Source organism: Trematomus bernacchii, unplaced genomic scaffold (assembly GCF_902827165.1).
Source record: "Trematomus bernacchii unplaced genomic scaffold, fTreBer1.1, whole genome shotgun sequence".
NCBI classification, from domain to species: Eukaryota; Metazoa; Chordata; class Actinopteri; order Perciformes; family Nototheniidae; genus Trematomus; species Trematomus bernacchii.
The window spans coordinates 3,592,971-3,665,059 of NW_022987609.1; the positions used below are offsets into that span (position 1 = coordinate 3,592,971).

The 72,089-nt window shown below is 41.3% G+C and overlaps 1 protein-coding gene across 1 annotated transcript; it reads left to right on the forward strand.

Moving 5' to 3' along the window:
* The first annotated feature begins 19,160 nt into the window (after positions 1-19,160).
* LOC117483464 (cryptochrome-1-like) lies at positions 19,161-36,977 on the forward strand. Its single transcript, XM_034131824.1, has 14 exons — positions 19,161-19,318; positions 24,734-24,842; positions 25,026-25,168; positions 25,893-26,077; positions 26,529-26,617; positions 27,083-27,223; positions 27,731-28,042; positions 28,932-29,083; positions 31,886-32,088; positions 32,543-32,647; positions 33,077-33,254; positions 33,865-33,944; positions 34,678-34,796; positions 35,555-36,977. The coding sequence occupies exons 1-14, from the start codon at positions 19,161-19,163 to the stop codon at positions 35,561-35,563; spliced, it is 1,983 nt and encodes a 660-aa protein (XP_033987715.1). The 3' UTR covers positions 35,564-36,977.
* The last annotated feature ends 35,112 nt before the right edge of the window (positions 36,978-72,089 follow it).

The following is a 72,089-nucleotide window of genomic DNA, read 5'->3' on the forward strand; positions in this document are numbered from 1 at the left end:
TGACGATCAAGCATTTTGGACTTCCGCTGTCGTAACTCTTCTATCTATATGGCGCTGGTTGTGCTCATACACACTCACACATGCTCACTCACACATGCTCCACGGCAGCAGGGGGCACTACTGAGTCCATTGGGAAGGCGGGAGGTTGAGCAGAGCATGGAACAGCCCTTGCCAGCCTGATGACAGCGGTGTTTCTAGCGATCCAGCATCTTAGGCCCCGGCTCCACGAGGACGAAAACGGGTTGAATCCGCATATTTCTCATGCGTATAGCCCTCTAAGCTCGACGACGCCGTAAGGGAAACGTAGAAACAGACCCCGCAAACGACAACGGGTCCAAAGGTGGATAGATCTGGGAACGGAGCGCTCTGGGGGGTCCAACGGGGCCGTGGAGTCGCCTATACGGTCATTCGTTTTCATAGCCCCGCCTCTCCCCCGCAGGGTTGCTATCGTGCTCCAGTCGCTACTGACCATGCTACAGTTCTTTGTGCAACATCTACAGGAGCTCCTCCTTGAATTCAGATTATTTATCTTTATCTCGATATGGACATAAACGCGAGTGAAGTCTAATCTGACAGGACGGAGACACGCAGCTCCTGCCGCTGTGATGCAGCGGGAGCAAAACACACACTTCAAGTCAGATCATCACCCTTAGCTATTTTAATTACCTCTCAAACTACCTAAACTAGTTATAAATATGTTCATTTTTACTGTCGGGTCACTCATTACAGGATCAGCTGCTGCATGAGACAGACACTGACGCTGTGAGAAGAGAGGAAAAAGAGACAGGCTCTGTGTATTTGATGATTATATATCATTTATATCGTCGTTATTCATTTGTTTTAAAGCTCAATAAATAACAATGAAGACCTTTGACCGGCACTTTTATAATTTTGTCCGGAAGATTTAAACTTTAACACACGCTGACCGGCGAAAAACTCTGCCCGGTTCTGTCGGCCCCCACCGCGGAGAATACACAGAAGTGCAGCCATGACAACCATTCTTCTTCGCTGCTTTTGTGGAGGAAGTTGCTGCTTTTGTGGAGGAAGTTACAGCGCCACGTACAGGTTCGGCATATGTACTGCAGCTTTTCCAGCGTTTGGATGTAAACGGAGCCGTCTCGTGGAGCTTGACACAATCCGGTGTATATTGCGTGGGGACGGAAGGTTTTTTGCGGTTGCATTTGCGTTACTCCGATGCATTTTGCCGTATTTGTCCTCGTGGAGCCGGGGCCTTAATTTAGCGATCACAACGAAAACAGCCAAGACACATATTGAGCCCAGAAAATGAATGTTCTTAGGGCTGTAAATATAATAAGCCTTTGTCTAAAATAGACAACATTGTAACTAAGGAGATTTAAACTATACAGCGATTCTGCACTCGGTCAATCAGCTGCTCTTCATTTTCTTTCCTGCTATATTCAATGAGTGATACAAATATTTTTTACCATACGTTCTGAATAAAACTGATACTGTTGGACTCGGTACTAGTTGACTGCTACCAGAAATAAAAGGAAGTGCTTTACTGTATACTTTGTGAGTAATCCTCTGTCAGAGTCCCCTCCATAGTACATAATGCATGTTTTTTGCTATCTTTGATGAATGATAAAAGGGTCATTCCAGAATTGGAGGACAATTTAGACACCAACATTTTTGAAAAATGAACCTTTCATTTTATTATTTTTTGTTATGTATTTAGGAAAAACAGATAATAAACCATAAAAAAAAGTTATTTGCCCAGCTAAGGCATCAAATGTATATTTTCCAATGAAGAATTAACCCTGTTACTCTAATTATAGTAACAGGGTTGCAAGTAACAGGGTTGAAAATCAATGCTAATTTTAGCTTTTACCTCAGGAATTAATGCTAGCTGCACAATGTAATGTTATTGTCAAGGAATGGACACACTTAGATATTTAACAAAAGAAAGATACATTTGAAATTAATTTGTTTTTGTCTCATAATTTGAGTAACAGGGTTGCGTTTGTATGAGTGCCACACTCCTTCAAGAGTGACAAGATTGGAAATATATTACAAATAAAAGAGAGGACTTAGTTTTGGTCTAAAATACGACCAAGAATGTGAGACAACTTTATACAAATTCATATCACATCCATTACTGATGCAATTTGTCATACTTTGTTAAACTCACAAATAATAAAGTTCCATAACTTCATTGGAAACAAAGACCACACCTTATCTCCCCAAGGCAATTTCCCATCCAATAGGTGTGCTATATAGGTGTGTATAACCCTTTCTCCTGTCTGTTTCTCCCTCTTTCAGCACAAGAACCAGAGGGGGATTCAATAGAGCCTGAATACCTGCACTGAGACCCTCACCCTGCACCCTGAGTCTCAACTCTCAGAGTTCTTCAAGCCTTTCCCTGTTATTTGTATTAAACCAAACATTAAGCTTCCCAATGGTGTGGTCTTCGTTTTGTGGAAAAAGTGCAAATGCAGTGTTTGAATATGATTACCTCACATATTTTGTTGCGGCTGTCTGTTTTGATTGTTAAATTGCTCCTGCTGAATTGAGCTAGCCATTTTTTCCTCCTCTCTGTGTCAGTGGGAAGCCGTACATTCTGATTCTTACTCCTTTCTCTGAGCGATTGGAGCATCCCCAGGCAGCACAGCAATCCATGGTGGAGACGATATGCCAGGACAACACGGAGGAAAAGGCACAGACAAACTGCATGACATGCTATTCAATGTTTATTGAATTCCATGTATTTACAATGGATGTTCCTAAAACAACACTTTTAACGTCATAATCGTGTTGCTGCTAGTCCATTGATAGTCACCTGTTGGTCTCCTGTCCTTTCTGAAAGTCATAAAGATGACATTAGTCATTTAGATTACGTATGTCCTCAAGTATCATGGGATTACTGAAACCACCATGAATTAAAAAAATGGTAGAAATTAATCTAATCTAAATTTTGAAGCATTCCTTGCCATCCCCTCCCTCTAAATATATCAATAAACATTAGGAAGTGATGCTCCTGACTACCATACCTGTTTAAGAAGATAATATTTGTTTTAAATAATTCAAAGCAATACACAACAGCAACAGGCTCTTTAACCAAGGCAACAGCCTAACATGTATATGTTAACAAGTAAACTAGCTGTTCACACTATTCCTAATATTATCCATAAATATTAGCAGATTCTATTTTATTTTTTAAAACATATTGATGTAAATACATACACATATCGGTATGTTGTATAAATATTGCAAATCAAGACCTTTATTCACTACTTATTACCAAAAATCGTAGTTCTATCTCCGGTAATCATGCATTCATATGTCCCGCCACGAACTTCCGGGGAACTATTGAGTCTCCCTGAACCACGTGACGATCAAGCATTTTGGACTTCCGCTGTCGTAACTCTTCTATCTATATGGCGCTGGTTGTGCTCATACACACTCACACATGCTCACTCACACATGCTCCACGGCAGCAGGGGGCACTACTGAGTCCATTGGGAAGGCGGGAGGTTGAGCAGAGCATGGAACAGCCCTTGCCAGCCTGATGACAGCGGTGTTTCTAGCGATCCAGCATCTTAGGCCCCGGCTCCACGAGGACGAAAACGGGTTGAATCCGCATATTTCTCATGCGTATAGCCCTCTAAGCTCGACGACGCCGTAAGGGAAACGTAGAAAACAGACCCCCGCAAACGACAACGGGTCCAAAGGTGGATAGATCTGGGAACGGAGCGCTCTGGGGGGTCCAACGGGGCCGTGGAGTCGCCTATACGGTCATTCGTTTTCATAGCCCCCGCCTCTCCCCCGCAGGGTTGCTATCGTGCTCCAGTCGCTACTGACCATGCTACAGTTCTTTGTGCAACATCTACAGGAGCTCCTCCTTGAATTCAGATTATTTATCTTTATCTCGATATGGACATAAACGCGAGTGAAGTCTAATCTGACAGGACGGAGACACGCAGCTCCTGCCGCTGTGATGCAGCGGGAGCAAAACACACACTTCAAGTCAGATCATCACCCTTAGCTATTTTAATTACCTCTCAAACTACCTAAACTAGTTATAAATATGTTCATTTTTACTGTCGGGTCACTCATTACAGGATCAGCTGCTGCATGAGACAGACACTGACGCTGTGAGAAGAGAGGAAAAAGAGACAGGCTCTGTGTATTTGATGATTATATATCATTATATCGTCGTTATTCATTTGTTTTAAAGCTCAATAAATAACAATGAAGACCTTTGACCGGCACTTTTATAATTTTGTCCGGAAGATTTAAACTTTAACACACGCTGACCGGCGAAAAACTCTGCCCGGTTCTGTCGGCCCCCACCGCGGAGAATACACAGAAGTGCAGCCATGACAACCATTCTTCTTCGCTGCTTTTGTGGAGGAAGTTGCTGCTTTTGTGGAGGAAGTTACAGCGCCACGTACAGGTTCGGCATATGTACTGCAGCTTTTCCAGCGTTTGGATGTAAACGGAGCCGTCTCGTGGAGCTTGACACAATCCGGTGTATATTGCGTGGGGACGGAAGGTTTTTTGCGGTTGCATTTGCGTTACTCCGATGCATTTTGCCGTATTTGTCCTCGTGGAGCCGGGGCCTTAATTTAGCGATCACAACGAAAACAGCCAAGACACATATTGAGCCCAGAAAATGAATGTTCTTAGGGCTGTAAATATAATAAGCCTTTGTCTAAAATAGACAACATTGTAACTAAGGAGATTTAAACTATACAGCGATTCTGCACTCGGTCAATCAGCTGCTCTTCATTTTCTTTCCTGCTATATTCAATGAGTGATACAAATATTTTTTACCATACGTTCTGAATAAAACTGATACTGTTGGACTCGGTACTAGTTGACTGCTACCAGAAATAAAAGGAAGTGCTTTACTGTATACTTTGTGAGTAATCCTCTGTCAGAGTCCCCTCCATAGTACATAATGCATGTTTTTTGCTATCTTTGATGAATGATAAAAGGGTCATTCCAGAATTGGAGGACAATTTAGACACCAACATTTTTGAAAAATGAACCTTTCATTTTATTATTTTTTGTTATGTATTTAGGAAAAACAGATAATAAACCATAAAAAAAAGTTATTTGCCCAGCTAAGGCATCAAATGTATATTTTCCAATGAAGAATTAACCCCTGTTACTCTAATTATAGTAACAGGGTTGCAAGTAACAGGGTTGAAAATCAATGCTAATTTTAGCTTTTACCTCAGGAATTAATGCTAGCTGCACAATGTAATGTTATTGTCAAGGAATGGACACACTTAGATATTTAACAAAAGAAAGATACATTTGAAATTAATTTGTTTTTGTCTCATAATTTGAGTAACAGGGTTGCGTTTGTATGAGTGCCACACTCCTTCAAGAGTGACAAGATTGGAAATATATTACAAATAAAAGAGAGGACTTAGTTTTGGTCTAAAATACGACCAAGAATGTGAGACAACTTTATACAAATTCATATCACATCCATTACTGATGCAATTTGTCATACTTTGTTAAACTCACAAATAATAAAGTTCCATAACTTCATTGGAAACAAAGACCACACCTTATCTCCCCAAGGCAATTTCCCATCCAATAGGTGTGCTATATAGGTGTGTATAACCCTTTCTCCTGTCTGTTTCTCCCTCTTTCAGCACAAGAACCAGAGGGGGATTCAATAGAGCCTGAATACCTGCACTGAGACCCTCACCCTGCACCCTGAGTCTCAACTCTCAGAGTTCTTCAAGCCTTTCCCTGTTATTTGTATTAAACCAAACATTAAGCTTCCCAATGGTGTGGTCTTCGTTTTGTGGAAAAAGTGCAAATGCAGTGTTTGAATATGATTACCTCACATATTTTGTTGCGGCTGTCTGTTTTGATTGTTAAATTGCTCCTGCTGAATTGAGCTAGCCATTTTTTCCTCCTCTCTGTGTCAGTGGGGGAAGCCGTACATTCTGATTCTTACTCCTTTCTCTGAGCGATTGGAGCATCCCCAGGCAGCACAGCAATCCATGGTGGAGACGATATGCCAGGACAACACGGAGGAAAAGGCACAGACAAACTGCATGACATGCTATTCAATGTTTATTGAATTCCATGTATTTACAATGGATGTTCCTAAAACAACACTTTTAACGTCATAATCGTGTTGCTGCTAGTCCATTGATAGTCACCTGTTGGTCTCCTGTCCTTTCTGAAAGTCATAAAGATGACATTAGTCATTTAGATTACGTATGTCCTCAAGTATCATGGGATTACTGAAACCACCATGAATTAAAAAAATGGTAGAAATTAATCTAATCTAAATTTTGAAGCATTCCTTGCCATCCCCTCCCTCTAAATATATCAATAAACATTAGGAAGTGATGCTCCTGACTACCATACCTGTTTAAGAAGATAATATTTGTTTTAAATAATTCAAAGCAATACACAACAGCAACAGGCTCTTTAACCAAGGCAACAGCCTAACATGTATATGTTAACAAGTAAACTAGCTGTTCACACTATTCCTAATATTATCCATAAATATTAGCAGATTCTATTTTATTTTTTAAAACATATTGATGTAAATACATACACATATCGGTATGTTGTATAAATATTGCAAATCAAGACCTTTATTCACTACTTATTACCAAAAATCGTAGTTCTATCTCCGGTAATCATGCATTCATATGTCCCGCCACGAACTTCCGGGGAACTATTGAGTCTCCCTGAACCACGTGACGATCAAGCATTTTGGACTTCCGCTGTCGTAACTCTTCTATCTATATGGCGCTGGTTGTGCTCATACACACTCACACATGCTCACTCACACATGCTCCACGGCAGCAGGGGGCACTACTGAGTCCATTGGGAAGGCGGGAGGTTGAGCAGAGCATGGAACAGCCCTTGCCAGCCTGATGACAGCGGTGTTTCTAGCGATCCAGCATCTTAGGCCCCGGCTCCACGAGGACGAAAACGGGTTGAATCCGCATATTTCTCATGCGTATAGCCCTCTAAGCTCGACGACGCCGTAAGGGAAACGTAGAAACAGACCCCGCAAACGACAACGGGTCCAAAGGTGGATAGATCTGGGAACGGAGCGCTCTGGGGGGTCCAACGGGGCCGTGGAGTCGCCTATACGGTCATTCGTTTTCATAGCCCCGCCTCTCCCCCGCAGGGTTGCTATCGTGCTCCAGTCGCTACTGACCATGCTACAGTTCTTTGTGCAACATCTACAGGAGCTCCTCCTTGAATTCAGATTATTTATCTTTATCTCGATATGGACATAAACGCGAGTGAAGTCTAATCTGACAGGACGGAGACACGCAGCTCCTGCCGCTGTGATGCAGCGGGAGCAAAACACACACTTCAAGTCAGATCATCACCCTTAGCTATTTTAATTACCTCTCAAACTACCTAAACTAGTTATAAATATGTTCATTTTTACTGTCGGGTCACTCATTACAGGATCAGCTGCTGCATGAGACAGACACTGACGCTGTGAGAAGAGAGGAAAAAGAGACAGGCTCTGTGTATTTGATGATTATATATCATTATATCGTCGTTATTCATTTGTTTTAAAGCTCAATAAATAACAATGAAGACCTTTGACCGGCACTTTTATAATTTTGTCCGGAAGATTTAAACTTTAACACACGCTGACCGGCGAAAAACTCTGCCCGGTTCTGTCGGCCCCCACCGCGGAGAATACACAGAAGTGCAGCCATGACAACCATTCTTCTTCGCTGCTTTTGTGGAGGAAGTTGCTGCTTTTGTGGAGGAAGTTACAGCGCCACGTACAGGTTCGGCATATGTACTGCAGCTTTTCCAGCGTTTGGATGTAAACGGAGCCGTCTCGTGGAGCTTGACACAATCCGGTGTATATTGCGTGGGGACGGAAGGTTTTTTGCGGTTGCATTTGCGTTACTCCGATGCATTTTGCCGTATTTGTCCTCGTGGAGCCGGGGCCTTAATTTAGCGATCACAACGAAAACAGCCAAGACACATATTGAGCCCAGAAAATGAATGTTCTTAGGGCTGTAAATATAATAAGCCTTTGTCTAAAATAGACAACATTGTAACTAAGGAGATTTAAACTATACAGCGATTCTGCACTCGGTCAATCAGCTGCTCTTCATTTTCTTTCCTGCTATATTCAATGAGTGATACAAATATTTTTTACCATACGTTCTGAATAAAACTGATACTGTTGGACTCGGTACTAGTTGACTGCTACCAGAAATAAAAGGAAGTGCTTTACTGTGTACTTTGTGAGTAATCCTCTGTCAGAGTCCCCTCCATAGTACATAATGCATGTTTTTTGCTATCTTTGATGAATGATAAAAGGGTCATTCCAGAATTGGAGGACAATTTAGACACCAACATTTTTGAAAAATGAACCTTTCATTTTATTATTTTTTGTTATGTATTTAGGAAAAACAGATAATAAACCATAAAAAAAAGTTATTTGCCCAGCTAAGGCATCAAATGTATATTTTCCAATGAAGAATTAACCCTGTTACTCTAATTATAGTAACAGGGTTGCAAGTAACAGGGTTGAACATCAATGCTAATTTTAGCTTTTACCTCAGGAATTAATGCTAGCTGCACAATGTAATGTTATTGTCAAGGAATGGACACACTTAGATATTTAACAAAAGAAAGATACATTTGAAATTAATTTGTTTTTGTCTCATAATTTGAGTAACAGGGTTGCGTTTGTATGAGTGCCACACTCCTTCAAGAGTGACAAGATTGGAAATATATTACAAATAAAAGAGAGGACTTAGTTTTGGTCTACCCATGGTAGTAGCACATGGCTTGCTGATGTCCTTTCCACTGTGTCATGCGACAAACAGTTTTTTCACTTCCTCTGCCAAGCTAAAAAGGTTTCGGTAACAGGGTTGCGCGCATGTTGAGGGACACACCTTCTGTGCAAAATTACTGTTATTTAAAATGTGTTTATGATTTAACAAATTGATTTTACCATTACAAGACACATATATCAATAGAATAATATCAAAAAAGTAAATAAAAACCCTATTTTAAATGTTATATTTGACATGCAAGTTGGTCACCAAGAAGCTGGGACAAGAGAAAAGGGCAATTTTAGGGGGTGTTCGAGAGCTATTTGATATTTTAAATAATATTTTGAAACCACTTTTTCTACAACTTTATATGCATCTTGTCTCAAGACAAGTATATTTAACACAACAAGTGCATGTCTTAGCTTTTTGGGCATGGATTATTAGATTTTTTATATGGGGGACATGAAATGTCCTCCAATTCTGGAATGACCCAAAAATAAAATGTTACCATTAGTTCTTAATGAAATTGATACGGTTTGACTTTGTATTAGTAAGCCTACTACTAACAATACATTGAAGTACTTTTACTGTGTATTTTTTGAGAAATACTCTGTCAAAGTCCCCTCCTGAGAACAAAATCAAGCCACTTCTTCTAAGTTTGATGAGGGAAAAAAATATTTTTTGGGTGATTTAATGGGTGATGTAACATTAATGACAGACATAATATGAGGTCCTTGGCACTCTAGAGGGGTCATTTTGTGATCATGGGGCATCACCCTTACAGCATCAGGACAATATCATATGGAGTCAGATACTGAAAGTGGGCTGGAGGCGTTAACTGGGACTGATGGAAGGATGAGGCTGATGAGACTGAAGAATCTGCGAGGAACGAACTAGCGGCAGAGGAATAATTATATATTAAAAGACAGCAGCATTATAAGGGCAACCATGTGACAGAGTGTGTTACTTTGCTGAAGGATATTTGTGACCAGCTATCCATTCCAGGCCAGACTCTAAAGACTTTCCAAGGTGTGAAAATGCTGCTGCCGGAGTACTGACTGGAAGTATTGCTGATATCATGTCTACCATCCTCTTAAAATACTCTGTCCAACAATATCAGTCTCAGGAAGAAATGTTTTTTAACGCTTATTAAAAGAAAAACATGCATTCTTGTACTCAGGAGGGGACATTGACAGAGGATTACTGGAAAAGTACACAATAAGTACTTCATAGTACTTGTGGGGGTAGTTTCAGTAGTACTGAGTCCAACAGGATCAATCTCACGAAGAACTAATGGCAACAAAAAAGAATTCCCTCATCAAACTTAGCAGAAGTGGCTTGATTTTGTTCACAGGAGGGGACTTTGACAGAGTATTTCTCAAAAAATACACAGTAAAATGTATTGTTAGTAGTAGGCTTACTAATACAAAGTCAAACCGTATCAATTTCATTAAGTAATGGTAATGGTAATGGTAATGGTAACATTTTATTTTTATCATTCATCAAAGATAGCAAAAATCATGCATTATGTACTATGGAGGGGACTCTGACAGAGGATTACTCACAAAGTACACAGTAAAGTACTTCATTTTATTTCTGGTTGCAGTCAACTAGTACCAAGTCCAACAGTGTCAGTTTTATTAAGAACTTGTGGTAAAAAATATTTGTATCACTCATTGAATATAGCAGGAATAAAAATGAAAAGCAGCTGATTGACCAAGTGCAGAATCGCTGTATACAGGGGCGGACTGGGACTACAAATCAGCCCGGGACTCTCGACCGGCCCACTTCGGTACCGCCGGCCCACCTCGGTACCGCAAGTAAATACCGCGAGGGAATTGTCGACGGGGGGGGGTGAGCAGTGACTTATCCAACCGGCCCACTTCAGTACCGGCCCATCGGGATTCGTCCCGAACGTCCCCTGGCTGTATATATAGTTTAAATCTCCTTAGTTACAATGTTGTCCATTTTAGACAAAGGCTTATTATATTTACAGCCCCTAATAACATTTATTTTCTGGGCTCAATATGTGTCTTGGCTGTTTTCATTGTGATCGCTAAATTCACCTTGTTTATAATATTATCACGATAACACTGACCCAGATCGCTGGATCGCGAGAAACACCTGTCATCAGACTGGCAAGGGCTGTTCCATGCTCTGCTCAACCTCCCGTCTTCCCAATGGACTCAGTAGCGCCCCCTGCTGCCGTGTAGCATGTGTGAGTGAGCATGTGTGACTGTGTATGAGCCACCCACGGCGGAATATTACTGCCAAAAGTCACGTGACTCACTCACGTGACTTTTGGCAGTAATATTCCGCCGTGAGAAGAAAAAGTTTTGTACTTGTAAAAAAAAGTTGTGTAGTTGTAAAACAAAGTGTTGTAGTTGTAAAACAAATTTGTGCACTTGTAAAAAAAAGTTGTGTACTTGTAAAACCTAAGCTGAATTTGTCTCTGAAACATGATTTATTAGAAAAATGTTATGTGTTTATTTGATAGATACGTTCTTTCTTTGCAAAACTAAATTCATTAGTTTGTAGATGGTGTTTTGTATTTGCAAACCACATTGTGTTTGTTAGTGAATCATAAGGCATTTGTAAAACCTGTTTAGTTTGTTTGTGGAGTTATGGCAGGAAATTAGCTCCATAGCCAAGGGCCGGCCCTGGGTTCAACTACGCACACACACATCATCTCGGCTCGCGCAGCACGCACACAGGCATAGATTGCACAATAATGTATTGCGCACCTTGGAGGTGCAGCGCAGGCATATTGTCATTCAAGAGATGCGTAGTTCTTTTGGAAAACATGTTTTCTTTTAGCCTATTCACCTCGTTAACGTAAATAATACTCATTAGATTGACACATGCATTATTTGTGATTAAAATAATGGTTGTTGGTAATGTATTAGCGACCCCCACGGATGTATGATTTCACTGCGTCCTGGGAGCTCAGACCCCTCCTTATGGGAGCTCAGCTCCCATTGGCTCCCACATAACTTGAACCCTGGATGATATGGATTTCCTTTAATGATATCCTGGCCTGTCCTCTCCTATCCATGATCATTTAAAGTTATTAGCCAGGTCAAAGTATTCAAAAATATAATTCAATTTTTCTTACCACTTCTTCAAACAACTACACTGGCTGCACACACCTATTTTTATTGCATTGTGATTCTCTAAATATTTTTATATTAATATTTTGATTGAAGAATTAGCATATTTCTTCAATAACTTCATGTGACCTAATCACTCAAAATCAGCTATGGACCAAATAACTACACTTGCTGCATAGGACACACCTCTTTTTATTGCATTTTCACCCTCTAAATATTTTATATTCATATTTTTGATGGAAAAATGTGCTTATTTCTTCAATAACATCCAGGTCATGTGACGTAATCACTCAAAATCACTTTCTGAATTGAATACTAGTCTTTACACCAGGGGTCTCAAACTCAAGGCCCGGGGGCCAAATCCGGCCGGCAACTTCATTTTATGTGGCCCCGCAAGAGCTTGCAAAGAATATACAAGTTTATTATACGGTTACATGCCACTTTACAGAAGCAGGTTGCCCATAAACTACATGTCCCACAATGCATCTCGTTTTGTGACATGCACACTGAAGAGACTTGCAATTATTTGCCCTGGACTTCTGCTTTCAGACATAGTTAATTACTAAGTTATTATCCTATCCGATAATAATTCAATTCAGAGGCAATAATATAATAAAATACATTATTTTATATATATATATTATATTTATATAGTTACAACCGGCCCTTTGAGTGCAACCTTTATGCAAATGTGGCCCGCGATGAAATTGAGTTTGACACCCCTGCTTTACACAATAGAGTGGTGTAGCGACGAGTCTTAAAACCCGGAAGTGAGTTAGCATTTTACCACTACGGGTTCCCTCGTCTCAGAGTCAATGGGATTTCTCTATAGGAATGTGGAAAATAGCTGGAAATAAGGTCTGTGGTTGACACAAATTTAAGACACGGATCACGTTTTGTTCTACGACATTACATTTCTCAGCAGTGACCCCACTGGTGATTTTTGAAGAGTTTTCGTGTCTGAAAAACGATGGTTGAGGAATTTTTGTGACTGAACCAGTTCATGACTACATTTCCTGCATGAAAGCAGGAGGTCAACCCTCGGTCAGCTTTACCAGGGTGTCACCAGTTATCAGAATAAAAACAGGTGTATGGTCATTTTGAATATTTGAACCTTCTGTGCCTTTAAATGTATATCAAACACATGCGAATTTGACAGATCCTGACACATTAAAAAATGACACATAAACATCAGTTCTCAGCGAGATCAGGTGAGACTGAAGAACATTAGAGGACTTGTTAACAAGTGGCTGAATAGGACTACAGAAGTTGTCGAGGACGTTGTACGTCATTACGCCGAACACGTAAACACTCCCGCTAAGTTTGTTTGCCCCTGTTTTGCTTGAAAGCAAGTACCTGCGCTCTTGCAAACTGTTAAAACAAACGCTTCAACTTGTACAATTTTAAATCTGTATTTTTGAAAATCGATCTTTAGTTGGCGTGACGTTGAAGTTGTGCGACCCTGCTGTAGTTCGTTTATAGCATAACGTTAGCATTTTGCTTCTGGCGATTCGATTTATGATTCGAAAATTATAAAAGTAGGGTAGACATGTGGATATTATCCGGCTTAACAAAACGTGCATTTATCAAACAGGTTTGTTTTCCACAGACCTTATTTCGAGCTATTTTCCAAAATCCTATGGAGAAATCCCATTCCCTTTTTGTCGAGGGAATCCATGCGCAGTTTATTTCCGGGTCGGCCTACAAAAATACTTCATCCCTGCACCACTCTATTGACACACCTCTTTATATTGGATTCTAGTACTTCCTCTATTATATATTAATATTTGTATGGAATATTCAGTTTATTTTTTCAATGGCTTCACATTCATGTGACCTAATGTCACACTGAATTTTGTTTTAACAGCTTCTCTGTCATGTGACATAGAAGCCATTTTAGAAACCAGATCACATAGTTTGATCTAAAAATGGTGCGCTTCAAGGCAAGAAAAAGAAAGCTTTAGACCTCTGGCAAGAAGCAGGAGATTTCATCACCAGGTCTTTTATTTCTCATGGTTTTAGTTAAGTTAATGTTACACCTGAGCAGTGGTCCTCAGTTACACTGTTTAAAAGTAATAACAAAGATCAAGTGGTTGAGGGTCATCTGGGGTGAAGACCGACGCAGAGTCCGGACTGAGGTGCGTCAAGCAGGTACTGTTAAAAAATAACTTTGATGAGCCCCAGAGCAGAGTCCTGCACCAGGTCGAGTTTCCTCGGATACCCGGCGGATAACCCGCAAAAGAGTTGTGTAACGGGCAAAACATACATGTAGGCCTATATTGAAGCCATATGCTCATTTTCCATAAAAATATTCATATAAAATATTTAGATTATTACAATGCAATAAAAAGAGGTGTGTCCTATATAGCCAGTGTAGTTATTTGATCATTAGCTGATTTTGAGTGATTAGGTCACATGACCTGGAAGTTATTGAAGCAATATGCTAATTTCCCCATACAAATATGAATATGCAAATATTAGAGTATTACAATGCAATAAGAAGAGGTGTGTCCAATGCAGCCAGTGTAGTTATTTGGTCCAGCACTGATTTTGAGTCATTAGGTCACATGACCTAGAAGTTATTGAAGCAATATGTTCATTTTCCCATCAAAAATATTAATATAAAATATGTAAAGTATTACAATGCAATACAACATGTGTGTTCAACAAATGTATGCTCTAGAGTGGATTTGTTTCATATTCACACGCTGAAGCTGTCGGTTTATTTAAGAGAACATTGTTCTTATGTAATTGAAAAGTCATTTGTTGATGGTCCCTAAATTAAAGCCTCGTTTCGCGGAGAAGATCTCGCCCTCGTAATACAGCCAGCAGCAGGGGAAACTGACGCTGCTGGCGGGTCCACGAATGTCTGTCGAATATCCAACCTAAAACTAACTTCACCGCGGTTAAAAACCGAGACGAAAAGGTGTCAGTAACAGTTTTGTATTTCCTGTCATGAACTTAATCAAGCACAAGAAAAGTATTTCACAACACAAGGAGAAGCGAAGAAATAGATAAATATTACAGAGATGATAGATGGCATCTGCTCAACAAAACAAAACAAAAAAACTTGTTTTTTCATAGTGATAGAAACTAACAATGTCCCGAAATCCTCTTAAGGACATACAGAATTATGTTACAGTAGCAATACCTTTAGCTCAGCGGTTAGGGTTACTTCATGTGTACCAAACCTAGAAACCTGACATTAGTTTTGGCATTAAAGGTGAAAGTGAGGGTTTGGTAGAAACTAAATAAGACACAATCCTCCAATAGACAACTTTACAGCGGCCATTTTGCATCCCCTTTGTATGCGCTTACCATCGTTCGTTTCATGAGATCGTGGACACACTCTGGCAAATCACAAATCTGGGCTGCAAAATGTTGCAAGAAGCAATACATAAGAAATAAACTCCCTGTGCAGCAGTCTTCAGGAGGGTAGTGGTTTTTGAGGAATGTCGTTTCTCTCTTTTTGTGTCAACTCAACTTTTTTTATTTGTTATACAGCACGTTTTTTTATTTTCGAAAAAAAACAAACACTTTAAAAGGAGTTTTCAGCAAACTGTTCTCTGTCCTCATGTTATTGGAAAGAAGTTACATCCACATCCTCTCGTAAATGAATTGCAACATGTTTTTGGTTTCAGCACAGAAGGCCTCAGAGATACTCCAAAGTTATACAATTTTCTTCTACACACAGAATCTTTTAGAAACTCCCAATATTTCTGGGGGAGACAAAGAGGTGCGAATGGGAGTGAATTTTCAAGGGCAAATTCAAATAAAGATATCACAGAAATATAACAGCTGTGAAAATCAGAATAATTCTATAACAAATCATTGTGAAACCATAGGAATGTAGAACAGGGTGACGTAGATAGCACAAAGATGTAGTTAAAGTACAAAAAGGTCTCTGGAAAAAATCTGTATATGCAAGAGTTGAATTGTTCTATAACTTACATGTATAGCTGCTTCAGAGTTCACACAGTATGTACTGACTGGTGGCAGCAGTTTTAAGACAATAATGTATTTATATATTTACAAATCATTTTTCCTGTGCAAGTTTGAGGTGTTTTGTTAATTTGCACAGTCCCCTTGCGTCTTCACACCTGTATGCAAGAGGTCAGAGGTCTTCTAGAAAAAGTGTCAAAAGACACATTTTCAGCTCTGCGTTTGCACACCTGGGAATTTCTGACGTTAAAGACAGAGATTAGGTGTCTGATGTCAGCGTGTGTTTGGAGGATGGGCAGCCATGTTGGGATTTCCTCTCTCTGCTGGTTGGATGGTGATTTAAAAGTAATCCTCATTATCATCAACGGCATGACTTTGCGCTGTGGACGGTTCCCAGGTCGGCTAACTTTGCTGAACAGCACTCCTATATTTTGCAGTAGAAGCTTCTGGATCGCGTCCTCCGAGTAAATCCCCAGAAGCGCCGACACATCCTCATTACTCCACCTCTCCGATGATTTATTTAGTGTTGCTATAATAACTGCTTTCACAAAAGTAATCTCTTCGTTGGTGCGCTGCACTGAGTTTTTAATGCGAGCAAATACAATGGCGGCTACGAACACTTTTTCAGAGTTTTACAGGGCGTGGTTTGCATTCCGCACAGCCATATGAGACATATGAACCTTTTTCTCCCACGAAAGTCCCTGCTCTCTAGAAGGGACTGAAAAGCGGGTAAAAATGGTTCTGATGATGAACAATACACAGTAAGGGGGCGGGGCGAGTGTCTGAGGATTTCGGAGGATGGTCTGGTAGTTCCTCGATTATCGCTCCTCCGTTATCACTCCTCGATCCTCGATCCTCGGTCCTCCGGCAAAAATAAGGCCACTGGGACGGTACTCAAGATGGCACAGACAAATCAACTTTCGGTGATACCGAGCCCGAGGAGCAAGGAAATGAAAAATAAGAGAAGTGAGACGCACCGCTGAGATGCAGCCAGAGTCCGGCGCACTTCCTGGGGGCTTGCTTGAAAGCAAAATGAGATTCGGCTGGCGCATGCGCAGTGAGCCTAACTCTCATGAAACTAGTGCAGCAGCAGCAACAGCAGAAGACACATTCACAGAGTTCTTCTAGGCTCACAGCACTACCCCGTACATCGTAACACTGGGAAGAAATGCGTCTTTCTTTGGAATTGAAATAAATATAAACTACAAGGAGCAGGCATAAGGTAAGAAGGGTCTTTTGCATATGTGGGTTTTGAGTGTTAAAGGGAAACCGGCTTGTATAACCAGCAACAGCGTTTACATAAGGATTGCTCTGGTGACCCCGATTTATTCTACAGAGATGGTGCTTCCTTACCATGCACTTGAATTTAAAGTATATTTTTTAAGACGTATTTACAGTCCTTAATGACATTTTGAGAGCAGCTCCTTATTATTATTGTCATTTTGTATTAATTATGGGAGATGCCATAATGTCTAGTCTATGAGGTCGATTCAATTCATTCAGAATAAACGGTGTGACCTAATTTTCTTTTGCAGAAGTCATACAAACCATGACCATCACTTTGACACTGACCTTAAAACATTTGTATATTTCAAATATCAAGCAATAGAAACATTTATTTGGATATTGTTTACTCTTTACTGTAAATGTGCAACTCATTTTTGCATCTTTCTTATGCAATGCAATATTTGAAATGCTCAAGTCACTCTCAGCTGGTGTCCCATCCACACCCTGTCCCTTTTTCATCCCCTAAATATTTTAAGTTATATAAAATTAGGTCAGTGTTAAGGGGTTTTGTGTTGTTTTTACATGGTATTTGTAAAAAAAAATTAAATGAATTTACTGACAAGACATGAGTGTTCTCAACACTGATGACAAATGTTGTATTGTCACAGAGGCGCCCTAAAAGTCACCAGCTGTCTGGTGTTACTGTACAGAAAAACTGGCAAATTCTAGCTGTCACCCTGAAATAATTCTCAACGTGGCTGAGAATGTGACGATGAGTTGTCGCCTATTCATGACAAATTATTGTGATCTAAAAGGTAAATACAACATGTACAAGATGCCTAGGAACCATATCAACTGAGGGAATAGTTTTGAGAACACACACCAAAACTTTATTCAACTCCTGCAAGTCTCTGTCTCCGCTGATGCTAGACCTAGACCTGTAACTTTTTTAAACCAATCATGTAAATTACTAATGTCCATATGTCTGTGACCTCCTTTACCAGTAGTGCTTGCACTTGCTTGGGAAAGACCCTGCCTATCATCACTCTTGATTCACAAGTGTGGCCTAGTTTTCACTTCACAATGTGTGACGACTTCTCAATTTAGCTTCTTGGTGTCATCTTCTGGTGGCATTATTTTACGTCAATTCAACAGCTAGCACAAACTCATTATGTGAAGCCAAAAATCAGTTGTATTATTCCTTTGGAAATCAAAAGTAATGCATCCGACAGTATTTACATTTATTGTAATGGTGCAGCTGATTTTAAATGGGGTCCTGTCCTGTACATCATACGCTTGTTGTTATTAACGTATTGTCATACTGATATTCTGTACAAACTGTGAAGTCCACTGAGACAAATGTAACATTTGTGATATTGGGCTATATAAATAAACATTGATTGATTAACTGTCATTTAATCTATGAAGTGAAGAAAGCCTGGCTTTATCCGTCTTGAAGTGGCAATTAATTTAAAAGTATCACTTGTGCTGCTGGTAAATTATTAAGACTTCAATGTTTTAATGCCTCAGTATCTGCTGATGTTCAGGACTGCGGTCCAGTTTATTTAGTAATCTAGTAGCTTTATCTCACATGGGATGCATGTTAAAATGAACAGCTTTAATAATAAGTACAGAGAGAAATATCTAGGAAAATGTCCTCCGGCATCATAATTATAGTTCCTGAAAATAATTATTGGCACGCAAACCCATCAGTAGTCTTTTGATTTACAGCTCAACCCATAATCAGGGTTATATCATAATCTTTTGCAACAATAAAGCAACAACAAAGTTTATGTCATAAAATCCTAATCTGTCGTAATTGTTAAAGGTCACTCAATTGTGAGTTTTAAACAATAAACGATAATTAGACGGCATTAAATGATTTGGCTTTAGCGATGTGTTGCTCATTGTGTATTCTTGGAACGTCCAACAGTTATGTTTGTGGACATTTTGTTTTGTACTGAGAAAACTGTAAAAAAAAGAAAAGAGAAAGTAGCAAAGAGCATATCTTTCTGTTCTGTACATGACGTCTTCATTCAGCTCCAAAAATTAAGCTCCATTTAGTTGCTCATTCTTCTTCTTCTTCTTCTTCTTTTACTCTCTTCAGAACAAAATGGCCCCAAATTCCATCCACTGGTTCCGTAAAGGCTTGCGTCTCCATGACAACCCAGCCCTGCTGCAGGCGGTCAAAGGAGCCGGCACCGTGCGCTGCGTTTACTTGCTGGACCCTTGGTTTGCAGGCTCGTCCAACGTCGGTGTCAACAGGTGGAGGTGAGAGGAGTTATAATTCATTTGTGGGAAATATCGCTTTTGTTTAATTTTGGTTTAAAGACTGCAATTATATATCATGGATCACACATTTCTACATTTGGTAAAGAATCAGAATCCAGTTTATTGGCAAGTAGGTTTACACATACAAGGATTTTGCTTCTGCGTTTTTGATTAAGAGGATTTCAGTTTTACATGAAAGCGAAGAAATACAGAATTATATAAAAAAAAAATACAAATAAAAAAATATATAAACATACAAAAAAGTAATTACAATATGAAAATGACAATTAAGATGTGAAGTACATCAGAATTTAAAGTGGCAGAGCTGAACAGTATGAATATGAGGACCTCAAAAGCTGGTAATTTGTCAATGTTGTGTGTACAGCTTGTTTCCACTGCACCTAAGTTAGAAATAGTAAAGAAATAGTAACCCTAACCTCCAATAACACCATGTATATTTATTACTGCACAAAAACAAAACACAAGCAATAAGGGGGAACAAACAACACTTTGTGTACAGTAGTGGGTCAGATTAGATAATGTGAAATTCACTGCTTTATTCCTGTTGTATAAGGATGATCAAAGTCAGTTGCAGAGAGACTTCTGGGAGCTGTGACTCATACATAATCAGGATTTGCTGAAAGGGCAGACAGGGAACTAGAGCAAACATTATAAAACCACAGAGCTGCAGTGCTCGAACACACAACAGGGGGTCACCCTTTCTCTGCTTTTGAAGCGTTTCTTTTGTATCTAAGGCTTTTAGATTTGATGGTTGAGGGAGACTTTTGCTCACTGTCTGCCAAACGTTTGGATGCTTTTCAGTCTTGTGCTTTCCTTCTAATTAAGTGAGAATTTGGATCAAGGATTATTAGTTTAGTTTATTTGTTTATAGTGTCATGGACAGATCAACTGTCACAAAAAAACAGTAAATGGGGCAGCTTTAGCCAACATTGCTAATTTCCAGCTGTTGTCACCGGCCAGATGATAATGGACACCCTTAAAATCACAATATATTAACAGCATTCAAATGAATTCAAACGTGTTTAGCCTCTTTTTGCCACCTGGTTTTGGTTTTGAATGAACCAGGGACGACACAATATCAACAACCTTAGTTTGAGTGGATTTGGAAGTAATAAGTATGTGTTTACAGCTTTGACAGTGATGCACCTGCTCAGCTTGCTTCACAGTCACAGGGCATCCTTTTTATTTTAGTCTTCACTCACATAATCCCAATTATAGAGGTCAGGTCAGCAGATATACTTAAGGCCCGGACACACCAATCTGACAACAAAGAACTGACACAGACGGACCCCGACTGTTGCGTCGCCTCGCGTCTCTGCATTTTGGCCATGTGTCGCACTGGAACACACCGCAAAGACTTCAGCCGACGGCCAAGAAGCACGTACGAACTGCGCATGCGTGAGTGGCAATAACTCTCCTTACCAGCAGGCGGCGGTAGTGTGTATTCTTCATTCAAAAGAGGCAACAACCGGAAGACAGACTGCGTGATAACCGAGAGAAGAAGAACAGACAGCGTGACATAAACAAACAACAAATAGCGTGTGCGTTCCATTTTCACTCTACAGCGAGAAGCTCATGGGGCTTTCCCGAACCTGTGTCGAGAGCTGGAGTTAAATGAAATCTCAGATTTGCCTTCTTAATAGTTTGTTTGGGTCCCTCACTTCCGTTTCGCTTCTCATGCACTGATTCGCTAGCTGAACAGCCAATCAGAGTGATTTATTTTGCCGACTGCCTTTGGCCGATCGGCGGGTTTTTGGCCGAAAAGGCGTCGGCCCGGCTGAAAAGACCCGACGGTGCGGGACACACCAATCTGAGTAGGGCGTGTCGGCGCTCATCATCGGCCTGACGCCCACCGACGCCGATAATCGGCCTGGTGTGTCCGTGCCTTTAGGACCTTGTGGCTGAATAAATGGGTTACAGCACGAGTCTGATTCCCAAAGAGAACCAGGCTTTAAGTATTAGAAGGTTATTAAAATAGATGCAGGGATAAATGGTTTGTATATAAGATCTGTGTTTGTGTTTTGTACGATAAATCTTGGCCTGTGTTTTGGGGATTTCTGTGAGTCCATGTGAGAGCTGAGTCTAATTGTGAACTGTGATATCTGCTCTGCAGGGAGGAGAGCAGATATCACATCATCTAACATTCATTGCTCACTGGCCGGTTTTTGCTCTTAGCTGCTTCTTGAGGCACAGGAATCAATATCCAATCCTGAAGTCATTGACCTATAGATGTCCAGCTGATCTTTATGATGAACAGATTGCCATGGCGTCACACAGGCAGGAAACACACTTCAGTGGTGTCTGATGCTGATGGTTTCTAAAAACTAAATGTTTACGTCACTGGTGAAGCGGATCCACATCTTTATTATTGTCAGCTTGTTTTGATGTTAAAATGCTGACTTCATTAAGCTTATGGATAGCATTGTTAGCTGGCATCCACAACTGTTCATCTTCCATAACTGGATGCAACATTTGAAACTGAATTAATCTCTTTTTTCCCATCATTAGTATCTTAGTGGTTCTTTCAAGAGAAACCTTTTATGAAAAATTCCCATTGCACTATAGCTCTCTGAACATGATTTAATTTGGTTCTCTGGGAAGGTTTTAGTACCAAGTTTTAATCAAAATCCCAGCTACAACTTCATTGTTTTTTTATCTTGACTAGATTTTGAAATACAGTTATTTGTGTTTGATGAGTGCCTTTCTGCACAGCATGCGTTATTTAATGGACTCAGGGTTGGGTCAAGAGGGTTGGCCTGATTACAATTTCTGAAGTTTAAGGAACTGCGGGTCGGTGTATGACACCCCATCATCCAATTAGGAGTGTTATTTTTACCTTAAACTGCAACTTAAAATATCTCATAGGTCTGTTGAGCTGCTATTTAAATAATCAAGGCACTATACAACTTTGTTTTATGAAAAATTATTAAATAAATGTTACTCAGCTTAGGGATTGGTTGTGGTAAATTCCATGCTGAGAGAGTGTATTCAACCAGATGTAGGCCAGAGCAGTTATATAAGAACTGACTATAGGCTACCAGTGTGCCACACACACACACACACATACACACACACACACACACACACACACACACACACACACACACACACACACACACACACACACACACACACACACACACACACACACACAAAGACAGGCATTTTTTTCCCTACAGATAATACATTTTGCAGAATATGGGATGAATTTTTCTCATAAGCCGCCCAAAGAAAATGTCATATTTTGTTCGTTATCGTAAAATAATTTGAAGTACATCCTCTCTGAGTTTTCAAGCTATCAAATCCTTTCTCTCTTTTTCTTAGAATTACACCTGTGGTTAAACAATATCTATTGGGGCGTTCACACCAAGTTCTTTTCCCACAATAGTTCATGAGAACTCAGTTCATGAGAACTCTTTTAGTTCTGGTGAACTAAAGCAGATCGTGTTCACATTAGGCAAATGAAGCCGCTGACGTCACTTCTTCTTCTTCTGCTTTGAGTTTAATGGCAGGCCGCAAACAACTTCACGGTGTATACTGCCACTCGAAGTCCCCGTCCGGAAGTCCCCGGAGTTGGGGACTGGCTAATGCTAATGCTAATAATGCTAATGCGAGGATAATAAAATGGCGGCTTCACAAAACCTTTTGGGAGTTTTACGGGGCGTGGTTTGCATTCCGCCCAGCCAATCAGACATAGGAACCTTTTTCTCCCACGAAAGTCCCTGCTCTCTAGCAGGGACTGAAAAGCGGGTAAAAATGGTTCTGATGAACTAATTTAGTTCAGGGGGATTTTTGGTGTGAACGCAAATATATCTGAGTTCTGATTAACTATTGTGGGAAAAGTGGGACTGCAGATTATGTTTAGGAAGGCACACGCCTCAAGTTAGCGTGACCTCACTGCCCGTCTGTGTTCAGATTTAGTTTGACCTCATTGAACATGTTATGGGAGCAGAGGTCTTACAGCGATGACAATAAAGAGACACCACACAGGGATTATTAGTTTTGTAAAATAATCCTTATAGCCTTGGGGTCTCATCTCCGCCCTCACCTTTGAATGGGATGTCAAAGTGCTTTGTTGAAACCTACAACTACTCTTCTACTTATACTGTTGCATACATCTGAATTGTGTGTTACTTAAAGTGTACATTACTGCTTTGTATCGTGCTCCCAAAATGTGTTGTTGCACCATCATACTTGAGGGATTACACTTCAGCCCTCTGTACACTGGAAGATGGGCCGACAATGAAAACTGATAACATTATTCTTGGTTTACATCCGTGGAAACCATGGTAATTGATCCATGGCAGTTACTTAACCAAACAAAACAACAACACACACCCCTCAAACACACACTAATTCCCACTCACAGTTTGGCATTATCAGTAGGAAATCTGATATAATATCCGGAAGCCTAAAACACAGGATGTCGCCCTACCTACTTCGATCGCTTAGTTAGCAACCAAACATCGCTTAATGTTGGAAAGGAAGCTGTAAGAGGATATTACAGGACTGAACACGTTTTGTGCCCCTTGAAAAATAAAAAATAATCACACACTTGACTGCATGGCCAAATTATTGAAAGTTCAAGGGTTTCTGTGAGCGTTATCCGCCACAACGTATTGCAGACCGGAAGCTATGATTAGTCAATTTGGAGAACAGAGAGGAGAGTGTGTCACGAGCGACATTCAGGCCATTTGTCACAGGTAGAACCACAAAAACTGACGCTTCAGAAGCACAATCATGATCACATGGTCAGGGTTTGCAATAATGGAGATGCTAATGTACAGTTCACATAAAAAGGTTGAATGCATCCTAGAGTAATCATAGATGGCACATCAAATAATAGGCTGGCTTTATTCTCTTTTCCTCAGGGATGGAGGCACAAAGGGAGCTACCATGTTATTTTTTTCTAATCTATGTGAATCCATTAAAGCTGTGAGTCTGACAGTGAGGCAGATGTGTTCTCGCCTGGTGGTCGACTGCGTCATAAAGCCCCAAACACACACATTTCTTCTGAGTCTCTCAACACACACATTTTTATCAAACCTAGTGACCTAGAAAGAAAATAAATAGTACTTTTTTTTGTTGGGCTTAACGAAAATGTAGCACAGGTGGGCATAACTACATGTGGGCGTTTTGGCTGAAGTCTTATATCGCAGTATATGTTATTTTATTTCACAGTTATGGTAAATTACAGTTATCACAGTAATTTCAACTACTGTATTGTCATTTATTATACAATTATATGAGAAAAGCTACAGCCATTGAAATGGTATTGCGGAATCTCTGCTGGTGGACCCATTTCTTCTGTCAAAGACACATTTCTGTTTGCCTCATGACTCCAGGGTATAATCAGATGATCAGTAATTAATTTGTTGTCCTCTTCTTCTTCAGGTTTCTCCTACAGTGTTTGGAGGATCTTGATGCCAACCTTAGGAAGCTCAACTCTCGCCTCTTTGTCATCAGAGGCCAACCAGCCAACGTGTTCCCACGGCTCTTTAAGGTCAGCAATAACAGAAAATCAGCACGTGCTCTGATAATCTAATTTAAACAAAGTTGTTTAAGAAGTATAAATATTGACTATAGAATATGCTGAGTCTGGGACTGTCTGTTAAATTAAACAACATTTTAAGACCTCACTTTGTGCCTGCTGAGCAAACTGTGATATCTCCCTGTCCTGTCGTAGGAGTGGAAGATCTCTCGCCTGACCTTTGAGTACGATACAGAGCCGTTTGGGAAGGAGAGAGACGCTGCCATCAAGAAGCTGGCCATGGAGGCCGGGGTGGAGGTCATCGTCAAGACGTCACACACCCTCTACGATCTAGACAAGTGAGACAAATACTAATACACCATTTTAAAATATACATGGATTATTTTAGTGAGTAAATTGTTGTGAAGCTAGATGGCTCATCGTATCTGAAGGTTTAAATAATAAATACATTATATTTTTTTCTATAAATGTCAATATTTCGTTTTATTTACCATGAGCCGTGTGAAAATGTATTTTTTATTTCCATTAAAAACATTAAAGAATGTAAAGGCATTGATAGGAACATACTAAAGTGAATCAACCTTTTAAGGTAATTAGAAGCTAGTTAGTTAAAAATATATATATAATTTATTTTTGAATCTCAAAATATATCTATTTATTCCTTTGCTGTACTAATATAACTAGATAATAGACTACAAGCAGTACTTAATTTAAAAAAAATAAGCTTTACTTTTATGTATTTTGCTAAATAAATGTTGACTTCCCTTTCGTAATATTTTAATATCTGTTGGAAATTTGATTTAAGATTCAAACTTGGGCGGCAGTGGCTCAGTCTGTAGGGACTTGGTCTTGGAACCGAAGGGTCGCCGGTTCACGTCCCGATCGGACCAAAAAAAGATGAAGTGAGCTGGTAGCTGGAGAGGTGCCAGTTCACCTCCAAGGCCACTGCCGTGTGTGTAATGTGTGTAAACACAACAGAGTGGGGAAAGAAATTTCCCTGTAAGGGGTTAATAAAGTGTATCTTCTTCTTCTTGATCGGTCCTTGTCTCCATCCCTCCCCAGGATCATAGAGCTGAATGGCGGACAGCCTCCTCTCACCTACAAGCGTTTCCAGACTCTGATCAGTCGAATGGATGCTCCTGAGATGCCCGTGGAGACGCTGTCAGACGCCCTGATGGGTCGCTGCGTCACCCCCGTCTCTGAGGACCACGGAGAAAAGTACGGGGTCCCGTCCCTGGAGGAGCTAGGTGAGGAAACAAACGTACACACCAGGACTATCATTAAAAAAAAATATATGATATTACAATATTCTAAAACCCTCTTTGCAGAGTTTTTTTTATCTTAAATGTGTTAATGTGTACATAGTAAGTGTGGAACACGTTTGTTTACTGACTTTTTTTATACACAAATTGAAGGCAATGACAAAGCGGTTGTACAGTACACAACACAACACAGTAATGTTTTGTTTATAAGATTTATATTCATAGATTGGATATAAGCAAAAAAGATCAACATGTTCTATTATCCAAACAGTTGTCAAGGCCAACAATAATGATGCTTTGTATGGATTTGTATCTGCTGGATGAAACTACATGTTGTTATTTGAGGGAACATGACATAACTGAAGGATTGTGGACTCATCCAGCATGTGACTGCAACACTTTAAAGCAGGAAGGTAATCCCCATGATTGTTTTCAGGCTTTGACACAGAGGGCCTGCCAACAGGCGTCTGGCCCGGAGGAGAGACCGAGGCTCTGACGAGGATAGACCGCCATCTGGAGAGAAAGGTCGGTACTGCACCGCCTGCTTCTAGTAACACACTTATTTAAGCACTTTCCTCATTGACAACATTTGACTCTGTAATGTCTACTTTTGTAAATGTGTTAAACTATTTTGAACATTTCTGCATTATAATAACAATTTGAAACAGCTTAGCTATTCCACTTTAAATGTTGAATATAATGTATCAGTAATTTGTAAAATGTGTACTTGTTTTTTTATTTTATAATAGTTTTCTTTTTTTTCTTATTTTACATCTTAATTTATTTTACTGTGTTTATGTACAATAACACACCAAAGCACACCAAGTAATTATATACTAAGGTATAGTAATATAGTATTTATGAGTAATGATGCAATTTCTTTAAAATTATGAGCTTTTTATAACAGTGCCCTGCCTTATCTAGTACCTCTCATCACTCCCTACCTCTCTCTCTGACCTCCTGTATTTCTCTCTGTATTTTTTTTTCCAGGCGTGGGTGGCTAACTTCGAGCGTCCCAGAATGAACGCCAACTCGTTGCTCGCCAGCCCGACTGGCCTCAGCCCATACCTGCGCTTCGGCTGCCTCTCCTGCCGCCTGTTCTACTTCAAGCTCACCGACCTCTACCGCAAGGTCAGATCCCTACTCCTCCAGTCTAATATACATGTTGACTTGTGCTGTTTCATATCAACTCCTATAGGCAGTGTGTAAAATACCCAAAGCAAATCAGCGACACCCATGTTTCGCGCATGCTTTCTAGGTAGTGATACATATGTGTCACAGTGTAGGTGTAGAATAAAGCACAATGAGAAGAAATTATGGAGGTTAGAATTCCCCAGACATCAAGTCGTTGCAACTCGACCAAAAATCTAATGATATGAGTGCCAAATGTAAGATTTAGAGACTAGTGCTACTTCAATTTAGATCTAAAAGACATCTCACATCTCACAGCTAAGCCAGCATGCTTGTATATCTATTTTTCAGATTTTCTTACCAAAAGTTGCAAAAAAAAGCTTCCGCGCACTGTTGTCACAATCCTGCACACCTGTCTTAGAACAAAAAACATTTTTCGGTTGTGATTATCTTTTCACCTTGACATTGTGTACTTAATGTTTTCTTGCCGTGTTTATTTTTCTCCAGGTGAAAAAGAACAGCTCTCCTCCACTCTCCCTGTACGGCCAGCTACTGTGGCGAGAGTTCTTCTACACCACAGCAACCAACAACCCACGCTTCGACAAGATGGAGGGAAACCCGATCTGCGTGCGTATCCCGTGGGACAAAAATCCTGAAGCACTTGCCAAATGGGCGGAAGCTAAGACAGGATTTCCCTGGATCGACGCTATCATGACTCAGCTGCGTCAGGAGGGCTGGATCCATCACCTGGCCCGGCACGCTGTGGCCTGCTTCCTCACGAGGGGCGACCTGTGGATCAGCTGGGAGGAGGGGATGAAGGTGAGGAGGCCGACATGTTTATGCAGGGTACATATGCCGTGCCTGTAAGTGGCACTGTACTTCCGCCATAAAATACACCAAAAGCAGCGAATAAGACCCCCCGAGCATGGTTGCCTGGTTGCCCTTCTGTTTACGCTCCGCGGTGGATTTAGCAACATGTAGTTCATGTAATTCTCCATGTCCACTTGTTGCTGATGGTTGTGGTAGAGGAGCTGTAGATTTTGCACTAACATCTGTAGCATGGTCAGTAGCAGTAGCAGTAGCTACTGACAGTAGCTACTGACCATGCTACAGCTGTGAGCAGCAGAGGTGGGGAGAGGCGGGGCTAAGGCTTCATCGTTATCAGGAAATTATCGTATAGGACGTACACACGGAGCCGTTTGGCCCCCCAGAGCGTTTCGTCCGCAGACCTACCCACCTTGGGACCCGTTATCGTTTGAGTGGTCCGTTTCCGCGGTTCCGTTACGGCCTCGTGTGAACGACCGGGCTATACGAAAGAGAAAAGTAGCAGATACAACACGAACCGTCTCCATGTAAACGGGGTCTTAATTTAGGTGAAAACACATATCGTATCAATTAGTAGATGCCCATATACTGTATGCCCGTCAGTTTGTTTTTTAAATTCCAAATGAAGCAGATCTTTTCATCAAAAGCCTAGACAACTGTGACCTCCAGAATATCAATGTCAATGCAAGTTTATTTACATAGCACATTTCGGCACAAAATACAAATATGAATCTGAAAATGAGCATAATAGGGCCCCTTTAACAAAAGTAGTTGCAGCACTATTAAGACAAAAGCCTGACTTGAAGACATAAAAGAGTTAGTGGCAGGATGTTGTTCAGCATTTGAAAGCCATGACACTGAGCCTGTTGTCTTTGTGTCGCAGGTGTTTGAGGAGCTTCTCCTCGACGCAGACTGGAGCGTGAACGCAGGCAGCTGGATGTGGCTGTCCTGCAGTTCATTTTTCCAGCAGTTTTTCCACTGCTACTGCCCCGTGGGCTTCGGCCGTCGGACCGACCCCAACGGGGACTTCATTAGGTGGGTACCTTTTTATTGGTATGGCATCTTAATGCTGACCCCCCTACCTGGATGGCACCTTTCCTCCCTCTGTGTCTCTGGACTACATGCAGACAGGGAAACATAGGCACAGAGAGCAGGAGACTTCACATTATTGTATAGACAAAGAAACACACACACACACACACACACACACACACACACACACACACACACACACACACACACACACACACACACACACACACACACACACACACACACACACACACACACACACACACACACACACACACACACACACACACACCACACACACACACACACACACACACACACACACACACACACGTTTCTTGTGCCACACTTCGCTGGTCCGTGCACGCTGGGCAAAGCCCCTTGTCCGATCCTTTTGAGAAATGTTCAGTGGTGCTCTGCTTGTGGGAATGCAGCCCTGCCGATTCAAACTTGCTTTAGGTCACATGAACTGATTTTGTATAATTCTAAATCTTTAACTTGATATATTAGTGGCACAAAAAGGGTTAGGAGCTAGAAATATCTAAATGTAGTTGATAATATCTGTTTCTCATCCATTTTGTGGCCAATATACACGAGACGGAACATTTTTATTTAAAATGTGTCGCTACCACTTAAAAAATGAAACATACAGCAGAGTAGTGCTGCAGAATTAATTCCATATAAATGTTGATCACAAGTCGGGCTTCCCACATTAAATGAGCATGATTTTCTTCAGATTTGACATTTAAAATGCTTGCTAATATTTTCGGTAAAAGGTTTTGGCACTGTTTCTATTTTGCTTAAATGAGATGCAACGTGAATAAGGCAGATCCATTTGCAATGCAAAATCCTGAACAATAAAGCTTAACAGCATTGACATTTTGTTTTGCGTTGTATCTGAAAGCTTAACCTTTCTCAGTTTCACTTTATAACACATACACGCTCTCTGCACCGCCCACACACCACCCACCGTCCGCTGCAGGACCACTTGCTACCGGCAGGTCAAGGTCCTTCCTGGCAATAGGGTTGTGTTCCCTTTTTGGTGAAATCAGGGGACCTCCTAGTGGGCCGGCCCGGAGTGTGGCACTGTGGTTGTGGGGGGAGGGGCAGTCAGCAGGATCTGACCACTTAAATGCATGTGCTATCTTCTCAGTCCCCCACTGTCTGACCATTGGGGGGAATTGGAGGGAGGGAGGGTCCTGGAGCTGTGAAGTACAATGGAGGACTTCTGTCATCAAACACAAACCTACAGTTTTTTTTATCTTATCAACATTTTAGAGTTGGGTGATATGAAGGAAACTTTTTTTTCGACCAAATAAATCTATATCGGTATTGTGAAGATATTGTAAGGATGACAATTGAAGTTTTCATTAAAAAGTATATGGAAAGATTTTTTTTAATGTTTGATCATCAGTAATGGGTGAAGGTAAATCAGGAAAAACAGCACATATGATATTCCATACCAAATTCTAAGACGATATCTAGTGTCATATCACAATACTGACATAATATCGACATACTGCCCAGCCCTAAGATATTTGGCTTAACAAACTTAAAAGTTCATATGAATATTTCTCTAAATTGAATTTTTTTTCTTGACGAAAGTTCTAGAAATATAAAGATATGGGTATGCTTTTTTTTTTTTTTAAACCAAAGGAGAATCAAAGACAAGAAAGTAGTACAAATTAAGAAAAAAAAAATCTTTTGATGGCAGAACTTTTCAAGTTTACGTTGGGTGGGTGGGGGTCAATGCACTCTGCTTTCTAACCGCGTGTCACAGTAGACGTCTCCTAGCATCATCGTTCAACCAGCAGTGATCTCTCTCTAGAGATCCTTGGACTTGGTAAGGTCGGACCTGGTACAATAGGTAGGTGGCCTCTCTTTGTCACACGGAGCAAATCCATGACAGTCCAAGCGAAGAAAAAACGTCATCAGTTTGAAACGGTAGACTCTGTGGGACTAATAAAGGTATTCTGATTCTGATAGATGTTGACCTCTCTATCTTGTTGCAGTCCTTGTTTTATCGGCTTCATCTCTCAGAGGTTTACACTTTGTGTCTGTAGTGTGGCTGTTATCACACCAAATTACTGTACATTTTGTCCGTGACCACAGCCCCCCTCCTTTTTTCTACATTGTCCTCATTGTGCACTGCGATGCTAACTCACTCTAATGCACTGCAGCCATATTGTGACTGAGTGTTGTGGTTGTTTGTAGCTTTCACTTTGTAGCAGCTATTTTCCATAACACCTGTAAGCATGACATGGTGATGACCATCATGCTCTTATCAGTCATTACATTTTACATTACATGTCATTTGTTAGACGCTTTTATCCAAAGCGACTTACATACATTCAGTTCTGTGGACAATCCCCACAGGAGCAATTTGGGGTGAAGTGTCTTGCCCAGGGACACAACGACATGCTGACTGCAGTGGGACTCAAACTTGTTATCCCCTGATTCGAAGTCCAGCACACTATCCACTGAGCCACAGCTTCCCTGTCACAACACATACGTATGATGTTAATGTTTGACATTTACACGATGATTGATTTATAATAATCTTAGTAAGAAAAGGTGTATACTTATCAGATACATCCATGAGGACGCTAACAAAACAATTGTACTGCATATTCAATATTTCACAATAAAACCTCACAAACTAACATTTACAATAGTAAAAACACATAAATAATGTTATTGCAACTGCTTTCAAATATTTTTCCGATCCTTTTAAAGTATGAGATCTTGTATTTCTGCATTAATCCTGCCGCTGTTAACTAATCTAATGTCTCCCTGTGCTTCCAGACGATACTTACCTGTCCTCCGAGGTTTCCCTGCGAAGTACATCTACGACCCGTGGAACGCTCCGGAGTCCGTGCAGGCCGCGGCCAAGTGCATCATCGGCGTTCATTACCCCAAACCCATGGTTCATCACGCAGAGGCGAGCCGGCTCAACATCGAGAGGATGAAGCAGATCTACCAGCAGCTGAGCCGATACAGAGGACTGGGTAAGAGAAGTAACAAATCTGCACGGTACCAAAGAGTTTGAAGCTTTGAATCCTGATTTATAATGTGGACATTCGAGGCGTACATTTAAAGGCATCAGTGATTTTTCTGTTTAAAGCGTTGCAGATAAAGATAAGGCTACACTTATATTATACATATTATATTTTTGTAACATTCCAGTAGTGACTGTGTAGAATTCTTTCCAACTTGTGCATAAATTAAGAGCGTATCGAAGGCCAAAGAAATTAAAATCTATATTTTTTGGTGTTTAGCCTTAAAAAAAACATTTTTACTGCACTCAAAAAATGCAGGCTCATCTTCGTGCTCCACACAAAGGAAGGACGAGGCAGGCAAAATAACATTCAAATGGAAACAGTTACGTTGTCTGTTCTGTGAAGAAAAATGTCCTCTCCTTTCACAAAATAAATATGTGTTTGTGTGTTTTGTTTCTTTCAGGCCTGCTGGCATCAGTCCCGTCCTCCAATGGGAACGGGAATGGAGGAATGATGGCCTACCCCCTCGGAGAGCAGCAGCCAGGGACCAACAACAACAATTCACATTGTAAGTGAATTTATTTTATTTTAACTATTTATTTATTGTCTATGATTGTACCTTGTTAAAAATAAAAATAAATGTTGTATACATTATAAATATAACGAAAAAAGGAAAATGCCTTATTGTATGCCTTAAGTCCGAAAGCAGTTGTTTATTATTTATAGAATACAATAAATTACAAGAAATAAGAAACATTTAAAAAAACAGCTCAAGTAATTATAGAAACTGAAAACTTAAAAATACAGTGACATTTAAAGTTAGATTCAAGTTGATGGCTAGGATAGTCTTCATAATGTCATCTGTGTAAATGTAATATTAATAAAGATGTGTCAGCGTTTCTCTTGCCCTTATCGTTGATGGTATTGTAGAAATGGCGTGCTACATCTACCCGTATCAGTCAGTCTCTTGTTTTTGTCTGTGTTTTTCTTTTCTCAGTGCCTGGAGTGTCGGGGAGTTCGGTTGCAGCGAGTAACGGCAGCGGGAACATCCTTCACTTTCAAAATGAAGAAGAAATGGGGCCTAGCAGCAGACAACAACAACAACAACAACAACAGCAGCAGCAGCAGCAGCAGCAGCAGCAGCAGCAGCAGCAGCAGCAGCAGCAGCAGCATGGTAGGGCGATCTCCGATATGAGTAATTTCTGTTAGCATTCCTACCATTTTACGTTTAGTTTAGTCTGTTTTGTGCATATCACCAACAATTTCTAAATACAAGAAAGAATGTTATGGACAGAGTGACATTGAGATTCATCCTTCCCAGAGAATGAACACTTTCGATTATTAAGACTTTCCGGTAGCATCGCCCGAAACGCACCCTTAAAATTGTATTAAAAGTTGTCAAACGTAGGGTTTACTCATTGTTGCTCAGTACTTAAGTATTGTGGTATCATATTTTTATTTTTATTTATACTGTTTTTATTTTCATTATCCTTGTGTGAACTCTTACCTCTCCGATATATCCTGTGCGATGCATACATGTCACTCACATGTTAATGTCCTGACCAACCAGTAAAGGCTTGGATTTCATTCATACAACTACGGGCCGACATTGAAAACAGTAAAAACTAGCCTTGGAAGTTATTTGGCACATTTAAGATGTTGGCTTTAAATATGCCATATATTTGTTATTTTGGAAAAGGTGAAATTGTTATATTGTGAGTATATGATACTTATGAGCCCTCTCATTAATAACTAAATTAAATATGTCTGTTTGCTGTTTTCTGTATACCCCTCAGTGCCAGAAGCCAGCCAGACCATCACCAGCAGCCGACTTTACCACGAGTTCGCCGTGCCTCAACACCCAGGTAGGAAACAGGAAGGGGCTGGTGCCACTGTCGCTGGTGTGCTGCTTTGATGTTCAGCTGTAGCATGTGATAGAAATGATCCATTAGTAGCACCACGTACACCTAATTATTGCATTAATACTGACTTATTGATGCCTATCCAACTATAAACCTGTAGTGAATTATTGTAAAGGAGAATAAGGTCACTTGTGTGCACAGTCCGAAAACAGATATATCAAAAATCACTAACTAATTGGAAACTTTATTTTCCTTATTCATGGTTTATTTTTAATGTATTTTATTGAAAATGTCACTGAGGCTGTCCACTATGCAATCAATTCAATTCTTAATGTGTTGCCTTATTGGTTATTTTGCTAATGTTTGTCAAACAATAACACATTTATATAGAGCATCGGGAATGATACAGATGGATACGCACGTTTCTCTAACATTGTGCTCTCATGGTTCTGAAGTGAAGGCAGATAGTTGTAACATGTACACCTACAGTATAGCGTGTACTAGTTCTAGGAGTCGACTCTTTAGGTGCCAGCTAGCGCCTATGGAAAGCTCTGCTATACATTTCTTATGAAGAAAATTATAGAAGCTTGTATCTAGATACACATGTGCCTACGCAACATATGAGTAATCTGATGAGTAATCACATAACCTTTACTTCTTACTTAGTAATTACACATAAACCTTGTAGAGTGTTTCAAACAATAACCCTTTTTGTCTTGCCTGTTGTGACATTCAGGACTTCTGCACAGAGGAAGCATTACAGGAAAGAGGGAGCGTGAATCGGAACGAGAAGGGTCGGGGGAGAGAGACCTGGCGTCCTTCTCCATGCAGAAGATGCAGAGGCAGAGTGCACAGGTACAAAATATAGTACAAATACGTTTTTGTTTTTTTAAATAATACAAAAAAACTGTCCAAACTTGTAAAAGCTGTAAATAATTTTCAAAACTAGGCTATGGAAATATATTGTTTTTATAAATCTATTAGCATCAATGTGGTGAGAGGCCTGGTTTAAGCCACTGCTACCTGTTTATTTTATCCATTAGAAGTTTCTCAATTTATTTTCCAGTATTTATTAATCATGATATATCATGATATTGCATTACGAAATTACAAACATAAGTAATGGTAGGTAGCAGGAATGTGCTTATCTTTGGAGCGAATGTAATAAAAAAGCAGTTTCTCTGGAGAGTTGACACATTAGACAGTGGCGTCGCCTATCATCCCACAATGTAATATCCCCTCCAATGTTTGTGTGTTCAAAAACAACAAACACCTTTTGGACGAGGCAAATACAACAAACACAGCATACAGTTTTTCTGCCCCCACTACTTATTTTAATGTCACGGTCTAATCTGGCAGCACAGAGTCATCTATGTAAATGTCAACCTGTCATGAAGTAGCTACGCTCACAATAAAAAATACAAAGCAGGTGTTAGGACACTAGCTATGCAAAACAATTGTTCGAGTAAGCAACAGTAACTATGATGGAAAACAGGAGTTACTCTCTTTCAACTGCCCAGCACATAATAAAATAATCTTTCCTACAACAAAAAAAAATGAATTGTGCTTTATTTTCTTTCTGTAATAATGTATTTTCCTTATTTCCCCTGCAGACAACCTAGAGCAGCCGTTGATGATAATGAGGATTACTTTTAAATCACCATCCAACCAGCAGAGAGAGGAAATCCCAACATGGCTGCCCGTCCTCCAAACACACACTGACATCAGACACCTAATCTCTGTCTTTAAAGTCAGAAATTCCCAGGGGTGCAAACGCAGAAATGAAAATGTGTCTTTTAACACTTTTTCTAGAAGTCCATTGAACTCTTGCATACAGGTGTGAAGACGCAAGGGGACTGTGCAAATTAACAAAACACCTCAAACTTGCACAGGAAAAATGATTTGTAAATATATAAATACATTATTGTCTTAAAACTGCTGCCACCAGTCAGTACATACTGTGTGAACTCTGAAGCAGCTATACATGTAAGTTATAGAACAATTCAACTCTTACATATACAGATTTTTTCCAGAGACCTTTTTGTACTTTAACTACATCTTTGTGCTGTCTACGTCACCCTGTTCTACATTCCTATGGTTTCACAATGATTTGTTATAGAATTATTCTGATTTTCACAGCTGTTATATTTCTGTGATATCTTTATTTGAATTTGCCCTTGAAAATTCACTCCCATTCGCACCTCTTTGTTTCCCCCAGAAATATTGGGAGTTTCTAAAAGAAAATTGTATCTCTGAGGCCTTCTGTGCTGAAACCAAAAACATGTTGCGATTCATTTACGAGAGGATGTGGATGTAACTTCTTTCCAATAACATGAGGACAGAGAACAGTTGGCTGAAAACTCCTTTTAAAGTTTTTTGTTTTTTTCGAAGATATTTTATAAAAACCAAACGTGCTGTATAACAAATAAAAAAAGTTGAGTTGACACAAAAAGAGAGAAACGACATTCCTCAAAAACCACTACTCTCCTGAAGACTGCTGCACAGGGAGTTTATTTCTTATGTATTGCTTCTTGCAACATTTTGCAGCCCAGATTTGTGAAATTGTAAATACAAAATTTCAAATAACTAACTTTTTCAGAGTGTCCACGATCTCATGAAACGAACGATAGTAAGCGCATACAAAGGGGATGCAAAATGGCCGCTGTAAAGTTGTCTATTGGAGGATTGTGTCTTATTTAGTTTCTACCAAACCCTCACTTTCACCTTTAATGCCAAAACTAATGTCAGGTTTGGTACACATGAAGTAACAAATCAAAAACTCTAGACAATGAAATAAATAGTGTATGCTCCCCGGACGGCTAATCCACCATAGCAGTCACAAACTCCACTCCAATGTAGGCCACTTAAGTATTCCGTGAATAGCATATATTTAAAAATGTCTAAATTGTAATGGCCTGCAGATTGGAGCTAATGGCGGCTTGCCCAAGCTCTACCGAGCAAGTTCTGGTTTCAGTGGAGATTTGAAGAGTTTTGTCTGTGTACAGTACTCAATATTTATACATCTACAACAGGGCTTCTCAAACTCCGGACCAAGGTCCGGATGCGGACCGAACTGCAAATCAATCCGGACCGAACCCTGTGTCCAATTACAAAAAAATTAAAAGAAATTATAAAAAAAAAAAAAAATTCTGATTCTGATAAATTAATGTACATCATCATGTACGCGCGTCTTGTGTCTGACGCGTTGTGAGAATGAACGTGCATATATATTTACTTGTGTGCGCGAGCGTGACACGCATAGCAGACCGCAAGTTAACCGCAAGTTTACCTTGACATACTGTATGTATGTATTGAATGTGTGTGTGTATACAGAGGCGCCGTTTACCGACTGGCAAGGCAGGCAAGTGCTTGGACCAGAAGGGGGCCCCCAAAGAAGGTAGATTAAGAAGGTCCACAGCAACGACAACATGAAACACCCTTTAATTTACTGCAACGACATGTCGGGAAACTCCATGCATAGAGCGCCAAGAAACTGCTTCTTAATTTCAGTTTCGTTTCTCCGCTCGGGGGGGGGGGGGCCTTTACTGGCATTGATCCGGACCAGTGACCTTGTATAAAGTTCACAACTGGACCTTTAATAAAAAAGTTTGAGTACCCCTGATCTACAAGTTGAACAAAGTTGTTTTTGTTTGTTTTGTTGAGCAGATGCCATCTATCATCTCTGTAATATGTATCTATTTCTTCGCTTCTCCTTGTGTTGTGAAATACTTGTCTTGTGCTTGATTAAGTACATGACAGGAAATAAAAAACTGTTACATACTGACACCTTTTCGTCTCGGTTCTTTACCAGCACTGACAGGGATTTGACCATCAAACCCAAAGTTAACACTTGCGATTGATCAAATTATAGCAAATTAATCACATAACCAAGTATGACCTAAAGTTGCTCCCGTAATACACGGCAGTAAAAAGGCAAAGAAATCGCAAGAGACCAAGCACCCAGGCAGTAGTTGTAGTAAAATATGTTTTTTGATGCCGTTTCAGACCGTGACGTAATTGGGTCCACAAATACTTTTTTTAACCAACATTCAGAATCAGAAAATACTTGTTTAGTCTAATATTAGATCTGAGCATGGCTGTCCTTTCTGAAATTCCCAGGGAATGTTTTCAGTTTGTATTTAAAAACGTTTTTCTTAATTACGTCAGAAGAAGTGGTAAGAAAAATTTAATTATATCTTTGAATACTTTGACCTAGCTAATAACTTTAAATGATCATGGATAGGAGAGGACAGGCCAGGCTATCATTCAAGGAAATCCATATCATCTTGTCAACAAGCTGAGAACGAGCTTGACCTTGCGTGCTTCCTAGTTCTGGTGGTGCTTATTTTAAGGGAGCAACGTAATAACGCCAACTCACCAAAACGAATCGAAACTCATCTCCAGCCCCATGACAGGATTAACTTTAGCTTCAGTTTCAGCTGTCTGTTGTGCACTGATGTCATGTTACACTCTGGAGTTATCTGGTTTTCTGACTCATATAAAGACTGACGTCAGGCACGCCCCTCCAGTCTAGACCAATTTGACTGGGGGGGCCAGGCTGGGGCCAGTTATTTTCTGAGGGGGGCACAATAAATGCAGGACGAAAAAGACAAAGAAAGTATTAAGTAATTGCGCATAAGAAAACAATGCAATACAGTTATTGGTATTTGTTTCATTACACATTATTATTTCAGCTACTTATAGTTACAGTTTTTACGCTCTAATGCAGGGGTCTCCAACCTTTTTTAGGATGAGAGCTACTTCAAAAAATAAAACAAGTCGTGAGCTACTTTTACTCCTCTTTCTTTTTGTTTTTTGCAGTGTATATATTTAGCACATTTTAACATTATTATATGCTTACCTTTAACCTTTGTGTGCTGTTTGGGTCTGTGGGACCCGTTTTCAGTGTTTACTAAAATAACATGTATTACATTTAATTATTTTAACCTGCTTTATTTGGGGGTGGACCTCACCTCCTCCAGGGGGGACCTCACATCCTCTAGGGGGGTCCGGGGACATGCACCCCCGGGAAGATTTTTTTTTAAATGTTGAAGTTAAATGCATCAATCTGGAGCACTTTGAGCACAACATGAATTTATGGATACAGCTCTCAACACTCAGATGAAAGGGAGCTGTATACGTTTCAATAATCCAAACATCTTTAGAATATGATCACAACCAATAACAAATCATTTAAACTTGTTTATTCTTATCTTATGTTACCTAGTTAGCATTCTTTCTTTTTATTTATGCATAGTTTACTTTAATCACTCCCCTTTTAAACTGTTTTTTAAACAGTCCCCCCTGTACGCCATGCGTATGTGTGCGTCAAGTGCAATAAATATTTATGCAAGTTGCAACACACACACAGTAAAACTCTGCCCCTCATGTGATGTATAGGCTGGCACGACTAGGCTGTTCAATGGGGCTGATGTGTTGTGTAGATTCTGCCAGAAGGAAAGGTCAAACTCCTTATGAAGCGGTGAGGTGCCGCTCCACATTGCTTTTCTTCCCGACTGCAACGCTGGTCCCGCAAATCAAGCAAGAACGTGATTGGTCGATATTCATTGTCGGGGGTGGGGGGAGCAGGTGTGTTGGATAGATATAGAGTTGGAGTAAGTAGATAGAGTTCGCTATGATTGAAGTTTCGTTTATGCATAGGGTAGATTCTTTTAATTACATTTCCTTTTTTTTTGGTATATTTTTACATTTTGGATTTGCTTGGCGAGTTACTTATTGAGGGCTTGCAAGCTACCGGTAGCTTGCGATCGACGTGTTGGAGACCCCTGCTCTAATGGGTCCGACTAGAATGACAAATATCGTTAGTTCATTCTATTCTGTCAGCCAAGAAATCGTTTAATCATAAACGTTTTATTTTTTTTTCATTTTCATGGGGGCCACAGGGGGGTCCAAAGTCAGTGTTAGGGGGGCACTGGCCCCCACCCTAGAACCGCCCCTGCGCCCCTCCCTACATGCAGATCACGCAGACTGCGTGGGGCCTCACCTCGCGGAGGGGGCCTCATCTCACGGAGGGAGCCTCATTTTGCGGAGGGAGCCTCATCTGAAGCGCAAATGTGGCGCAATTACTACAAGCGCGCCACAGTTCCACAGTTGTTTGTGAGTCAGCAGATGCAAAGTAAACAGCAGCTTGAACCATCGAGGCTGAAGGTGGGTCAGATTAAAATGAGAAAAAGTATACATGCAAAGATGTTTGCATGTAATTGATGTCTGTTTTTATTTATTAAAGTTGGTCTTTATTTTACTCCGAGCTGCATAAAAAAAGTCTTTGAAAATATTTAATCGAACTTGCCTTACGTTATAAGAAAACACTGATCTGGTTCATGTTCAATGTATTTTATATAGCATATTTAACAACAACAAAAGAATGCACATTGCAGGAAGTGATGGATGCAATGAATGCATTAATGCTTTGAACGAGATAAATCCTGGAGCATCTAAAAGCATCTAAAGGCCCGGACACATCGGGCCGATTTCGGCCGTCGATAGATGTCTGGCCGTCGATGAGCATCCTGTCGCCCTACTCAGATTCGTGTGTCCAGCACATGAATGTATAACAACAACTGGATACAGCGTGGGAGGCGGGGCCTCGTTCATTCCTATGAGAGTTGCTCATTGGCGCATGAAGACAAAATGGCCCAACTTTTGAGAGAGCGAAACGTCACGAAAGTATTCATATAATCATATAATCCGTTCTTATTGTGCATCCATGGGTAAAGGTAACACTCATGTAGTACTGAACACGTCACATGAACGTGCCGGGCGGCGCAGTCCCGTGGGTAAGATCCGCGTTCATAATGCCGAGGAAAATAACTCTCAGAATAACGTTATTAGCACATTTTACAACTTGAGGACCGAATGTTTTTAATAAGGGCTATACAAATGTTCATACTGGGTAGTTTATTTAGTTTAAAAAAAATGATCCAACGATTTACAGACGTCTCTTTCCCAATGTTAGTCAATGGGAAAAAGTCTTTCCGGGCCCAGTGACTGATACGGAAGTGTAGTACTGCCGTTTGGCCACAACGGATATTTTCCTCAGAGTCCGGCGCACTTCCTGGGGGCTTGGTCCAGCACCGTTCCGGCATGGCAAAAGGCTGTCGGCAAAATAAATCACTCTGATTGGCTGTTCAGCTTAGCGAATCAGTGCATGAGAAGCGAAACGGAAGTGAAGAAGGCACACACAGACGGCTATTATTTTTCATTTTCCAGTACCGCACTAAACATGTTTTCGATTATATGTCTTTATGTGAAACAGTCTGTGAAACAGTCTGTGATGGACGAGAGTGGAAATGGAACGCACGCTATTTGTTGTTTGTATATATCACGCAGTCTGTCTACCGGTTGCCTCTTTTGAATGACGAATACACACTACCGCCTGTCATGGAACACAAATAGCAGTTAGAAGGCAGCTTTTATTTTGAAATGTACTTTGAAAGAGATGGCACTTCCTTTGTGGCTATGACCACTTCCTTAAGTTCCAGGAAGTCCTTTTACACTGGGGGTGTTTCTCAATCGCGAGTAAAGCTGCTTCAGAGCCACTATTTCAAGCATACTACGTCATCGAGTGCCGCCGAAGTACTGTTCCAATCTCCAGCATACTTGGAAATCTACCGAGCCCGGCGTACTCCGTTTGGAGAAATATCGAGGCTGCACATGAGTAGACTCCGCGGTCTTAAAATCCCCACAATGCTTTGCGCACGGACCAATTTCCCCAAATCTGTGGCGGAAGATGTAAGGCGGGGCCTCTCATATGACGCACACCTGCACACTTGCTAGCGTGTTCCACACTTCGTTTTCTGAATGCCAGGAAGTATTCTTGACTCGCTTCTGAAGCAAGATGCTCGGCAGACATGTGCTACCAAGCAAGCGTACTCGCGATTGAGAAACACCCATGGGCTGCGTTTCACTTCTCTTATTTTTCATTTCCTCGCTCCTCGGTCTCGGTCTCACCGGAAGTTGATTAGTCTGCGCCATCTTGAGTAGCGTCCCAGTGGCCTTATTTGTGCCGGAGGACCGAGGAGCGAGGAGCGAGGAGCGATAATGGAGGAGCTATAATCGAGGAACCACCAGACCATCCTTCGATGAAATCCTCAGACACTCGCCCCGCCCCCTTACTGTGTATCGCTCACTGATTGGACGATGCAGCGCATGCAATGATCTGATGCTTCTTGACATGAGAGCAGTTTCCCAGCGGAGTGAAGAAAACACATGAAACTCACGAGTCACTCCTCAGTCTATACTGTGTTTTGTTTCAATTAATGCATCATTCAGTTACAAATATTTGATATATCTGAACAACAAAGTGGTCAAAAATCATTTTATTCATTGGAAACATTTTCATGATCGCTTTTTTCGTTTTACATTTTCATTTATTGTCATTCATTTCCATTCAGTCAGTCATTAAGTGCTATTTAACATGTTAATTTGCTACATATCCACACAAACAAACTAAGTGTGCAATCCAATGAATGTTAATCTAACTGGGTTTTGATAGATAACATATCTCTTTTTCTTCTCTCAATTATTTTATTTCTATTGTGCACTCTAATCAATATTAATCTAACTATTGTTCGTTTATACATTTTAAGAATGGCGTTTATCTTTTTTGAGAATGAGTTCTTATTTGATTTTATTTATTTGGGTCTACAACAGATGATACAAATGTTTGTGTCAGTAAATGTGTACTAACAGAGGCGGGGGTGTTTGTGAAAATAACGGGGACAGAGCTGGCTGCTGTCAGACGATCAGCTGTGCAGCGTCATCACAAACAGACGTCGCTTCACATGACGCTCCGGAGGAAAGGACGTCCCATTGCTCTTAAAACTAATTTCCCTGCTTCTCGTGGTTTCCTTGCGTCTCTCCATGCTTCCCTGGTGGGAGGGACTAGTCGCAGGGAAACGACGCAAGTGAGGGACGCAAGGAATCCATTTAACCGAAGTGAAACGCAGCCATGGACACTAATGGCGCATTTCCACCATGGCGCAGAGCGCGGTTTAAGCGTGCCGTGTCGTGCCGTGCCCGTTTTTGGTTGCGCTTCCACTAGGCCTAGTTACGGCCCGCCCCGGCCCAGGGCCACTTTTTCACCTCTTTTCTGGCCCGACAAAATTGTGGTTCTATCGGGGCCAACAAACAGGGCTGAGTCGGGCTGAGTATGCTAAACTAGAGAGAGGATCGCTGGCAAGGGGGCTACAACTACAACAAGATGGACATATTTGACCGTGATTTAATTGTAATACACGTTTCAAAATGATGCCGAAGTAACAACATACTGATACCGGTTAGTAAAAACCATGAATTAATGCTTTGGCAAGTTTGCAGACAGACGGCAGGCGAAAAACCTTTTAAAATGCGTGTTTTCTAGATGGAGATTGGCTAAGCTAACGCAGTATATGCTCCAACCGTCCACACTCACAAAAACGGCCTATACAGACATAAATAAAGCAGCGACTGTATTCACCATGACACAGGCAGTCTGTGGTGTGTACTTGTTTAACTTTTGTCGAGTTTCTGAACATATATAAGGAGCTGTGAGCTCTGAGTGCTAACAGCTAACGGCTGTGTTGTTTTTCTGGGGTTCTCATTGAAGATGACGTCACGGCTCCGCCTACACTGCGTTACTATAGTAACTACCCCAGTTCCTAAACTGTAATGGAAGCGCAGCATGAAGTGAGCCGGCCCTGTTAAGGCCCAACACGGCCAAGCAGTACCGAGTGTGGCCGAGGCCGACCGTGTGGTGGAAATGCGCCATAATGCAATAAGCATGTAATGGGAGCACTCACTGCAGAATCCCCATCCATCCTTCGTTCTAAGCCCAAAATGTGGCATTATCAGTAAGTCAAGTTACTAATTATTATCTTAGCTACAAGTGTTTGATATTATTTGTGGTAATATAATTTTGTAGTAAGGATAATTATTATTTTTGTAAGAACTTGTTGCTGTGTTATAGTGTGTTACGTAATGCTGTGTAATGTTGAATTGCATATTTACCTGCAATAACCTGTTCTTGTAAAAAGTACATTTATTCTGTAAATGTTAAGAACTTGTCATTGTTTTATGTGTACTTATGGAGAAATGTATTTTGTTTCAGTTTCACACTTCTTATCATTAAAATCCCTGCCAAATACAACAAGTTTCAATATCCATACATTGAAACAAGAACAGTACAGTGAAATGATACCTACATTACAGAAGAACTGTATATAGATCAGAGTTCCCGTTAGCCGGTAATTACCGGACTATGACCGGTAAAATATGCTGAAGACCGGCAAATCTAAATCTCTCCGGTCAAAATGTCCGGTCAAAATTATTTCCCCTTAGCGCAATACCGCATCAGTTGCGCCACTTATGTGACAGACAAGAAGAGTATGTGACAGACAAGAATAGTATGTGACAGACAAAAGAGTATGTGACAGACAAGAATAGTCAATTATAATGTCTACACTTAATGTGGAGAAAGAGATGTCCTGTATGGGTTGATTGTGCGTTGATCTGTTGGTAATGCCTCCGGTGGGCATGTAAACAAATGCATAATGCTGCGCTATACTTTGTGGCCTCACCCGGTTGCATAGCGACGCTTATTGTTTAGGTGTCTTTTAATAAGCAGGTAGTCATATCATTAGCTAGAACTAGCTAGATCTGATCGATATGGACACAAACGCGAGTAAAGTCTAATCTGACGGGAGAGAGAGATCGGCTGCTGCTGACGAGTCGACACTCAGCTCTGCATGATCCCCTGCAGCGGTGAGCGGAACAAAACACACACTTCAGGTTAGAATATCACACGTAGCTATTTTAATTACCTCTCAAACTACCTAAACTAGTTATAGATATGTTTAGTTTTACTGTCGGGTCACTCATTACTGGATCCGCGAGCTGCATGATATTGGCGTCAGCAGAGAGAGAGCGCTCCGTTTATTATTCCCGTGTTATTGTAAATTACTGTACACGTTTGAATAGTTAATTAATCTACTATAATTAGTTTGTTTAATATCGAATCATATCAATTTGTTTCAAAGCTCAATAAATAACATAGAAGACCATTGACCGGCACTTTTCAAATTTTGTCCGGAAGATTTAAACTGTAACGGACATGTTGACCGGCAAATCATTATTCTAACGGGAACTCTGATATAGATGTGGATTTATGTGAGTATGATGCTCTGCTTGCTGCATATCCAAAGTCATACAGCCCAGACACATACTGCTTACAACAAGTTATTGTAATTCAACATCATGGAGGATGAGTTGAAATCAACATCGGACAAGGAAAGTCTTAAAACACGTTCTCATGTATCCCACAGTAGTAAATCCGCCCGCCTTGCTAAATCCTCACGCTCTTCAACAGCAACAAGTGTTAGCATGGCAGCTACTAAGGCACGTGCGGAAGCAAATGCAGCTCAGCCTAGGGCAGCCTTTTCACAACGAGAAATGGATATAAAAATTGAGAAAGCTCGTATCGAAGCGAGAATGGATGCTCTTCAGCATGAGAAAGAAGCAGAGTCAGCACTCGCTAAAGCACTGGTCATGGAAGCTGCTGCTGCTGAGTTAGGCTCCCGAAGTAGTGTGGAAGAGATAGAGTCCTTGACTCCTCAGATAAGTTCACATCAGAAAGTCAGTGAATATATAGCTCAACACACAACTATAAATAAACCCAACAGTCAAGCATGAGTCTGACTCACGTCGTCAAGAGCAACAGTCTGACCCACGTCAACAGGGACTAGTCTGACTCACGTCTTCTAGAGCAGCAGTCTGACTCACGTCGTCTAGAGCAGGGGTTCCCAACCTTTATTGTGCCAAGGACCGGCAGATACATAAAAAAGAAATCGCGGACCGGTTGTCAATTTTAACTGATTTTAATATTTACTCACCACCAGCAGGTAGCAACAGAGGCTAATTGTATGTAACAGCCTGAACAAATACTAGAACAATATGCATCCAAAACATATTAACAAAGTTTAAAAGAGAACCGGTGTCGTTTTTTGGTTTTTCGGAAAACCAAAAAACCGACCTTATTCAGTTTTTAAACCAAAACGGGAAAACAGATAAATCAACGTTTTGGTTTTGTTTGTTTAGGGTTAGGCATGTGTTGGTTATGGTTAAGGTTAGGATAAGTCTCCAGGAAATGCATGTAAGTCAATGTAATGTCCCCTGAAGTGATGTAAACGTGTGTGTGTGTGTGTGTGTGTGTGTGTGTGTGTGTGTGTTTTCAGAAGATATTATGATAGTGTCGTTCATTCCGGTGCACTCCGACAGCATTTAGCACTACATCGAGATTAAGATTAAACAAATTTATTTTGGGAACAGTCGCATATATGGAGTAGCAACACCTATAGTGTAGCAACTATATGGAGTAGCAACACCTATACAAACATATTATTATTTATACAAAATAAATATATTGCAATGCTCAAAACAGCAGCATCCAACAGTCTCTAATCCTTGGATATTACATGTCATATAGTTTATATACCTGGCATTAGCTGAAGTGTTTATATAATCTGTCTCAACAAAGATCTCATTGTACACAACGATTCTTCCTCACATGTATATGTCAACTTTTTCAGCATTGCCTCATGACGGCAATTTTGGTCTGTCGTTGTCACCACTTTAGTTTAGAAAATGGTGGACATGATGGATTGGCACAAATGAAAAAATCGTGTTTTTGAGACGATGTACCTGTAAGACTTTGGGGATCCCTTTACTCTTCATGTAGCGGCATAATTTTCTTTTTTTATATGAAATATACTTACGAAGAAATTAGCAAACACTAGCATGATTACAAGGTTGATGAAGGAGTTTGAAAAAAATTGTAAATTCTATACATCTAGCATTGTCTTATTGAGTATGTTAATGTTCACATAGCCCCCCTGTTTTTTAAACAGCATCATAGGCCCATTAGTTGGCTGCAGACTCTCCTTTTTGTTTCATTTATAATTTTTTCTGAAGTTGAGTTTTAATGTCTCTCTAGAGTTGTGGATTCATTCTTGGGATTTTAAATCAATGCAAATTATTTTTATTTCAAGAAGATCTTGTTGGTGCAATTCTATTTCCTACCTAACATTAATAACTTTAACAGGTCAACTTAATCTTATGCTGTTGCGTCTATGGGATTAGTTTAGTTTCATAAAGATAAAACAACACTTTCTCAGAATCAAGCAAAACTGAGAGTTTAAGAGAAAAAAAAACTGAGTCAAGCAAAATTAATTTAATTTAAAAAATAAAACTATAAGTTGCAAACAAATCATTTGTGTAATCATGTAAACTATAAGTCTTTTTTCTTTGTTTTAACATATCTTTTGTTTGCAGTTCTCTTTGCTTCTTTCTCAATGATCAGACTTTTGCTCTCTCGTTTGCGCTCCCTCATTTTTTGTTTTCGATTTTAACACAAACGTCCCAGGTGGGCGGGACTTTCTGGGGTGCGTCCCCATTGGCTAGTTTTTGAGTGACAGCCCAGTCCTCCAGCGATTGTACAGTGCAGTTGCGGCGCGATAGCTGAGCGTGGATAGAACACCCCCAGAAGAACCAGCATTTCAATTATTATAATACTACAAGTGAAAATATATGTAAGTATTGATCATTTGTGTTGTTTGTGCTGTACTATACGGTCTGTTTCTTTATTGTATTAAGTGAGAAGTAAAGAAAAGCTGTGCTATGAAAGTTAGTTTTTGCTACCTTTAGATCCATAACAATGCAAGCTATGTAGCCCACAGTTAGCTACATAGCTAGCAGTGAGTGAGCGTTCAGACACCGGCGCACCAGCCGCGGCGTTATGGGTGGGCCCACCCACTCTGTCACTGGGCCCACCCATTCATTGATCAAAAATGACTGGGCGAAAATATAGTTTCCAACATTTTATAAACTAACGATTACATAATAAAATAAGAGCAAACATGTGTGTTACCTTTTATACTGACGGTATCTCGGCACCGAAACCGTAGTTTCGGATACACACCGGTGGTTTCTGACTTGGCTCGTTGTCAGCCGGTAACTAGCTGTCCAGATATTTCGAGGGGAAAAAGGATGAAGACGATGCGTTCGGGTGCCGTGGGAAGAACCTCCGTTTATTTACGTTCTTCAATTACATGGACACTGAATTGAATACATACAAACTAGACACTATACTCCTTTTCTGACCACTTTCTCTATACTTTCGTCTCTCTCTTCATACCTCCGCACTTCGCCTTGGCCATCACATTTTACACACACCGGACTTCCAAAAACCCACAACCCCTTGCGGCTGCTACTCTTAAAGTGACAGGCCAAGCCTGTAACACTACCCCCACTCTGGATGATGATAAAACAACCCTTAACATCACTCCAGCATGTAAACATTATAAAAGGAAAGCATGAAACATTAATGGCAACACATTCCCCACAATAATCCCCATTTCCCACAGTCCTTGAAGGCGTCTTCCTTGCTGTGGAAACAGCTTGAATCATGAGGCAATGTCCATAAAAATGTCCACGAAGCATACTGCATAGATCCTTTTTTTTTAACGTTTCAAAGGTGTATAAACACACATGCTGACATGTACATAACATACTGTGATGTAGTTAATCAACCCAGTTAAATTCAACACTGTGTGACTTCACTCTATATATGATGTGGCTCTTAGGCATTACAATTGTACCATCTGTTTGGTTTCTCTAACCAGTTACATCCTGCATCAAGTGTCAAAGCAGTAAAACAGTATCCACATTACTCATTACCACAGGCAACTAAATGAAATAGAGCCACAAACTGTGGATGTATAACAATATAATTAAATAACTTTAGCTTAAGAGCATAGAATTACTCTGGAACTTTTTTTTCCTTTACTGAGTTAGGAACAAACCTGCTGACACCCTGACTCAGGTTCAACTTTAACAAACCCTAGTGACTGACCCAGTCACCTAACATGTCAGGAACTCTGCGGACTCGCTGGGGTCTCTGTAGAGGGGTGGAAATCCGTAGGGGATCACTGGCCGGGGCCCTGGAAGGGCGCTGAGTCAGAGGAAGTCTGTCATGAAGCCAGCTGCTGCTCGGCGTGACTGGCAGTGAAGAACCTGGGTCCTCGAGGGCCTCCACAGCTGGATCCTCTGCGTCTGATGGGGGGTCCCACAGGTGGAGAGGCCCGATGACTGTGTCAGATGAGTTGAGGTCTGGCTGAGGGGGCGGCACCTCCACAGGCTTCTGTGTCTTTGAACACCCAGCTGTTGTCTAATGGGGGTCCTGGAATAATAAGGCTTGAGCTTGTCATGGTGGACAACTTTGACTTTGGCTCTGGGGCTCTTTTTGAGTCTATAGATCAGGTCATCCAACATGCCTACAATGAAGTAAGGGCCCTCGTAGGATGGCAGAAACTTTCGTACCTTGTTTTTAACCCTTTTGGTGCCTTTAATCAGGTGCCAGACTGCATCTCCCACTTTGTGTTGGGTTTGACAAATGTTTTTGTCATACTGTTTTTTAGCTCGCTCAACAGATTTCCCAAGAGCTTCTCGTGCTAGCTGGTGAGACAGCTCCAGACGTTCTCTCAGTTTCATGACATATTGAGGGGGGGTGTTAGTGTCGATATTGTCATTGTCAGGTGGCAAACCAGCGACCAGGTCGACTGGCTCAGTGACTTCTTTTCCAAAAAGCATCATATTTGGTGTCAATCCGGTGGAGCTGTGTCGAGTTGCTCTATAAGCCATGAGTGCATAAGGCATCATGAGATCCCAGTCCCAGTGACATCTGTCTGCAGTAGTAGCCAGGATTTTCTGCAGAGTGGCATTAAAGCGCTCTACCTGTCCATCAGACTGTGGGTGAAATGGGGTAGTTCGAGTCTTGTCGATCCCCAGCAGCTCGCACATCCCCTGGAAAACAGCTGACTCGAAATTTGTGCCCTGGTCACTGTGCAAGCACTGGGGAGCTCCGTACCTACACACCCACTCAGAGGCGATCTTTTCTGCCACCGTGGATGCTTGCTGGTCTGGGATTGGATAGGCTTCTACCCACTTACTGAAGTAGTCTTGCACTACTAGTATGTAGCTATTGTGTCTCTCTGTTTCATTTAAAGGGCCCATCACATCAACTGCAATCCTCTCCATGGGGGCACCGACTCGCACCGTGCCCATAGCCGCTCGAGGAGTTTTCTTCGGGCGAGCTTTAGCAGCACAGCTGGGGCAGGTGCGGCACCAGAGTGTGACATCGTCCTTCATGTTATACCAGAAATATCTGGTTTGCAGGCGTGTGAGAGTTCTTTCTACTCCAAAATGGCCTCCCACAGGACCATCATGCATCTGCTCCATCATTGAACTGCGGTACATATGAGGCAGCACAATCTGGGGGTAAAACGTTGTTCCTTCAGTGCTATAATATTTCCTCATTAGCACTCCATCTTTCTGGTTAAGTCTATTCCACTGTGCCCAGTATGATTTGGTAGCGGGGCTCAAGTGGGCTATGTCTGCATATGGCAGCCGGCCTCTCCCTTCATCCATCCACTTTTTTACTGGTGCAATGTCAGGGTCAGATTCCTGAGCCATTCTCAGCTGTTCTTGAGTCCACCCAGAGAATAAACTGGTGTTGGGAATATCACTCACCCAGTTGATGCTTGGATTTAGCAGGTCATAGTTGTTATTGTTGTCACTGCAGGCATCCTCTACCCCCACTGGAGGAAACTCTGGCTCAGCTACCCCCACTAGAGGTTGCTCTGTGGGAGTATATATGGCAACTTCAGCTGTACTGTCTGTCAGGTCACACTGGACCCCCTTATGCTGGTGTCGCTCGCTGTCATGCTCTGGCACTGTGCAGGGGCACGACTCCCTGCAGGGCCTCCTGGAAAGTGCGTCTGCATTTTGGTGGTGTCTCCCCGGTCGATGAACCACCTGAAAATCATACTCTGCCAGCTTCTCTAGCCAGCGGGCCAGCTGTCCCTCTGGTTCTTTTAACCTGGTTAACCAGCGCAGGCTGCTGTGATCAGTCCGGAGAGTGAATGGTCTGCCAAGCAGGTATTGTCTGAAGTGACAGGCAAACTCCACGCCTGCCAGAAGTTCACGTCTGGTGGTGCAATAGTTTTGTTCTGTGACTGTCAACAGCTCCTGTCCTAGGCTACCCCCTTGACAGCGGCGAGATGCTTCTCGACACCGATGCTAGTGACTGGGGAATCGGAGCAGTCCTCTCCCAAATCCAGGGGGGTGAGGAGAGGGTGCTAGCCTATGGAAGCAGGAGGTTGTCAGCCACAGAACAAAACTATTGCACCACCAGACGTGAACTTCTGGCAGGCGTGGAGTTTGCCTGTCACTTCAGACAATACCTGCTTGGCAGACCATTCACTCTCCGGACTGATCACAGCAGCCTGCGCTGGTTAACCAGGTTAAAAGAACCAGAGGGACAGCTGGCCCGCTGGCTAGAGAAGCTGGCAGAGTATGATTTTCAGGTGGTTCATCGACCGGGGAGACACCACCAAAATGCAGACGCACTTTCCAGGAGGCCCTGCAGGGAGTCGTGCCCCTGCACAGTGCCAGAGCATGACAGCGAGCGACACCAGCATAAGGGGGTCCAGTGTGACCTGACAGACAGTACAGCTGAAGTTGCCATATATACACTCCCACAGAGCAACCTCTAGTGGGGGTAGCTGAGCCAGAGTTTCCTCCAGTTGATGCTTGGATTTAGCAGGTCATAGTTGTTATTGTTGTCACTGCAGGCATCCTCTACCCCCACTGGAGGAAACTCTGGCTCAGCTACCCCCACTAGAGGTTGCTCTGTGGGAGTATATATGGCAACTTCAGCTGTACTGTCTGTCAGGTCACACTGGACCCCCTTATGCTGGTGTCGCTCGCTGTCATGCTCTGGCACTGTGCAGGGGCACGACTCCCTGCAGGGCCTCCTGGAAAGTGCGTCTGCATTTTGGTGGTGTCTCCCCGGTCGATGAACCACCTGAAAATCATACTCTGCCAGCTTCTCTAGCCAGCGGGCCAGCTGTCCCTCTGGTTCTTTTAACCTGGTTAACCAGCGCAGGCTGCTGTGATCAGTCCGGAGAGTGAATGGTCTGCCAAGCAGGTATTGTCTGAAGTGACAGGCAAACTCCACGCCTGCCAGAAGTTCACGTCTGGTGGTGCAATAGTTTTGTTCTGTGGCTGACAACCTCCTGCTTCCATAGGCTAGCACCCTCTCCTCACCCCCCTGGATTTGGGAGAGGACTGCTCCGATTCCCCAGTCACTAGCATCGGTGTCGAGAAGCATCTCGCCGCTGTCAAGGGGGTAGCCTAGGACAGGAGCTGTTGACAGTCGTCCTTTCAGCTCTGTGAATGCCTCCTGGCATTCCTCTGTCCAATTAAATCGTGCATACTTTTTGGTCAGCTCGTGAAGAGGTTTAGCTATCGTAGCAAAGTTTTCCACAAAGCGTCTGTAATATGATGCCAGGCCCACAAACTGACGTACCTCAGAGATGTTACGAGGCGTAGGCCACTCTGCCACTTTCTTCACCTTCTCTGGATCAGTAGACACACCCTGGGCTGAGACAATGTGGCCAAGGTAACCCACCTTCTCCCGGAAAAGGCAGCACTTTGACGGTTTCAGCTTCAGGTTAGCTCCTCGTAGCCTGGCGAACACTTCACTGAGCCGGCTTAGCATTTCGGAACCGTCCCGCCCCAGGACGATGATGTCATCGAGATACACCAAGCAGGTCTCCCACTGCAATCCCACTAATACTCTGTCCATTAGCCTCTGAAACGTGGCCGGTGCATTGCACAGTCCAAAGGGCATGACGTTCCATTCAAATAGCCCCTTGCGAGTGCAGAAAGCTGCGGCTTTGCGGGCCCTTGGTGTCAATTCCACCTGCCAGTAGCCTGAAGTCAAGTCTAGTGTACTGAAGTACCTGGCATTGGAGAGTGTGTCCAGAGTGTCCTGAATACGTGGCAGGGGATAGGCATCTTTAATAGTCCTTTCGTTAAGGGGTCTGTAATCCACACATAATCGCGGGCTTTGGTCTTTCTTCCTCACCATGACAATAGGTGCAGCCCAGCTGCTGTTGCTGGGATGAGCTACACCAGACTCCAGGCTCTGCTGTACCTGCAGATCTGCAGCAATCTGTTTGTCTCTGGCCATTCTGCGTGGCGGCTGCTTCACAGGCTGCCCAGGAGTAGTCTGTATGTCGTGCTGCACTAAGCTGGTGCGGCCAAGGTCAGTGGGCCCGGTGGAGAAGACATCACCGAACCTCCGTAGCACGTGAGCTAGCCCGGCTCTGTCCTCCTCAGACAGGTGAGCACAGCTCTCTGCATACATGTCCTGTAGATGACTGGGCACAGATATAACAGGAAAGTCATTGGGGTCTGATGTTACTGGGGACTTGGTCGGATGGAGATCCACTTCTCCCAACACCTCCGCTGGCTGAAGAACTCCGACCACCACCCCTCTCTTCAGAGTAACAGATGCAGGACCAGGATTGTAAATCCGCATGGGAATGTTGGAGGAATGCCGGGTCTGTACAACAATGTGGGCTGCCAGGACGTGCTGTCTCTCAACAAAGCCTTTAGTGGGGGTCAGCATCATATCTTTGTTAACAGCAGAGCGGAGGCGGGCAGTACCAGGCACCACATACTCACACCCCGACTCCAATACTGTTGTGCGGGATACCCTGACGAGGTGCACTTCAGGCTGTCTGCTGGGTTTTGAGCGAGGCACTCTCTCACCGAAGAGGGTGATTTCCCTGCGACCATAGTCCAAGTGAGCATGTGACTGCAGCAGAAAAGGGTGCCCCAGGATAACCTCTGTATTTTCAGCTGTGTCTGCTATAATAAAGTTCACATTGGTTACCTTGCTTCCGGCTTGAACTGGCAGGTTGACTTCCCCTCGGACAGCGATGCCCTCGGGACCGATGCCTTGTAATACTTGTACGATGGATGGCTGGATTTGAGGCCTCGATTCAACAGGAATGGCGTTGAAGTGGCGGAGGGGGAGTACATTCCTCCGAGCGCCAGAGTCGAGCAGAGCACACAGTTCATGTCCCTGTATCAGTATCCGGATACTCATGTCATCATCAGAGCCTTTATTGCATGTGACCACCGTACCTGAGTCAGGAGCTGGAGTGTTATTAGGTGCATGCTGTTTGCGTTTTCGGGAAGAGGGACAGTTCCTTTGTATGTGCCCCACACCAGAGCAGTTGTGGCAGATGACTTCTCTAGAGTTCATTTGTACAGGTTTAGCTCTGTTATGCCGCGTTTCCACTACACAGCCTCGCTCGGCCCCGCTCGGCCTCCTTTGGCCGCGCCCGGCCTCGTTAGGACCAGCTCACTTTGTGGCGCGTTTCCATTACAGTTTAGGAACCGGGTCAGTATCTATAGTAACAGTGTAGGCGGAGCGACGCTGCTTAAAACTGCCGTGACGTCATCTTCAATGCGACACAACAATGGAGATGTGAAAGCGATCGTTTGCTTGTTTTTTGCTGTGTGGTTTATTATCACAAGAAATAGACAAGAGTTGTTTCGAAAGAGGCGACGTATAGCAAGACGAGGTATAGAAGAAGCTGACGCGAGAGTTCGGGCAGTCCTCCTACGCCGCAGAGACTACAGGACGACTCGAATCACTACTAACTACAATGCTACTTGGTAAGCTAACGTTCGCTAACTAGCAATGTGTTTAGGCTCACTCTCCCTATACGACCAAAGTATTTCAAGTATTTAATTAATTGTAGCTACCACTTTTACGTATTAAAATATGTATGCTTTTGTTTGTGTATTTCAGAAGTTACCGACCGAGCTACCGAGTGGTGGAATGTGATTGTTCCATCTTTCACACACTCAGTGGGTGGAGAACTTCAGGATGCCTGAGGAAAACCTACGTGTAATACCTAAATATTCATTGTATTGTATTGAACATAAATACATCTTTTCTTTTTCACATACATGTGTTTGTCAAATTATTTAAACCAAAAAAATGTTATCAGAATTGACTATTTAGTAAATATTTGAATTTCAAGCACAAGTACTGCCCCCATAATAATAATCTAATAAATTAAGCAAATATCAAAGCAAACTATAAACATAAATACAAAAGTGTAAAACACAACAGAACTATATTCATAAATGCAAGTGTAAAAAATTGTTAACATGGATGGAGGCTAAAGTATCCACAGCATAAAATAATATGATTATGATGGTTTGTCTGAAAGACACAGCCTCAAGGTTCAAGGTTTTTTATTTTGTCATACGAACATAGCTAGTGTAGTTATGACAATGAACATCTTAGGTCACAGGCTCCTCCAACAGTGCAACACAATAACCCAGATCAACAGAAATATAGTGCAAGTAAATATTAAGCGCTGTGCACCGCTCTCTTTGTATAGGTGTTTTCTTTTGTTCTCTTCTCTTTGAAATATATAAGCAATGTGTTTGAGTCTAGCACAACGAGGGTATTACAATTGAGTAATTTTTCTACATGTATTTATCATGTATTCTTAATACCATTATGTAATGTTATGTTTTAGAGGAGGACCTCAAGCTAGCAAACTCAATTTCAAACAGTATGCAGAGTTGTCCTGCTAAAGAGTTAAAATGTATTATTTAACCAAGTATTTATTCTCTTATTTGCTTTAATTGCAACAGATGATAAAGGTTTCACTGTGATAAGTATTCTCTTAAATCCATAAACCCCTGTACAGTGCTTTGTGGACGATGGTGTTTATGATATTTCTGACTGCAGAGGGACGCCTAGATGATGCCATCTTTCTGTGCGATCGCTGGTGGGTGCAATTATTTATCAACAAGCAATAAGATAAGACATGGCATTGATTCTGCTGGGCCAGTTGCCGTTCCTGCAGGGCCAGATCCTCTCCTCCTCGGTTTGTGCTGTTGATGCAGAGGACGTTGTGTCCTCCTCGCTGTTCCTCCTCGCTAGTCCCAATGTAATCATCTAGAACAGAAACATGACTTGTAAATTCCACAAACTACTGCAGCACAATACTATAAATAGCAACAACAACTATAGAAAAGACAAACTGAACGTAAACAATGGCACATATGGTGTTAGCAAACAATAGCTCTCGCTAATGCTATCTGCCTAGCTAGCCTTCGGGGCTCCATCGGGGTTGTCGAACATAAATGTAAGGATAAAATAGACTTATTTGTTAGAAGTGAGCTTTAAAACAGATAGGGACACAAAGCAGGGACACAAAGCTTTCAAGCAAATAACACAGCGTTAGCAAAAACGTACCATGCAGACTCCAGTAACGCCGTTGGAGAGTCCAGTGTCTGTGTAGAGACCTCCTGAAAGACTTTGATATTGCGAGTTGTCCCGTCGAGCACCCGCTGGACCTTATCATCTGCAATATAATGGACGTCGTCACTTCCTCGACCGACCATGGTGTGCTTTTCTTTGCCATTGTTGTAGCTCCTCCGTTAACAAAAATGCTGTTTGTAAAAATGGATTATCTCGCGCGCAGATTGTGACGATTCTCTCCGACCAATCAGCAGCCGAGAGCGTTGACGTCACAAACACAGCCCGGTTGCCTCTGGCCCTGGCCCCACGATTTTATGAGGCCAGAAAAACTGAGAATTAGGACCAGCCGGCCGGTACTAGGCCAAGTGGAAACGCAACCACAAACGGGCCGCTGACGTCACAGCCCTCTTAAACCGGGCTGCGCGCTGTAGTGGAAACGCGGTGTTAGGCGACCACTGCTGGTTAAACCTCGGTGCTTTACTCTGGGTGCTAGCGGGCTCCGCAGCCCACTCTTCAGCCACCCCGAAAGCCTCCATACAGGCGGAAACATTAGCATTTTCGTGCACCATAGCTGCCCTGGGTCTCCGCTCTGCAGCATTGCGATAACCAGACTGCATTAGCTGTGTGACGGCTCTGGCAGCCCGTCTGGTGGCTTCATACCTGTGGGCTATCTCATAGGCTCTAGCCAAGGTGCGCGGCTTGTCCTCCAGTAGTCTTTGGATCACTTCTGCATCGGCAAGGGCGTTGGTGAAAATCTCCACACTGATGACGTCCTGCTCCGGCTCATTACGGTCAGCATACACAATTGACACTTTTTCATAGATGTCGTCTCTTAACAGGTGCAGGGCCTCCCCCGGTCCTCTGACTCTCTGTCTCAGTTCAATGCCTATGGCAGCAGCATGTTCTGAACACGGTCCGTAGGCCGCCTCAATCTCACTCACCATCCGCTGATAACTCCAGCGAGTAGATCTGGGGTTCTTGTGGATGATGGCAGCCGCGGGTCCAGTCAAGCTGAATCTGAGATGCACAGCCATAGTCCTCTCTGACCAGTGGTTAGCCTCAGCACATCCTTTAAAATGGAAGAGGAAGTCTCTCCACGAGCCAGCCCCATCAAACTGGCTTGGGCGTAATGTTGGTATTCTCTCTCTGTGTCCACGGTGTTCATCTTCATCACTTGTGTCCATATAGTCCTCTCTGTGTGCTGCACGAGCTGCAGAGCTGCGTGGTTCAGACCAAGCTCTCCTCATGTTAGGCTGATCGCACTCACACTGGCCAGGTGCGGTCCCACAGTGCACAGCTGAGCATGTGTGAGCTTGTACTTTACAAGGCAGTGTGGCAGGCTGCTGCATACAGGGTGTTAATGGTGACACTGGCGGCTGAAGGCACTGTGAATGAGCTGAGTAACTTGGGATGGTCGGCATAGAGTGGCTATAGTCCATGGAAGTGAAAGGATTAGCTGGTTTAGCTGAAGTTGATACCATGCTCATTAAACGGTCACATTTTGGTGGAAAGGGGGTGAGAAACTCACTATTTGGCTGTGCTTGCTCCTTTGTCGGCATGATGAAAGGGTTAGTTGGCGCCAGTGATGCTTCCGGCGGCGTGGCGTAGCTTGCGGCTCCGGCTAGCGTTAGCTCCATGCTAGTCAGAAAGGGGTTGGTGCAGTCCCCATACCCAGTATAATCCATAATTGTCTGGTCAAACATGTCCACCTGACTTTGAACAGCCTCATCAATATTCACCAAGAATGGATTAGGGCTTTTCCGTGGGCTTTTTCCGTTAGCTGCATCAGCTTGTCTCAGTCTGTGATTAGCATTAGCGTTAGCTCCGAACGCTGCCATTAAATCCACTCCACTCTTCTCCCCCGTAGAAAAAAAAAAATCTCGGACGAGCCCCCAATGTTACCTTTTATACTGACGGTATCTCGGCACCGAAACCGTAGTTTCGGATACACACCGGTGGTTTCTGACTTGGCTCGTTGTCAGCCGGTAACTAGCTGTCCAGATATTTCGAGGGGAAAAAGGATGAAGACGATGCGTTCGGGTGCCGTGGGAAGAACCTCCGTTTATTTACGTTCTTCAATTACATGGACACTGAATTGAATACATACAAACTAGACACTATACTCCTTTTCTGACCACTTTCTCTATACTTTCGTCTCTCTCTTCATACCTCCGCACTTCGCCTTGGCCATCACATTTTACACACACCGGACTTCCAAAAACCCACAACCCCTTGCGGCTGCTACTCTTAAAGTGACAGGCCAAGCCTGTAACATGTGTTTCCCTTTAAAAAAAACGTAGAAAATTAAAAGCAACATGAATTAATGTAATCAGGCAACGTAAAATGTGAATTTGGACCGAACTCATAGTGGAAGCCCGGGAGCAAACACATCGTAGAACGTCTCGCGGGCGCGCGCAGATGAAGGAGGACAGTGGACTGGACAGACACAAAAAATATACCGCACTCACTAACGATGTCACAACAATCGATGTTCAGGTTTTCATTTGAAAGAGTAAGAAGAGTCATCCTCACAGCAGGTGCCGCCTTAGAGAGACGAGAGTGTGTTTAATGTTGTGCCCCAGCTGAGCTCAGTCCCTCTGCGGGACGTAGCACCCGTTGCAGGATAACAGAAAATAGCATCCCAGTGCCGGACCTCTCAGCCATAGATGACCCGGCGGCTACACAGCCAAAGCTCATAAAGTACCCTCAGACACTTTTCGGACAAAAGAAAAGGAGCTCCGCTGCCCACTGGTATGACAAGTAGGCCTACACATTCTTGGAGTATAGCATTAGCAAGGACAGTGTGTTTTGTCAAATGTGCCGGCATTTTAGTGAGAGAGGCGGGGCCGGCGGAGAAGATACATTCAGTCGCCATGGTTACAGGGACTGGAAACACATCGACTATGCTCTCAGTAAACACGAATGCAGCGCAGCTCATGCAATAGCTATGGAGAGAAATACAAACTACAGACAGTGCGAGAAGTCTGACCATGGAACCATCCTCCATCAGCTACTCAATCCAGAGGGCCGACAGGGAGAGATCATTGAGAAAAATCGGGAACACGTAAAGTTTTACCGGACATAATTCTCACGTGTGCAAAGCAAGAGATTCCTCATTTCATATTGAGACTAAATATCTGGGGAAATGATTAAGAAACGTAGAGCTAAAATGTCATGCCATTTGCAACTACCAGAGCGCACCCAGACGCGGCAGGCATTCTCCAGCCCACATCAGCAAAGCTTATGAGTGTGAAGCAACAGTATCTGCTGCCCAGCTGCTTTAGTATGAAACGTATAGACCTTCAGCTCATGAAAGCTCTGCAGTATCAGAAGGAAGTAGCCTAATGATAAATCTGCAGCCTCTGAAAAGTGCCGCGTCAGAGAACCAGTGCCTTTTGCGCACGGCCGCTCACTTCGCTAGATCCGCTAAAGGACAGCACGCTGCGGTCTTACCACACAGACACACATCAGGTGTTCGCTCATTATTCCATATTCTGCCGTTGTATGCTCTTTGTTTCTAAACGTATCAATGTATTGTGAACCAAAACTAAATAACATGCAGTATAACACACGTCGAGCTTAGAGGGCTATACGCATGAGAAATATGCGGATTCAACCCGTTTTCGTCCTCGTGGAGCCGGGGCCTCATTGCGGCGTGCCGCTTAATCATTTAAATAATATTTAAGCTTCTCATAAGTGAAAATGTTGAAAAGAGAAGGGTTTAGAAAAAGTGTCTTTACTATAGGAAATATGCATTACACAGTTGCCTACAATGATATGCAGGCATTTATTTTTATTACATGTTTGTTAACGAGAAACATCTATTAGAACAGGCCCAGCCGAAATTACATTGGCCCACCCACAATTGAAATCCTGGCGCCGCGGCTGCGGCGCACACACTCAAATGGACTCGTGTGCCTGACTCTACCAACAGGCTTTCATGATTCTGTTTGGATATGCAAGTATAAGCCATGATAGCTTATTTTATTAACACGCTAATTTGATATGAAAATGTATGGAGGCTGAGTTAACTACTTCTCTTTGTAGGAAAACCTACCTTCCATGACTGCCCCTGAGCTGTTTTATTCGTTAACTTCATATTTTTCATTTCCTAAAACATTTATTTTCCTCTCATATTAACAGTGTGGATCATTGAGACAGCGTGGTGTCCAGAGGTCTTATCCCGTTTTCCCACTTCCTCTGAGGGGACAGCACGGAGGGGGGGCATGAAGAAAGGCCTGCACCAGCTTCATCCACGCTGGGCATTGCTGTTATCACTTGCTCAGTGTCATTTCATTTGACCAAATGCCTTATACATTTAATAGATTTTATTATTATCCACCTTCTTGTTTTATGTCCTTTTATTTAAAACATTCTTTGAGACTTCATCTTCTGGTTCAAATTTCAATAAATGTAATTTGTATAATCACTCTTTTGTCTTTATTCTACATGAAAATGTCAGAGATTCCATTCAAATCTGTTGATTATTCAGATCTTCCTCAGGCTAGGAATAGTATGTCGAATTTTTAATGCTAAATGTATGTTATTTTTCTCACAGGATATAGAATGAGACAACACAGTTTGTATCCATTGTGTATGAATGCTTCAGCTCTTCAGACCAACGTAGTAAGATGTGAGCATGTTCCTAATTGTGTTGGTATGCAACCTGGTCTGTTTAATAAAGCAAATCTGCCACTTTTATATTGTAGAATTTGTTAAATTAAAGCAGTCTTTAATTGTTTGTCCTGAACATAGCAGTAGGTGCTTTTGAAATGTAACATGTATATATACAGTATACAGTTTATATTGTGGATCACCTTTAGCTTGAAAATACATAGATGTGTTTTTTTATCTATAAAATAAATAAATAGACAGACAGACACTTTATCGATCCCAAATTGGGAAATTATTTTACGGCAGCAGTGTGTTCAGGTATTATAATATTTAAAGTTGGAATAAAGTATAAACTACACAACACAAGTATAATGCACAGCAATCCATAAGATAAGTCCGATATGTTCATGAAAACTCCACCAACGTGGCCGAGTGGACTCCGGAGTTTGCTGCATGAGTTGCACTGTATGATCTGTGGGAGCGCAAACAAGAGAGCTGCAGCGAGAGCAAAAGTCTGATCATTGAGAAAGAAGCAAAGAGAACTGCAAACAAAAATATATGTTAAAACAAAGAAAAAAGACTGATAGTTTACATGATTACACAAATGATTTGTTTGCAACTTATAGTTTTATTTTTTTAATTAAATTTATTTTGCTTGACTTGACTAACTAATGCAAGACAATGCAAGTTTTTATACAGGTTTTACCATCTAACAGAAATGGCTTATTGAGTCATTTCAATCTGCAGATATAATGATTCATTACACTTAAGGCATGACAAACTACATGTAATTGTTATTTATATGGCTTTGTAAAGCATTTAATGCATACCTTGCTTTAAAACTTGGCCCATTAAGCCATTACAGCTAGGTCTGAGATTAAATATGATTCAGATGTCCCATATTCATGAATTATTAAATTCATTATCATGTTTTATTGATATTTTGTGTTTAAACAATCATCCTATCGTGCAAAGACATGCAAGTTAGTAAGTCACTGTTCATCCAATGGCATTTTGGATCAGAGCCACTCTAGTAAAATAACGTTCAGATAAGGTTTGGATCAAAAGGAGCTGTTAATGTCTTCTTTTCTAAATTATTTATGCAGGTTGATCAATGTTTTTCACAATTATGAATTATGGCAGAAAGCAGAATAACCATATTTATTGTGGTAAACAAAACATTTTATTTTTTTTGACCATTGTTGAGCCCTAATTGGACAAATGCAAAAAGAAGGAAATCAGAGATTATGGGGTTGAATTCGGGATGTTGCGGTTATGGCGTGTAACCATAAAGCCTGCAGCAACTGTAAATTCTGATCAATCGATTGATTTATAAAAGATAAACGTACAGTCAGCAGACAGTCACACACAATGGGGTAACTCAATTGGTGCTAGGTTTGATATGATTTTTCTATTAATTACAGGGGCCCTAATGCTTTATGGGCTTTCTCTATCCTAGTGTGTTATTGATTTTTGTGTATTAAAATGGTCTACAAAGGACAAAATTCCAAAGTTCCTCGAGAGGGAGTTTCGCTTTAAAAAGAAAAAATCTGAATCAGAATACCTTTATTAGTCCCACAGAGGGGAAATGTACGTTGTTACAGCAGAAAAAGAGCCACAGACAGCTTAATGTTACATATGTTACATGCATTAAAAAGTATTAAAGCAAAAATAAAAATTATGATGTAATAAAAAATATACAAAAAATAAAAAGTTACACAATTTATAAAATACACATCCTGTAACGGTACGTCCACACGGTTCCGTTGCGTGCTTCAACGGAGACGCTTCCCATTCACTTTGAATGGCGTGACGTCAAGCTTTGCCGAACTGCATTGTGGTTCCGTCGCTTTGCCTCCATTGCTCGCTTTGAAAGTTGAGCAAAGTTCAACTTTTCAAGCATTGACGGAAGCGCCAGCCAATCAAATCATATGCCAGTATAAGCGCTAGCCAATCAAACCGCGTGCTTGTGTGTCCGGGGCGGGAGATTAATGTGATTGGTTGTTGGTCGCGCGCCAGACACGCCCACCGGCAAGCTTCAACGCGACTGAACCGTGTGAACGATACGTAACGGTACGTCCACATCCTTAGGATTTAGCAGCCAGGTATATATTACACAGTTATTAACGGCATATATACAGTATATATATATCGCACATATAGCACATATTGCACATATTGCACATAGTTGGTTGGTATTTAACAGCAGCAAGGGGTGTTATAGTCTGTGTTGTTGTGTGTGTGTGGGGGGGGTCTACTAGGGGCTGTGCTGGTTGTATAGTCTGACCGCTGCAGGAAGGAAGGACTTGCGGTATCTCTCCGTGAGACAGCGGGGGTGCAGCATCCTGTCGCTGAAGGAGCTGCACAGTGAGGACAGGGTGTCCTGGAAGGGGTGGGACACATTGTCCAGCAGGGAGGATAGCTCTCCTGTCTCCCACCACCTCCACAGTGTCCAGAGGACTCCCCCGGACAGAGCTGAATTATCAGTCCAGAAGAAACAGGGGCTGATGTGAGAGGTGACTGTGAGCTGATGGGGGCTGAGTAGAGGTGGGAGAGGTGACAGGGTCATTTCCAGGCAGTGGGGACAATGGACAATAGCGCTCCTGTTTCTGGTTTCAGACAGAGGGTGAAAAGAGGTGCTGAAGCTCTTTCTCACGCATGAGACAAATATTTATTTTGAACATTAAAGCATGTCAACATATCATAAGCTGTTAGGGTGGACTATCAAATGAAGGCATAAAACCCTAAAAGGATATCATTAATTTAGTAAAACAAATAAATGTATTAGAGGATTAATTTAACAGCTTTATTGTTGCATTAATAGCCCATTGATAACCCTATGAATCATTTAATAAAACACATCAAAATAATTTCACATTTCTCTAATGTTGAGAGGGAACATTTACCTATTTTCATATTTTCATTTAAATTGTTTTATTTTTGTGAGGGATACCCTTTAGTGGAAGTTCAGGTCCATGCACCATGACTCAATGATCAAACAGTAATCAAATGTTCTGGCCTGCTTTCCATGCGTGGGTGTGTGGTGGAAGGAGTCCCTGTATACAACATTTGAAATAACAGCCAGTAAATGGAGAGTGAACCCAACCACACAGCGACAAACCAACATTGTGAATTATACTTTGCATGCTGTGTTCCTGCTCTCCAGCCCTATCCTCCTCATTCCACCTTCAATTATGCAAAAGCAACAAAGCATCCAAGGGCTTCCCCAGGAGTTCCCAAACACAACAGACCAAAACACCAACAATGTTTTGGAAACAACAAACATGTATTGCTACACTACCTTGATGAAATGCCAGAGCAGGGTTGTGTAGTTAGTAGTGAACTCATAACAGTTGCCTGCACTGGCTTTAATTCATTTCTGGTTATTCTTCTGTTCATATTCACTGTATGTGGTCTGTCAGTAATTGTGTTTTATCCTGCCAAAACAGCATGATTTGAACTAAATACCAAGCCTTTTGTTTGGAGAAATGCCAGTTGTTGTGTGAGGAAGACTCCCATGCCTGAGGCTCAGATTTCATCAGCTGACAGTGTGAATGCCTTTTTATGAATCAACCCAGTGAAAGTGTGAAGGCGTATTCTCCTTAATGAACGTCGACCAAAATCACGAGATAGTAGGTGTAAAAATTTACATCGAATCGAAACTCACTGGATGTGTCATGATTACAAAGGTCAAAACGTGTTTCTTTTGAAGATCAGAGTTTCACTCCCTCAGGCAGTTGTCATGTTTGACAACTACACATGTAGTAGATTTGTATCTAACCTGGTTATTAATGTGTTGCTGTTGGTCGAAATGCAAATATGCCCACGGAGGATCTGTCCCGTATTTGTTATTTCCATACTGAACAATTCTGCACCTCACAATTTATATCCAATCCAAATATTTAGTGCCATCACAGGAAGTGACTTTCCTGCAGAACAACATTTAAAGGAACAATTTAACCATAATTAATATACATTGTATAGCATTCACATTCTCAGGCTTTCCACAATTTCTGTGCAGCGTCACACAATGTCTAGTGTCCATCAGTAAGCTCAAACCCAAATATATGCAAACGATAATTTTCCTGTACGGGAGGATAATCCTGAAATGCTTAGTCAAACAATAGATTAAAGAAAAAATATATAACGTGTTGAGTACTGAGCTTCAGAAGGGTTGGTAAGCCAATTTCGTTACCGTTTTACGAGGCAATATAGCTTCCCTTATGTCAATCTTTTATGCTAAGCTAACTCTCTGGACAAACACAAAAGTTGAATATTCTCAAAATGGCTATTCATTTAACCATACCATAGTTCTCAAGTCATATATTACGTACGAGTAAGTAATGTCATACACCATCCTTTAGCAATTACCGTACGTTCATGGCTACAGTATATATTGTGTCAAGGCACACAGGGGTTAGTCAAGAGGTAACTGACTGTAAACTCTGAAATAGTTATTATGGGCTGTCTGCTGTGTTTGCACATTGACTGGACCTGCTCTGGTCATGAGGTTATGAGAAAAGGGAAACTAATGGTAAATGTACATGATTCACCTAATCAATTAATGCTAAATGTAATCATCACTCAATAAAAGTCACTGACTGCTGAAATTAACAAACCTTCAAGGGGAAAACTGAGTCTTGTAAAAATAGCCTATCATGTAATTAAGAGTCTTTCTCTATTTGACAGGTAAAGAAACAGGTCTAATGTGATGCAATAAATGATCTTCATGTGAAATTCTCAGAACTGAATGAGACAGCAGCAGACATGAAATAACTCATGAGCAATCATTACTCATACATAAACATGTTTTACTATATTTAGCAGTAAAAAACCTGAGGGAAGATACTTGAGGCACAACTAGCTTGTGATGCAAGAACAATTACAAAAGAGGGAGAAGGTTCAGGCTCGTCAGGGCATGTCAACTTGAAAAACATACCACAAATTAATTTTATCAGATGACTTCTCTGACGACAGCTGACGTAACATTCACACCTGTGATTGCACCATGGTGGTAAATGAACCACAAAATTGCTTAATGATAACATGAACCACTTTAGTTTAAAACAGGTTAAATAATCAGCTAGGACCACTGGTTTAAAAATGTCAAATAGATCAAATTAGATTTGGGTTTTATAGCCTGAAGCCATGTTTTTGCTATCTTCCAAAATGTGTGAAAATGCTGTTGTTTTTAACTTGAAAAGCGTTGCTCCCATTCAAACACAGCAATTAAAGCCCCTGCAACACTGGTGCAATTTTAAATTATCTGCACAGAAAATTTTATTTTGGGTCTTGTCTTCATGCTATATCTACAAAACAGAAAAACGACTAAAGGCCTCCAAATGCCCTTCTGTGTATTATTTGTTTTAAAAGATTTACCAAAATCTGGCCCGATAAAAGCAAATGATTCATATTAAAAATAGCACAGGCAAGCTAGTAGAAGACAACCAGTGTTTTACGTCACAGACTCTGTCGGCAGCACATGTCACAACACTGCAGTGTTAAGCCTCCTGTGTGGGCGTGTCTGTCTGTGTGGGCTTCCCCAAACAAATTCAGATGAAACCTTTAGTGTCATGACGGATCCCCTGCCCTGCCTTCCGGAGAAGAAATCCATCACAATATTTTGTCCTGAGGCTATTGTAGTTTGCTACAGGGAATCAGTAGCCTACATTAACAGCAGGATGATAAACATATTAAATATAACTCTACACTAGTAAACTAACACTAAAAAACAAATTGTTAAGTATTTTCGTGTTATATGAACTCACACGTCCTTGTCAGATCATATGTACTTTCAAATAAATGTCTAAGAGTTATATAATAATCCTATTGTTTAACAAAAAATACTGGAAATGGAGGTTGAGCTTCAACAATGTGATTTTGTCAGGTGTTAAACTGAAATTTTAATTATCCAAACCCCCGACAATTGTGAACGGCAGTAAATACAAGGAGGAAAAAATAAATATAAACTGTTAATAAAAAAATGTATCAGAGATTTGCAACCTTTTGACTTTTGTTTAGCCTTTTTCCTAACAGCAAAATGGTTTAAGCTTTTAAATTCTAACAAGTCCTGCACTGAGCTTATTGCAGATGCAGATTTTGTTTTAAGTTACAAATGACAACCACAAGGGTTTTAGGAAGCAACGGGTGATTGTTCAATGATGATGTTATTATTGGCTATGGTCCAATTTGTTTTCCTCCTCGATGCAAATGTTGTTCAGTCACAAAACTGAGTCATAGTCTGAGGCAGCATAAAAACCGAAGGTGCACATGGAGAGAGTGCACTGCACAGGGAAAGGGAATCCCAGAGTTTATACGAGATAGAAGAACAAGGACAATTCCTGTTTGTTTCACCGTGTTTTGGGGGAAATTGCTCTGATTTTCAACATCAGCATGGACTCCACAGCTCTCCTGGTGAGTACTGTTAAAGGTTTTGAAAAAATATAAGATCTGAATACAGCTTTTATTTATTGTACTTGATAGGGAAAGACGGATTTGTTGTCTATGCTTTCACAAAGAAAGCTGCAATATTGCAAAGCTCACAAACAATAAGCACCTGAGAAAGTTATCAACTAGTTATTTGGTTATTGTGGTGAAAGTGAATCGCACACGTTGATAACGTGAGTCTAATTGAAACATATCTATGTTTACAGAATCTTTTTTTACAGCTGGTGCTTATGGGGACAGTGTGCGGCATCCCTGTCTGTAAACATCCCTGTGAGCGGACCAGTGTATACAACGAGTTGCCCTTCAGACATATCTCAGAGCTCCAAGACTCTTCGGTGGCACCCTGGAAAATGAAGTGAGTTCCCTTTCTGTTGCACAGGAACATCTTACTAATTACTGAGTAACTTTGTTGAAGCTGAATTCTATCTTAAGCTACTTACAAGACTGAGGGTCATGATATACTCAAACAGAATTACATTAAACTATTTGTTCTATTTAAATGGGGAAAAGACCCACAACTTCTCAGTCTTTCATAAGGAATTGATGGAGTTGCACTTTGCAGTTAACATTAAAAATTACAGAAATAGAATTGTCTAGAATGGAAAAAGAGAGCTAGAGAGAGCCATTTAAACCCACCTCTGTAAATCAAATCAATTGATGCAACTGTGCAGCCTTAACAAATGACATCTTGGATTTAAATGTTCTCTGTGGCAAAACTTTAATGAAGTGCCAGAAAAATAAAATGTATGGGAGCAGAAATCTATAGACTTACACATGTCTGTGTTAACAAGCCCCATTTCCCCTCATTTGTTTCATCCACCCTTGTTTGCCACTCCACTTCCACATATTCATGTTCTTTTATTTTCCTTCTCTTTTCCAGTATTGACACAGTCTTAGACAGACACCCCGAAAACATCCTGTACGCTGAATGCAAGCATTGCACTTTGAAGAACATGGTCGCCAAGCCTATCATGATCGAGGTTTCTGTCTATCACAACATAACTGGACCTGATTGGTGCAAGTGTCCCTTCAATCTGGCCGTTGGATGTACATGTGTCCAGAAACATTAACGAACTGATGCATGTTTTGGACATGTAATAATTATATCATATGTTTTTCCCTTCCAATTTCATAAGTTGCTTTATTGGGGATTCCGATGTTATGGAGGAAAAAAACATTATTTTCTGTTACCTCCTTTTTTTCTGTTACATTTTTGTTACATGTATCATGTAGTGTGCAACACATACTTAATACTTTAGTATAAATTAATAATATTTGTGTTTAATACAAATGTGAAAACTAAATAATTGTTTGCATATTGTGCATTATGAAATGCTACTGTGCTAGAGTTTACTGTATCTGTAATAAAATATATTGAATTCAAGTAAAATGAGAATGTTTTGATTTTCTGTATCAGTCACATCAGCCAACCAATTTATATCCAATCCAAATATTTAGTGCCAACACAGGAAGTGACTTTCCTGCAGAACAACATTTAAAGGAACAATTTAACCATAATTAATATACATTGTATAGCATTCACATTCTCAGGCTTTCCACAATTTCTGTGCAGCGTCACACAATGTCTAGTATCCATCAGTAAGCTCAAACCCAAATATATGCAAACGATAATTTTCCTGTACGGGAGGATAATCCTGAAATGCTTAGTCAAACAATAGATTAAAGAAAAAATATATAACGTGTTGAGTACTGAGCTTCAGAAGGGTTGGTAAGCCAATTTCGTTACCGTTTTACGAGGCAATATAGCTTCCCTTATGTCAATCTTTTATGCTAAGCTAACTCTCTGGACAAACACAAAAGTTAAATATTCTCAAAATGGCTATTCATTTAACCATACCACAGTTCTCAAGTCATATATTACGTACGAGTAAGTAATGTCATACACCATCCTTTAGCAATTACCGTACGTTCATGGCTACAGTATATATTGTGTCAAGGCACACGGGTTAGTCAAGAGGTAACTGACTGTAAACTCTGAAATAGTTATTATGGGCTGTCTGCTGTGTTTGCACATTGACTGGACCTGCTCTGGTCATGAGGTTATGAGAAAAGGGAAACTAATGGTAAATGTACATGATTCACCTAATCAATTAATGCTAAATGTAATCATCACTCAATAAAAGTCACTGACTGCTGAAATTAACAAACCTTCAAGGGGAAAACTGAGTCTTGTAAAAATAGCCTATCATGTAATTAAGAGTCTTTCTCTATTTGACAGGTAAAGAAACAGGTCTAATGTGATGCAATAAATGATCTTCATGTGAAATTCTCAGAACTGAATGAAACAGCAGCAGACATGAAATAACTCATGAGCAATCATTACTCATACATAAACATGTTTTACTATATTTAGCAGTAAAAAACCTGAGGGAAGATACTTGAGGCACAACTAGCTTGTGATGCAAGAACAATTACAAAAGAGGGAGAAGGTTCAGGCTCGTCAGGGCATGTCAACTTGAAAAACATACCACAACTTTCTTTTATCAGATGACTTCTCTGACGACAGCTGATGTAACATTCACACCTGTGATTGCACCATGGTGGTAAATGAACCACACAATTGCTTAATGATAACATGAACCACTTTAGTTTAAAACAGGTTAAATAATCAGCTAGGACCACTGGTTTAAAAATGTCAAATAGATCAAATTAGATTTGGGTTTTATAGCCTGAAGCCATGTTTTTGCTATCTTCCAAAATGTGTGAAAATGCTGTTGTTTTTAACTTGAAAAGCGTTGCTCCCATTCAAACACAGCAATTAAAGCCCTGCAACACTGGTGCAATTTTAAATTATCTGCACAGAAAATTTTATTTTGGGTCTTGTCTTCATGCTATATCTACAAAACAGAAAAACGACTAAAGGCCTCCAAATGCCCTTCTGTGTATTATTTGTTTTAAAAGATTTACCAAAATCTGGCCCGATAAAAGCAAATGATTCATATTAAAAATAGCACAGGCAAGCTAGTAGAAGACAACCAGTGTTTTACGTCACAGACTCTGTCGGCAGCACATGTCACAACACTGCAGTGTTAAGCCTCCTGTGTGGGCGTGTCTGTCTGTGTGGGCTTCCCCAAACAAATTCAGATGAAACCTTTAGTGTCATGACGGATCCCCTGCCCTGCCTTCCGGAGAAGAAATCCATCACAATATTTTGTCCTGAGGCTATTGTAGTTTGCTACAGGGAATCAGTAGCCTAAATTAACAGCAGGATGATAAACATATTAAATATAACTCTACACTAGTAAACTAACACTAAAAAACAAATTGTTAAGTATTTTCGTGTTATATGAACTCACACGTCCTTGTCAGATCATATGTACTTTCAAATAAATGTCTAAGAGTTATATAATAATCCTATTGTTTAACAAAAAATACTGGAAATGGAGGTTGAGCTTCAACAATGTGATTTTGTCAGGTGTTAAACTGAAATTTTAATTATCCAAACCCCCGACAATTGTGAACGGCAGTAAATACAAGGAGGAAAAAATAAATATAAACTGTTAATAAAAAAATGTATCAGAGATTTGCAACCTTTTGACTTTTGTTTAGCCTTTTTCCAACAGCAAAATGGTTTAAGCTTTTTAAATTCTAACAAGTCCTGCACTGAGCTTATTGCAGATGCAGATTTTGTTTTAAGTTACAAATGACAACCACAAGGGTTTTAAGAAGCAACGGGTGATTGTTCAATGATGATGTTATTATTGGCTATGGTCCAATTTGTTTTCCTCCTCGATGCAAATGTTGTTTAGTCACAAAACTGAGTCATAGTCTGAGGCAGCATAAAAACCGAAGGTGCACATGGAGAGAGTGCACTGCACAGGGAAAGGGAATCCCAGAGTTTATACGAGATAGAAGAACAAGGACAATTCCTGTTTGTTTCACCGTGTTTTGGGGGAAATTGCTCTGATTTTCAACATCAGCATGGACTCCACAGCTCTCCTGGTGAGTACTGTTAAAGGTTTTGAAAAAATATAAGATCTGAATACAGCTTTTATTTATTGTACTTGATAGGGAAAGACGGATTTGTTGTCTATGCTTTCACAAAGAAAGCTGCAATATTGCAAAGCTCACAAACAATAAGCACCTGAGAAAGTTATCAACTAGTTATTTGGTTATTGTGGTGAAAGTGAATCGCACACGTTGATAACGTGAGTCTAATTGAAACATATCTATGTTTACAGAATCTTTTTTTACAGCTGGTGCTTATGGGGACAGTGTGCGGCATCCCTGTCTGTAAACATCCCTGTGAGCGGACCAGTGTATACAACGAGTTGCCCTTCAGACATATCTCAGAGCTCCAAGACTCTTCGGTGGCACCCTGGAAAATGAAGTGAGTTCCCTTTCTGTTGCACAGGAACATCTTACTAATTGCAGAGTAACTTTGTTGAAGTTGAATTCTATCTTAAGCTACTTACAAGACTGAGGGTCATGATATACTCAAACAGAATTACTTTAAACTATTTGTTCTACGATCACATCAGCATTTAAAATAATGGGGAAAAGACCCACAACTTCTCAGTCTTTCATAAGGAATTGATGGAGTTGCACTTTGCAGTTAACATTAAAAATTACAGAAATAGAATTGTCTAGAATGGACAAAGAGAGCTAGAGAGAGCCATTTAAACCCACCTCTGTAAATCAAATCAATTGATGCAACTGTGCAGCCTTAACAAATGACATCTTGGATTTAAATGTTCTCTGTGGCAAAACTTTAATGAAGTGCCAGAAAAATCAAATGTATGGGAGCAGAAATCTATAGACTTACACATGTCTGTGTTAACAAGCCCCATTTCCCCTCATTTGTTTCATCCACCCTTGTTTGCCACTCCACTTCCACATATTCATGTTCTTTTATTTTCCTTCTCTTTTCC

Coding starts and splice junctions, on each gene's coding strand:
- LOC117483464 (XM_034131824.1), top strand. CDS start 19,161: ATGGCCCCAAATTCCATCCACTGGTTCCGTAAAGGCTTGCGTCTCCAT. Junction 19,319..24,733: donor GTCGGTGTCAACAGGTGGAG/GTGAGAGGAGTT, acceptor CTTCTTCTTCAG/GTTTCTCCTACAGTGTTTGG. Junction 24,843..25,025: donor TGTTCCCACGGCTCTTTAAG/GTCAGCAATAAC, acceptor GTCCTGTCGTAG/GAGTGGAAGATCTCTCGCCT.